This window comes from Lactuca saligna, chromosome 9 (genome assembly GCF_052625555.1).
Source record: "Lactuca saligna cultivar CGN05327 chromosome 9, ASM5262555v1, whole genome shotgun sequence".
Classification (NCBI taxonomy): Eukaryota; Viridiplantae; Streptophyta; class Magnoliopsida; order Asterales; family Asteraceae; genus Lactuca; species Lactuca saligna.
Window position 1 is genome coordinate 137,631,001 of NC_136425.1, and position 72,089 is coordinate 137,703,089.

At 34.4% G+C, this 72,089-nt stretch overlaps 2 protein-coding genes across 2 annotated transcripts; both read right to left on the bottom strand.

Moving 5' to 3' along the window:
* Positions 1 to 11,856: 11,856 nt before the first annotated feature.
* LOC145014157 (glycoside hydrolase family 2 protein) lies at positions 11,857 to 18,204 on the bottom strand. The gene is made up of 11 exons (XM_078972528.1): positions 17,858 to 18,204; positions 16,989 to 17,127; positions 16,577 to 16,804; positions 16,417 to 16,475; positions 15,286 to 15,334; positions 14,849 to 15,079; positions 14,500 to 14,669; positions 14,153 to 14,357; positions 13,254 to 13,937; positions 12,950 to 13,177; positions 11,857 to 12,865 (listed from the first exon to the last, which is right to left on the bottom strand). The coding sequence occupies exons 1-11, from the start codon at positions 18,004 to 18,006 to the stop codon at positions 12,065 to 12,067; spliced, it is 2,943 nt and encodes a 980-aa protein (XP_078828654.1). The 5' UTR covers positions 18,007 to 18,204; the 3' UTR covers positions 11,857 to 12,064.
* Positions 18,205 to 20,524: 2,320 nt separating this feature from the next.
* LOC145015189 (Metallopeptidase M24 family protein) lies at positions 20,525 to 25,083 on the bottom strand. Its single transcript, XM_078973639.1, has 13 exons — positions 24,637 to 25,083; positions 24,416 to 24,541; positions 24,195 to 24,314; positions 23,817 to 24,092; positions 23,555 to 23,727; positions 23,218 to 23,454; positions 22,900 to 23,051; positions 22,621 to 22,811; positions 22,441 to 22,549; positions 21,161 to 21,315; positions 20,963 to 21,055; positions 20,804 to 20,884; positions 20,525 to 20,746 (listed from the first exon to the last, which is right to left on the bottom strand). The coding sequence occupies exons 1-13, from the start codon at positions 25,018 to 25,020 to the stop codon at positions 20,675 to 20,677; spliced, it is 2,169 nt and encodes a 722-aa protein (XP_078829765.1). The 5' UTR covers positions 25,021 to 25,083; the 3' UTR covers positions 20,525 to 20,674.
* Positions 25,084 to 72,089: the final 47,006 nt, after the last annotated feature.

Below are 72,089 nucleotides of genomic sequence, written 5' to 3' on the forward strand. Positions count from 1 at the left end.
TAAAAGGGTAAGCAATCCATTCCACTGAGATGGAAGACATGATTTCTTGACTTTGCCAACAGATGTTAGAACATCTGTATACCCCATCTCGTACATCATCTTAAAAATCTGGGCGGTTGTGATGAAGTCTGGTGAAATAACAGAAGCATCTACGGCAAGCCCTAGAAGAGAGCAAAACCGTGCTTTGGAAACGGAAGTCTTCTTGTCGTGAATAGAGAAATAGATACGGTCTTTGTGTTTGTCATAGCTTGCGGTGGAGTAGACTTGAGATAGCAGGGACATAGGAACTGCCTCCACCTGCGTTAATGCCAATACCAATGGGGAATATGTGAGGCATTCCACCACGTAGAGCATATATGAGTCATAGACGTATGGAGACAACTCTATGATCATGTTCTGATTTGGTTTGATTGCAAGAAAAGAAGAAGAAGCAGACTGATCGTGAGTGGAAGAAGAAGTCGCCATTGTTGAGTTTTTGGAAGAAGATGAACAGGGGCAACTTTTTCAGAGAGATAATGCTTTGAGAGGTAACTGCCAAAGAACACGATCACGTCTTATTTATACCGTTCCCAGGAGAGAGAAAATCGTGATGATTAGGAACCCAAAACGTCGCCTGAAAAAGCGCGATTAGAAGTTATGGTGTATTCAATGAAGACGTCAGCACACATGGGGCTGAAACGAATCCTTTGCACGCGCCCAAATCTTTTTCGTACCGTTTGAAATCCCTTGTGCCCTTGTTTGGTTACAGTTGAGACTTAGAACCATGTGCCAAACAGTAATTAGAATGTGGTAAAATAATTCCGTGCATAAGAGTGTGAAAGACAAGGAAATAAGTCTAATGTGTTTGGTAGTGCGTGTTGTCTAAATAAAAGACAGAAGGCAGAAGATTCCGGGCAAGAATCGCTTCCTTCAGAGTCAAGAGAGACCTGAAGTGTTTGTGTGGTATCCCGAGAAATACGATCAGTTGTTTTTAGAGAAACAATGAAAGGCGTCTTCTGATGATGGCTGAGAGGTGGCTGAACTCAATCCAAACATTAAGTCTTGACATAAAACTTAAGTGTTGGTAGAGTTACCTGTGAGACCGATGAGATCTGTTGAACAGGTAGGTGGGAAGTATTCTGTGATGGGAATGATATAGACAGAAATCTCAAAATAAATTAAACTGGATCTCTTTGGGAAGAAATGTCTTAGGACGAGACAGTTTCATAAAAGATCACTCATAAAGAAGATTTCCAAGTAAAAGCTTGAGTTAATAACTCACCGTCAATTCTATTTAGGTGTTGGATTTTGGGTTTCACTCAGAACGTGGTAATCGAATCTAAGATCATGAACTCAGATGTTGTGCAACCATAAGCCTCAGTGGTAAAGACCGAGAGCATCAAGGGTTACTTTGGGGAGCGAATGTAAGTGAAGAAGTTGAAGAGATGGTTAAGAGACCGAACGTACCTTCTGCTACATAAATGGGACAAAGCAGAGCAACTCATGTTTCAGATGAGTAAAAGAAGGTAGCTCTAGACCGAATATGAGAGAATAGCCTGATTGGGAAGAAACGATAGGTATTGATCGAATCATTAAGGCATGCTCAAGGTCATAGAGGCTTGAGACAACATACAGCAGCATGCTTCTAGGGACGTCTAACTAGTCTTATAAGAGAAAAACATACCTGGATGAACGTTCCATAAGAAGATACTTGTATTCACTTGAGCAAGAAGTACATATACTAGAAATATGAAATATTTTTGAAATTTTGAAATTTACTTAGAGATAAATAAATACTGAAAGACAAAATATTTTTGTTAATTTTTAATTTTCTGAAAAAGAAATAAAAACAGAAAGATAAAATATTTTTGTTAAATTTGAATTTTCTGAAAAAGAAATAAAAACAGAAAGATAAAATATTTTTGTTAAATTTGAATTTTCTGAAAAAGAAATAAAAAAATAAAATATAGACAAAGAAAAGAAGTAGAGATTTGGAAGAACCGAGCGGTTTGATTGAATGAGCGCCTATATTGTAGAGGCAGAGAGAGACCGAGCGATCTGGTTGATTTGGTTCCGTTATGTTACTAGAGCAGAGAGCAACAGAGCATACTGCTAGGTTCGGTTCTTTGATTTTGCCAGAGCAGAGAGTAACCGAGCGGTCTGGTGGATTCGGTTCCTTGATTGTACTAGAGCAGAGAGCAACAGAGCGTTCTGCTAGGTTCGGTTCCTTGATTTTGCCAGAGCAGAGAGTAACCGAGCGGTCTGGTTGATTCGGTTCCTTGATTGTACCAGAGCAGAGAGTAACAGAGCGGTCTGTTAGGTTCGGTTCTTGAATTTTACCAGAACAGAGAGCAACCGAGCGGTCTGTTAGGTTCGGTTCTTGAATTTTACCAGAACAGAGAGTGACCGAGCGGTCTGTTAGGTTCGGTTCTTGAATTTGACCAGAACAGAGAGCAACCGAGCGGTCTGTTAGGTTCGGTTCTTGAATTTGACCAGAACAGAGAGCAACCGAGCGGTCTGTTAGGTTCGGTTCTTGAATTTTTTTTTTTTTTTTTTTTTTATTTATTTATTTTTTTTTTTTTTTTAAATAGAGACATGAGGATTTGGGACCGATTCTGCAACCATCATGCCTAAGCCTTGCAATATCTGATTGAATGATGCTTCAGGAAGAGCTTTTGTAAAGATGTCAGCCAGCTGATCAGTGGTTCTTACGAAGTGAACTTCGACATTTCCATCTTCCACATGATCTTTGATGAAGTGATACCGTAGTGCTATGTGTTTGGTTTTGGAGTGTTGCACTGGGTTATGACAAATCCTAATTGCACTTTCGGAGTCACAATATAGTGGGATCTTCTTCATATTGAGTCCATAGTCTCGAAGTTGACTTTGGATCCAAATCACTTGTGATGTGCATGATGCGGCTGCAATGTATTCTGCTTCGGCTGTAGATAGCGACACGCATGTCTGTTTCTTGGATTGCCAGCTAACTAACTTCCCGTCAATAAATTGACATCCACCGGTCGTGCTTTTTCGGTCGAGTCCACATCCTCCAAGGTCAGCATCAGAATAGGCTTGAACGAAGAAGCCTGAGTTGGATGGATACCAAAGACCTAAGGAGGTGGTTCGCTTGAGATATCGGAGGATGTTCTTCACTGCAAGCATGTGAGGTTCACGGGGGTTTGCCTGAAATCGAGCACAATAACACACAGAAAACATGATATCAGGTCTGCTAGCAGTAAGATACATTAATGATCCAATCATTTGACGATAGAGAGTGATATCGACAGCTGGTTTGTCTAGAGATGGGGTAAGCTTAGTGCCGAATGCCATTGGGACTTTGACTTTTGAGTCTCCCATCATACCGAACTTTGCTAGGAGAGTCTTCGTGTAAGCTTCCTGATTAATAAAGATGCCTTCGGGTCCCTGTCTTATGTTTAAACCAAGGAAAAAGTTAATAGGACCCATTGAGCTCATTTCAAACTTAGTCTCCATCAGCTTTCTGAATTCAGCCGTTAAGCTTGGATTTGTGGAGCCAAAGATGATATCATCGACATAAATTTGAACTATCATAAGGTGGTTACCTTCCTTTTTGCGAAAGAAGGTTGGGTCAACCGAACCTTGTTTAAATTTAGACATCTTTAAAAATTTTGTAAGCGTTTCATACCAGGCTCTCGGAGCTTGTTTAAGGCCGTACACAGCTTTATCCAGAATATAGCAATGATTTGGATGCTTTTCGTTCACGAATCCAGGAGGTTGCTCTACGTACACCGTCTCTTCAAGTTCTCCATTGAGAAATGCACACTTGACGTCCATTTGGAAAACCTCAAAGTTCTTGTGAGCAGCATAAGCTAGAAATATTCTGACAGATTCTAGCCGAGCTACTGGAGCGAAAGTCTCTTCGTAGTCTATCCCTTCCTCCTGACAATATCCCTTTACCACCAGACGAGCCTTGTTCCGTATAACATTACCTTCCTTGTCCATTTTGTTCCTAAAAACCCATTTGAGACCAACAACCGAAGCATCTGGAGGAGTTGGAATTAGGCGCCAGACTTTGTTTCTTTCAAATTCGTTCAACTCGTCTTGCATTGCTTGAACCCAATCAGAGTGGTCGAGAGCAGTGTTAACTGTCTTTGGTTCAACTTTTGATACGAAAGAATTGAACATGCAAAACTCTACCTTTGAAAATAAGGAAGTTTGTTTTTCCTTCAGTTGGGATCGGGTCAGAACTTTTTCAGATACATCCCCAACTACTTGAGATACAGGATGATCTCTGGTCCATTTGATAAGAGGAGGATAATTTGGATCAACGGTTGGGTCTAATTTGGCATTGATTATTTCTTCTAGTTCAGATTGGCTATCATAACCGAGTGTCACATCGTCATGTTCTACCTCAGTTGGTGTACTTTGGAAGATATGAGGTTCGTGTGATTCTAGTGGACCTGAGCTTGCTGGTGTTGAGACCTCTTCGGTTGAAGTTGTGGAATTTGGCTCCCCCTGGACTTGAGCATTTGGCTCCCCCTCGATTTGAGTACATGGCTCCCCCTCGACTTGAGCTTCATTGGAAGGAGAGTCGTTACTGATTGATTCTTCTCCATACATTCTCCTTGCAGCATCTTCAACAATCTGCTCCATGTGATCAACTTTGTTATCTGCTGCACCAGCTTCAGAAAGTGAAGCATTCTCTGGTTCGTCAAAGAGCTCCAGAAATGTCTCGAATAGATTAGCAACCGAGACTGTAACCATGCCATTTGGAGGAAAGATTTCCCCAGTGATATTTTCTTTAGCCTGCAGCTTCTTGACATAGTTGTCGTCAAAGGTCACATAATACGTCTCTTCAATTTTTCTTGAACGCTTGTTTAGGACCCTGTATGCCTTGGATGTGAGAGAGTAACCCAGGAAAATTCCTTCGTCGGCTTTGACATCAAACTTGTTGCGGTGTTCTTTAGAGTTGAAGATGAAACACCTTGAGCCGAACACATGAAAAAATTTCACATTTGGCTTCCTGTTGTTCAATATCTCATATGGGGTGAGTGCGAACCTTTTGTTGAGATATGACCTGTTCTGTGTAAAACAAGCAGCACAAATAGCATCAGCCCAAAAATAAAGAGGTAAAGAAGCGAAACTTAGCATAGTTCGGGCAGCTTCACACAAGGATCGGTTTCGTCTTTCGACTATTCCGTTCTGTTGTGGTGTGTAGGGAGCTGAGAAATTATGACTAATTCCCTTCTCTGCAAGAAACTCTTCAAACTCCCTGTTCTTGAATTCGAGACCATTGTCGCTTCGGATGTTGCGAACAACCTTTTTGAGTTGTACTTCAATTTGCGTAATAAACGTTTTCAGCTTTTGAGTCGCTTCAGATTTGAGCTTTAGAAAGAACACCCATGTAAATCGAGAAAAGTCATCAACGATAACAAGAATGTACTTGCTACCACCGATGCTTTCGATAGATGAAGGACCACACAAATCAATATGAATTAATTCGAGTGGTTCAACAACTTTTGTGTTGATAATAGATGGATGACTTTGACGACTCTGCTTTCCCATTTCGCATGCAGCACATAGATGATCCCTGTCGAACTTGAGTAATGGAAGGCCCCTTACATGACCTCCTGTAACAAGACGATTGATATCTTTGAAGTTAAGATGAGATAATCTTCGGTGCCACAACCAGCTTTCATCGGATTGCGCTTTTGACAATAAGCATACAGCTGGGTTTCCTTTGATGGGTTTCATGTTTAAGGGAAACATTTCACCCATTCGCTCTGACTTGAGAATTATTTTATTTGACTTTTTCTCTATAATTTCTGAACCTTCATCATCGAATGAGACTTTGAGACCTGTACCTCCAACCAGTTGAGATACACTAATGAGGTTGTGTTGGAGTCCTTCCACATATGCCACCTTCCTTATTGAGAAATCCCCATTGGTTATCATTCCGTATCCCTTTATGGTGCCAAAAGAATTGTTTCCGAACTTGACGTTGCCACCATTTGCAAGCGATCTGTACTCCCTAAGCTCTTCTTTCCTTCCTGTCATGTGACGTGAGCAGCCACTATCAATGTACCATTCTTCGTCGAACTGCTCGTCACTTATAATCTGCAAAATTTAGAGAGATTTAGGAACCCAAAGTTTCTTGGGTCCACGTGAGCTTTGCATGAAAACAGGAGCAATAATAGAGATATCAACAAGATAAGTTCTTTTTACTAGAGTTGCTTTATCTTTCCTTTTAATGGTGTACACTTTTATTTTGTTAAGATTAGTTGAGTTAGATTCGGTCTTTGATGTGGATTTATCGACTTTCTGCTTCCACTTTTGCTCAGTTGATGAATGAGATTTAGAACGAGATTGATATGAAACTGAGGATGAAGAAGAATTGGAAGAATGAAAAGAATCAGACTTAGAAGGAGACTTTAGGTGACCCTTTTGTTTTTGATCATTGGAGGGACCGACCTTAGAGTTTTGAACTCTTTTGTCTTCAGAACCGAACCTTTGTGTTTGGTTCGAGCCACTTTTGGAACAGAACCTTTGGTTCTGGTTGATATCCTTTTCAGAACCGAACTTCTGCTTTCGGTTGTTGTCCTTTTGTGAACCGAACCTCGGCTTTCGGTTTTTGGGACTTTCATGCTTTTCTTCAGGAATGTCTTCATACTTTAGATTCTTGTTTTGATGAGTGAAGTATGCATTCTGGGAACGCCAAAATTGTTTCCTTTCCGAAAGGTTCTTCCGGTATCTGATGTTCCTTTCTATCTTCCTGTTCCGCATCTGAGATGGTTGATGATGAACATTTGCTTTTGTTTTTGCTGACCCCTTGATTGGTTCCATTTGAACTGCGGTGGAATTACTTTGAGCTGAAGAAGCCGAAGGAATGGTTTCTGTTGGTGAGTGAACATCCTTCTGAGGAGTATCTTTTGTACCACTAGTGCTCGGCTCACTGAAGTTGTTTGGCTTATTCAAAGGTTCGGGTATATATCTTCCTTTGCTCTTCCATGAAGTTCGTTCAGATAAACCAATGGTTTCGTCTGCATTATCAATAGGAGCTTCCCAGAAGTATTCATCACAGCCATCAGCATTGTCTTTGTCTACAATGGCTGCAAGTTCGGCTGTTTGATGTTCAGTTACTCCTGTTACCTTGTATACTTGATTTGGAGTAGTCCTGACCTTTTGATACACAACAGCTTTCTCAACTAATTTTGGGGATTTTTGATGGGACAACCGAGCGAACTCTACCGAATTTTCAGAAATAAGATTCTTGTGATTTTCTGGCTCGGTTTTAATAAATTCTGAGCAGTCAACCGTGTCCTCTACAGAAATTTCACTCATATTGTCATCCTCATCAAGCTCAGATGCATTTTCAACATCAATTTTGTTTTCTGAGCTTACTTTGGTGTTTAAAGAGTCAAATTTTTGCATGGTTTCGGTCCTCAGTTTAAGTCTGTCATTTTCATCCAAAAGATTTTTAAGCATGAGCTTGTGGTCTTTAGATTTAATGAAGGACTCAATTTTGTCCAGTCCATACATGTAGGTGGGATTTATGTTATCAGATGATATCACACTTTCACAGTTATAAGCTTCGGCATCGATTTCATCTTCCTTAAATTCCAGGAAGGGCAAAATCATGCGGTGAATTCTTTGGCCTATTTCACAATCCAAGTGGAGCTGAGTAATATTAGAATACAGACATTTAGCAATTAAACAAAAAACATTTCGTTGTTTTAACAATTTCAAATTGTCTCTTTGCAAATAAATGTTTTCATCTTTAACTTTGACTAATTCCGATTCCTTTAACTCTATCCACATTCTCCGCTCCTCACTCTTCGACGCTGCCCTGCTCAATTGATCAGTTAGGTTAGAATTTGTGACCCGAGTTTGAGTTAAGCTACTATCTAGATGAGATATTCTTGTATTAACACCTTTTAGTTCTTTCTCATAAGAGGATGATGGTATTTTACATGAAACAAAAACAGATTGTACCTTCTTTATCAGTTCATCAAGCTCATTGAACTGCTGGCTGAGTGGTTTGGCTGTGAAGCACATATCCTCTTTTGCATTCTGTCCATCATTGCCTCCATCGGTGTTGTATCCCCTCAATTGAGATACGTCAGAAACCATAAGGCATTTACCACCACTGCCTTCTTCCTTAGACACGAACGCCTTTCCATGAGTAGGCTGCCTCACTTCCTCGTCTTCTGAGTCAGTAGACCAAACTTCCGTGCTACCGAACTCATCACCTGGAACAGAACCCTGCACAATAAGGGCATTACAAGGCGGGTTAGCAGCAGACTTCTTCTTTCTCAACTCATCTAGCCTTTTCTGCAACACAGCTTCCTCATTGTTTCCATCATCTTTCTCAGCCATTTTCTTGAGGACACAGTCCTTAGCATAATGGTTTTTCCCACCACAGTAAAAGCAGCTCACTACAGAGTCGCCGTCAACCTTTGGTTCCTTCTTGTGCTCCTCAACTTTCGGTTCATTAACCACCTTTTCTGAGCTGTAACTTCCCTGCCAGTTTCGGTTTTTGTTGCTGGGAAATTTCTTCTTTATGAACCTTTTGGGATTGGATACCATCAAGGCATAATCTTCTGATGTGAGATCATATTCTTCCAGGCTGAGGTCTTCATCCTCCATAACGGCTTTACTTTTTGACAAGAGAGCCAACGAACCGAGACCAGAAACGACATTCTTTTCTTGCACCACATTTTTCTCTTGAGACTTGAGAATTCCCACCAGTTTCGCCAAAGAGTATGATTTAAATTGCTCATGGGCTTTAACTGTGGAAACTACTGCTCTCCACTCAGACCTTAGACCATTCAGGAATGTAACTTTCTGTTCGATGAGCTTCCTTTCGATATCATGTTTGATCATCTTGCTGAGAAGATGATTGAAGCGATCGAATGTCTGGGTTACAGATTCTTCAGCCCCTTGTCTAAATTCACCAAACTCAGATAGAAGCAGAGTTTGAATAGAATGTTCGAGATCTTCGTCTGTAGAATACAATTCACGAAGTCTGTCCCATACATCCTTCGCCGTCGTGCAAGAGCTAACCAATCTGAATGTATCGGACTGAAGGGCGAACCGGATCAATCTTAGTGCTTTGATATTGCATTGGAACTTGTCTTTTTCATCTTGTGCAATGTCTTTCACGTCCTTAAGCAGATCATTGTATTCTTTTTGAGTTTTAATGACTCTGGACGTTGCAGAATGAGAAAACGGTCCGTTGGTGATGGCTTCCCAAATCAAATACCCATTTTCCTCCGACCCAATAACGTAGTCTTCGAAATGATGTGCCCATACTTCATAATCGTTGGTGTATAAGATCGGAATCCTTGTCGTTGAACCAATGCTGTTTGAAATATTGATAACGTTTGATTGTGTCGCGTCCATTATGATCGTAAAAACCTGTTCAAAGATCAGACTTGTAATAAAGCGGATTAGGGCAAAATAATAAATATCAAGATACGTCAATAAAGATGACGGCTCAATAAATATTAATGATTGCGGAAAAACCCTAATGAAAATCTTTTTCACAGAAAAGATGTGTATCAATTACACAGCCTCCTGCTCTGATACCAATTGATGAGATTATAGAGTCTTTTAATCTATAGAGATCGATTAGATCTTGAACAAGTAAATAAACAATGATGGTTCAAACACAGTAAAATAATAGAACAAGATTGAATCAAACGAGTCGAATGATTAAAACAAAATCCTCAGAAGAGCTCGATCAAGAACATCAACTGTAGAGGATTGGAAGGTTACAAGTGTTATCAAATAAACCTTTAGTCGTCTAGAAAATATCGTATTCTCAGATCTTTCAAAACCTTAACCTAATATGCATGCAAGCATAAGCTTATATACAAAGCATAAAAGACACACGGTTGGACAAGCCCAAACCGTAATACAAAGAATTATAAACAAACGAGCCCAAAAGACGCAATCTTCTAAGCCCAACATATATATATATATATATATATATATATATATATATATATATATATATATATATATATATATATATATATATATATATATATATATATATATATATATATATATATATATATTCTTTTTCTTTGATATTAAATATATTTTAATTATTTATGATTTGCAAAATTACATCATCAAATTAGCATTGATATAGGCCATGAAAAATATCCTAAAAATGTATTTGTAAGTCAGTGAATATAATACCATACGTTAGTTCTTATTAAACCAACTTACTTAATCTACCTATTATATCCTTATAAACTTTCATAATTAAGTCTATATCCTTATAAAACTTCAAATTATATATATATATATATATATATATATATATATATATATATATATATATATATATATATATATATATATATATATATATATATATATATATATATATCCTTATAAAAACCATAAACTCACATATATACATAAATACTTAATTTAATTATAATTAATGTATTTAAAATTTTAAAAATTATCTTTAAACTAGATTACAACTAAATTACTAAATACTCATTTACAATTCCTCATAATCGATCTCCGTATTCATGGCTTGATTCTTTTCCTCTTCATATTTTGCATAATCGATTAGCAAAACTCGGTTATGATGTTTCCATAATCGATTGTTATACAATATATTTTATCTCCTACAATCGATTAGAAAACATATGATCATTCTCTTCTAAACAACTTTGTTCTTCCTCTGGTTCTTCGGTTACAGTTATAGGTAAAATCACGGAAAAAAAATATTTTTATGGGTATTAATATTTAGTAAGGATTCAAGAAGTAAATGGGTCGCAAATATCAATGTGAAAAAAGGGTAATATAGTCAATGTTTTAAAACTCGGGTTGATCCGGCCGGTTCAATTGGTTGGACCGTGACCCGGGGTAAAAGGCGGGTCAATTGAGAACGGTTTTTTGTAAAAATACGGACCGGATCGAACCGGTCGGGTTTCCCTTGAACCGCGGTTCGACCGCTTATGCTGAACCGGTTAAAACCAGGTTGACCCGTTTTAATAGGGTTTTGATAGTTTGATACAAGTAGCGAACACCAAAACAACGAATCATTTACGGTTTCTTTAATGTTTTTCAATATTTAAACTTTGTGTACATCAAATTATAGGTTTTATATGTTTATGCATTATGTAAAAAAGTAAAAATAGAAAAAGACCATAAACTAAATTGATCCGGCGGTTCAACCGGTTGACCCGTGAACCGGTCGTCACACCAGGTCAACTAAAAACTCGGGTTTTAAAACATTGAATATAGTAATGTTACAAGTTAATTATTTTCTTAATAAAAAATTAATTTAAATGTTTTTGCTTTTCTAATATTTTAAATACGATTAAATTAACTATTAGGGTATTTATGTGAATTAATAGGTTATATATATATATATATATATATATATATATATATATATATATATATATATATATATATATATATATATATTGAAATTTTACAAGGATATAGAAATAGATGAAATTCTCCCCGTTGTAAAATAAACAATAATTTCTTATTTAACATTAAGTCCATACAATTTCATGATAAAAATAGTCATTTAAATGGTTATTATACCAAAAACGAAACAATATTTTTCAAACACAATATTTCTATAGATTTCAGAAGTTTCTTTGGAATCTGTGTTTGATTTCTTGAGTGCATTTGTCATCCTACAATTCGGTTTCGCAAACAAGTCGTATTCAGTGTTTTACTGGTCTAGGCCTGACCCTGTCTGCCTTTTGAAATAGGTTCAAGTCATCCGAATGTTCACCTATAAAAAGTAACTGCTTATGTGCCAGATTTGAAAATGAATATAGTTGTATTGACGTGGAGCACAATTGCAAAAACTAAGGCAAAGTACCACATGAAAAAAAAAAATCGCTCACATATTCACAACACAAAACTGATTTCCTTTCATTTAAAGATACACACACACATGTATCTCCTTAATTACAACACAACCTGAACTCCCTAGTAATGTCTCCAACTTTCTCATACCACCCAAACATTAACAACAAAAACCCTCAAAAGGGATTTTCTTATTCCAAAAAAAAATACCAAAAACAAAAACATATCCTTGAATTTATTCCCCATTTTAACGAACAGTATGTCCACCATCATAATTCCACCCACGAAGCGAAACACGCGGTGTCACACCTTCCGGAACTTCAAAAGAAATATTAACCGTCATCTCCTCTTCAGGAACCAACGAAAAATAATTATCCGAATAATGAACCGGTAAAATCCTCTTATCTCCCTTTTTCTCAAAACCCTTCCCGGACCCACGAACCGAAAAATTAAGAAAAAAAGCCACTCCAACCCCCGAACCATTTACTTCCGACACTCTAACACCATCATCATCATCTTTCAATAAACCATAAACCTTCTTAAACAAACCAATTTCCTTTTCCTTTTTCTTACTCTTATTCTTATTCTTATCCACCTCATCAAAATCACAATCCAAATCTGTTTCCATGAATTTGTTTTTGTCAAGTAAAGTTACAGGGTCGGGTTTCTTAGATTTGTTCTTTACTTTTACACGGACGTTATAAGTCGACCCGCTAATGGAAATGTCGGAAGTCAACTTAAGGGGTATTTTTGTCTTTTTGTACGGTTCCAAGAGTTTGTAATCACCGGTGGTGTTGGGTAGGTGTAGCCAGTAGAAGTTACGTGAGATTATATGGGAATTTGATGTGTTGTAGAGTTTGAGGAGAAGAAAGTAAACGGGTTTAGGGTTTTTGGATTTTGGGTATGTCATTTCGAATAGAGATACGGTTTTTTTCGAAGGGATTGAAAGGGTTTCGGATACTTTATAGTAAGGACATGTTCCTTCGAGGTCCCACACCGATACCTCGATTGCCACGTCAGCAAGTTCCTCAGATGTAGTGTTCACCACCTAGATTAAATGAAAACAAACAAAGAGTATCGATCAAAATCTCTTAAGTTATGAATTGATAGAAATTAAGGATGTTTAATTTACCTCTATGAAATAAGTTGCGAGGTTTAATTGGACATGTATCGGCTCTGCAGCATGACGACAGCCATAAAATCCGGCTGTTTGGTCATGAAGATGATCATAAAACTGACCTCGAAGACCTGTCCATGGATTTTGAGTTTTCCATATCAAAACACCTGTGTATTTACTCCACATACGCGATGTCCATCCTTCTAATAACGCTCTGTATTGAACATAGTTCACCAATTGAGCCTGTAACACATTTCAAACAGACAGTATCACTATCAATAACAATAACAATAACAATAACAATAGGATGATGGTATACCTTGAGACAAAAATCATCAAGATCTTTGGGTTTCCCATACATCAGTATCTGATCATGTACTTTTCCTGGTTTGGAGTAAGGAATGTATTTATGATACACCCAAATAGGATTTGCCACTTCCTCAACATAACCACTCTCCAACTCATTAAACAAAGGAATCACCCATCCCTCCTCAGGCATAGTCGCCCTAATAGTATCCGCAACTGGCATTCCCACATTCCCAACCTCAGGATTAAACCCGTAGTTATAAAACTCGTCTTTAAAAAAATCCTCAGGGTTTTGAATCTCGTAAGGTCCATCGGTCCAACCCCCGTTGCTATCCGCAAACCCTTCCCATAACGACCCTTTTATGTAAACCCGTGTTCCATCTAGATATTGACTTGGGTCCATCAAAGTGAGGGTGGTTTCGTCTTTTGATGTTGTGGAAGTGGAAGTGGAATTGGAATTGGATTTGAGATAGAATGGATGGAGTTTTAGGTCGGTTGTTAAGGCGGTGTTGATGTCGTCGGGTGGGGTTTGTTCGTTTCCTCCGACCCAGAGAGCCAGACTGGGGTGGTTTCTTAGAAGCTTGACAGTGTCGCGTGCGCATAATAAGAAAAGGTCGTGGTCTAGTGGGCCGTCAGGGTTTGAGACTGGGTCGCCTCTCCCGTCTACGTCTCCGGTGATCCAAAACTCTTGCCAGACCTAAAATGTTGTTGATTTGTTTGTTATAGCATTCTACTTTCATTTATTCTTATTATAGCATTGTAGTTTATTATTGGGTAGATTTTTTAAGCAAAATGCCTTCATGAAAACAAGTTTGAAAGCATGATGTTGTAATGTGAAGAAATGATGTAATAGGAAAAAAAAAAGTATGTTGCTATTTCTTGCATTTAGCTTGATAAAGAGAGGAGAGTTACCAGCAAACCATAAATATCACAATAGTGATAAAAATCAGGTCTTTCAGCCAATCCACCACCCCAACACCTTAACATGTTAAAGTTCATATCTGCGTGAAACTTGATGTCTGTTTCATAACGCTTCTTTGAAAGCCTAAGCAAACCATCAGAAAGAATCCAATTTCCACCACGAATAAATATAGGCTCTCCATTCACCTTAAACAACCTGAAAAGATAACCAAAAAGAGGGCTAAATTCACTTCCAAAAAAAATATTATATAATTTATAACGAATAATAAGTTATATATATATATATATATATATATATATATATATATATATATATATATATATATATATATATATACCTTCCACCAGTGACACTATCGATTTCACTATGAATTTTTCGGAACCCAAAATGATTAGTCCATGAATCAGACTCTCCATAACCATCAACTTCAACACCAATTTCAACATTGTAAAGAGATTGCTTTCCCATGCCATTTGGCCACCATAAATTTGGTTTGTATAAAAACATCTGAAACCAAAAATCATCAGCATCACCATGTTAGATAATAGGAATTAAACATTTCATTTTATTTTTCCACATACTTTATTAGTGTGCAGTGTGGTTATCAGGTTTTTTTGTTGCTCAAATTCATAGTAAAATAATTTTAGGGATTAAAAAAATGTGAGAAATTAAGAAGTTGACTTGACCTGAGGAAATGTATATTGGATGTTGGATTGAGCAGGGATTGACAAATTTTGTGTCTGAAGATGTTCAACCAAATTGGTATTTCCATCGAGTTCAGTTGACACTAGAATTTTCAAGGAACAGTTTGCTGACGTGGCACTTTTGTTTACTAATTCTGTAGTAGCATGAAGATAAACCCTCTTGTAGCCATCAAAGAATGATGAAACCAAATGAGGATCTACTATTTTTACAGGCTGCAATGGTGTAAATGGAAAGTATAAGCAAGCAGGGATTAAATATTAGATTCAAATCATAATCTATATGGGATTCCCAAAAATCTTAACTGAATTTACAAAAGAATTTCTAATTCAAATGTATTATAACTTCATAAGTGAGTGTGAGTCTATAGAAGAGGTAGAAATTGACCAATGAAAAAATTAGCATTTAATCAAGGACTCACCCCAGTAACAGTGATGGATACCTCATCCCAAATGCCAGTGTTCCTATCCCTACAAAAATAAAAAAAATAAAAAAATAAACACACACACACACATGATTGAAGAGTATAGGTGCTATTTTATTTATTGCATTCAATATAGCATTCCTACTTTCATTTCTTTCTATTACAACATTGTACTCTACTTCCATTTTTGTTCTTATCAAGATATTCTACTTTAAAAATCTACCCCGTTATAGCAAGCATTGTATTTGTAGGTTTTTTCTTATTGAAAAATCTACCCAGTTATAGCAGTGAAATTGTTTTGTATCTGATGGCATTGCTATAACTGGATAGATTTTTCAGCTTACAAAGATGTAATCATTAAACAATGAAGTGAAAGTAAAGTAGTATTTCTTGCATTTAACCCTTAAATAAGATATATGAACTAATCCAGTACCTTGTTATGTTCAATAAAATTTTAGAATCTCAACAAAGTCAAATGACTTCAATAGATGCAACCTTCATACTTTGAAAGAGCCTAAAAGTATAAAACTAATCCCAGATGCTAAAAGAAATAATCTTTTTTATGAAATGTAAACCATTTTTGGTTAGTGAAACATCACAAGATCATGGAACTCCAAAATAATAATAAAAAAACAAATAAATAACAACAAGAAGATATATAAATATAAGAGTAAATTACACGAATGGTCCCTATGGTTTGTGGTAATTTGCATGTTTGGTCCCTAGCTTATTTTTTTAACTCAGAAGGTCCCTACGGTTTGCTTTTGTTACACGCTTGGTTCCTATCTTACCTAAAAAGACTATTTTGCCCTTGATTTTTTAATTTATTTAAATAAAGTGAGGTAGGTAAGGTAAGGTAAGGTGAGGTGGAAATGGGGTTCGGAGTGTGTTTATTTAAATAAATTAAAAAACCAAGGGTAAAATAGTCTTTTTAGGTAAGACAGGAACCAAGCCCGCAACAAAAACAAACAGTAGGGACCTTCCGAGTTAAAAAATAAGTTAGGGACCAAACGTGCAAATTACCCCAAACCATAGGGACCATTCGTGTAATTTACTCCAAATATAACTACTCAAGCAATATCAAAAATGAAAGTAGGTTTGGATTAACAAGCATTTTGATGTTTTTACCTAATGGGAGCCATCCAATCCCAGCCTTGAACATATTGTGTAGCAACATCTTTCCCAATCTGGCATAAACACATGACACATCATATCATTATCTTGAAAGTACAATGCATTCTATATTAGTAAAACAAATTTATCCCTTTTAAGTTTTATCTATTGTTACCTCATGATCACCCCCTTGGCCTCCCTGAGGAGGAATTTTACCAGGATGATCAGGTGGGTAGACAAGAACTGCAAGCATATTTTGACCTTCAGGAAGAAGAATATCAGTCACATCAATTGAATGTCTACGAAACATTCCCTTTGGCAAAATGGTTTGATGTCCATTCAAGTATACTTCAGCAGAGTAATTGATTCCTCCAAAATTCAGATCAACATGTTGATCACTTGACTGAAATAAAAATATATCCAAGGAAGAATATGAATATCATTTGTTTGGTTGTTTGATCTTTGTTTATAGACTTTTTCATCATGATGGTAACATTCCCTAATTGTGAAGTTATTTTGTAGAAATATTTAAAAGGTGTCATTTCACAAATAGAAGACTTGTAACAAAATGTGTGAGTGTGACATACCAGCTTACACTGAAAAGTTGTGAAAAACCAAAAGGTGTAGTATTCCCTCCCTGAATCACCAATGTCCATAATTGCTTCATTATTTATCCCATAGAAAGGGTCTGGGATGAGGTTGTTCTTTACAAGGGTTGCCAAAACACTGAAAACAAAACTATATTAGCTTATGCATTGAATAAAACGGACATGTAAGTTGAATGATATATTTACATTATGATTACTTGATTAGTGTTATGAGAGTTATAATTATGTAGAATATTTGAAGTGTAATGTTGTAATAGAACAAAATGGAAGTAGGATGCAATGATAAACAAATAAATCTTGATTGCATTCAAAGAAGACATACCAACATTAATTTTCTTTTTTACTTCGTTTATAAAGCAAGTTAATAGGGGATATTCATGATTAATTTTATTATATACATAAATAGATTAAAAAAAAAACATATCATGTTATGCATTAGTTTCTAATTTGGTTTTTGGAGAAAAGCATGCTGCCATTTCTGACATTGAATACTCCTGTGTATAAGGTACAAAACAATGTTGCGACACCAAGTTTACAGAAAACATTAACGTTTTGCAATCATAAATTGAACACTAGATTCACCTTGAAATTTTCCAGAATAAGAAACTTCGCAATTAATTTAGAACATCAAAGTAAAACCGTCACAACTATGTTCAAATAGACGAGTTAATCGACAGATTTTTCAAAAAGTTCGCACGAAATAAGCATCACTGTTGCAGATGAAAAGTAGCAATTTGACACAAACAAAAAATGTTTACAAGTGAGAAGGACTTGTTTGATCTTAATGGGAATCATTCAAAAGCTAAATCTGTACAAACAGGGAGAAAAGGAGAGCGAGATTGCCATACGTTCCAGGAATGACAGCAGGCATCCAAGGTGAAGCATCAGACGAAGGTGGATGAGTAGTCGTCAGTTGTATTCCGGTGAGTTCAACGTCGGTGGATCGAGCAGCCAACCATCCATCCTCCAGCACCTTCTTCCCTTGCTCCTCTCCCATTTTTTGAATTTCAATTACTCCAGGTGTAGGTTGAATAGTGATAAATATAAAGCCCTAATGTCACTCTCGTTCACTTACAACTAGAAATGAAGGTGTAGCAATTCCATTTTTAGGGCTTTGCTGATTCATCTTGTCGGTTGAGTTTGTCTCCCTATGCTGTCAGTTTGCTTACGGGGACGGAGCATTTAAAGATTGCTGAAAACACAAGATAAAAACACTCTTTTATTTCCTCTAAAAGTCAAAGTTTTTATATTTTTCTAACCACGTATATTTCATTAATTGTAAGTTGTAATCATATTCTCATAATAACTTCATGTGTATATTAATTAATTATATAATTTTAATTTAGTTTTAATTATTTTTCTATGACGGCAGAAAATATTATAAAAAATCAAAAGCAACAAATTCTCTCTAATAAATTAAGTTTTTTCTTAACACTTGTTACATTTTTATTTAAATTGTTAAATATCATTTTTATAGTTATTTGAATTAAAAAAAATTACATGTTATTTTATGAGTTTTTTTATTTTATTAAATTTCATATAATATTTTAATACAATAATTGCATCAAATATAGTATCTTTTTAATAAATGAAAGTTTTTTTTGTCACTTGTTATACTGTTATTCAATTTGACAAATGTCATTTGTACTTATTTTGAATTAACTCTCTTTCTACATGTTATTTTATAAGTTTTTCTATTTTATTAAATTTCACATAATATTTTAATGTAATAATTACAATAAATATAGTAATAAATGGATATCAATTTCATTAATAATTTACCTTTTAATTTCAACTTTTTTCAAAATTAAAGCTCATTAATTTCTTTTATTTATTTGAATTATTTGTTTAAATTTAAAAGAAAAGAAAACATTTACATTATAATAATTCATTATTTTTTTATTTTCTTATAAATTCAAAGTTTCCAAATATTTTGACATTTGTATTTAATTTTTTTTAAAAAACTAATCCATGTTATAAATGGATCTCACAACTAATTTTATATAAAAGGTAGTTATTCATACCCCTAATTACTAGTTGTGCATTTATGATTTATAAGTGTATGAATGTGTATGTGATTGTTTGATATTTTTATAGGAAGGGGAATATATATATATATATATATATATATATATATATATATATATATATATATATATATATATATATATATATATATAAACCACTTTCATAAATTACTTCTCTTTGTACTACAAGATTTCATATTTTTAACCATATATTACCTAAATTATAATCATATTCAAAAAATAAAAATTCTATTTTTTCTTCCAAAAGTCAAAGTGTATATATTTCATAGACTATATAATTGGATTCTTATATTAGTTTTGTGTGTATAATAATATATTATTGAATTTAATTTTAATTATATTCACAAGATAAATACTCCTTTTCTCCCTAAAAAGTCAAAAGTTTTTGTATTTTTCTAACCATGTACTTCTAAATCAAACAAATATTCAAATAATACTTTCATGTGTGTACTAATTATAATAATACTATTTAACTTAGCTTTAACTATATTATCGGGATAAACATTCCAAACCTTTTAATCGAATTGCAAATAGAACATAAATATACAAAAAAGTAGAATTCAATCATTCATTCATGTTTTGCCAACCAAAGGCTTTACATACTCAATTCCTTTTGATTGTTCACAATACTTCCAAAACATTCAACAAAACTAAACGTTATCTTTAAAGCCATTCTGTGAAACTAAACAAAAAAATTCACAAAGAAACACGAAGTTAAATGTCAAAACATGCAAAGTAAAAAAAAAAATGTAAATCATTATATCTGAACACTAAAAAAAATTTAAGTTTAAACCTGAATCTCTTATATGAAATTATGCACTGCAACCATAATTCTGTTATTGTGGGCAAATTAAGTGCCAAAGTAAAATTTTGTCAAATTAAATTTGGGTTAGAAAAATCATTTGCAAAAGTAGATGCTAACATTAAATACGAAAACTAATTTCAGCGTAACAAAAATCTTGCAAAATTAAATACAATAACTTCGTCAAAACTAATTTCTTAATATTAAATGTCAAAAATAAATGCCAACACTAATTTGCCCAAGATTAAATGCAAAAAGTTTTTGTAGAGCATATCATTCATATGGTTGTTAGGTTTGTGTCACCTTCTTCACACTAATTTTTTACCACATCATTTGCCATGTCATTCTCTACATATGGAATAGTGTCTAAATTAATGAAATTAAATAAAGAAACATGATCACCAGGCATTGCCTCTCGTTGTCATTATCATAGCAAGAAATTCATATAACAATTTTCTAATATTAAAATTATTTCACATAGGCTTATACATTATATGTATCGAATACTAAACATATGAAATAGCAATTTTCATCTTTTTCTTATCAAGCCATTAGATTTTAGAAAATCTAGCAAACTACAAAATTGTACTTTTAATTCTTTTTTTACTTATTTAGACACTATTCCAAACGTATAACAGTAAAAATTGCTTTTGTTTAAACAAAAATAGAAATAGGAATGAAAAGTCGTGATTGATACTTTGTTTGTAGCCATGTTACGAATTACAATTGTAATATTCATTAAAATTCTACTTCACAGCAACATATTCTTTTTATATATACAGATGACATCCAACGTACACACAAAGTAGAGAAAATCATGGCTTTACAACTGGACGCGTGTTATTCCAAAGCCACTCACGTGCAGATCCTTCCACCAATGATGAAACCTGAACCAAATATTATTATTATTTTATTCTTTTATTATTATTATATAAATATTTTACCTTTTCCCAAACTTGTGAATGGTAATCATTGAGCCAATCAACCTCAGCAGCAGAGAGTAGGGTTAAGTCAACCAATTTAGTCTGCATGATGTGAAGTGATAAGTTTATTTTACTTAAAATCAAAATTCAAAGGGCAAAATAGACATTATCAACACACACCTGTATAGGAACAAAAGTAAGCTTCTCAAATCCAATATATGTAATTCCTCCGAAACGATTAGGAGTGTTGACCTCTTTGACAAATAGAAGATTCTGCAATCACAATTCACATGTATCAGAAACATCAATATGTTATAGTATATGTTAAAAGACCAAATTGTCCCTCGTAAACCCATTACAAGAGAAAAATGAAAATACCTCAATTCGAATACCAAAGGCATGATCCTCATAATAACCTGGTTCGTTGCTGATAATCATGCCTTTAAGCAAAGGAGTCATATTGCCAAATCTGAAGCTGATACTTTGTGGGCCCTCATGAACATTTAATGCAGCTCCTACACCATGTCCAGTTCCTAATTCATTCAACAGAAAAATAAAATATATATATATATATATATATATATATATATATATATATATATATATATATATATATATATATATATATATTAGTTAAATGAATTCTTGCATTTAATTACATCATCATCATGTAGAATAAAGAAAAAAGGACTCTGGCTACTAAAAATAGCAATATACTTCTATTGATTTGTTTAGGGTTAATCTCATAAAAGACCTTATACTTTATGTTTTTTCAGGATTAGACCTTGAATTTAATTTTTGATGGAAAAAGACCTTGTATTTTTTTCATTTTTTCCTGATCTGGACCTTTTAGTCATTTTTCTCTAAAAAAAAGTTGTAAAATGTGAGGGTTTTTTCAGGAAAAACTAAAAAAGTTGAGGATTTATTTGGATACATTTAGAAGGTTGAGGGTTTTTTCGGAAAAAAAAGACAAAGTTGAGGGTTTTTTAGGAAAAAAAATGAAAAAATATAAGGTCTTTTTCATGAAAAAAATAAAGTAGAGGTTTAATCCGGAAAAAGCACAAAATATAAGGACTTTTAAGAGATTAACCCAAATTTATTTTTTTCCTGAAAATTACCTTGTATTTTTTCATTTTTACTGAAAAAGCCCTCAACTTTGTATTTTTTTTCCGAAAAAAAAAACCCTCAACCTTCTAAATGTTTCCAAATAAACCCTCAACTTTTTTAGCTTTTCTCGAAAAAACCCTCACATTTTACAATTTTTTTGGAAAAAAACCGAAAAAAAAAAACCCTCAACCTTCTCAATGTTTCCAAATAAACCCTCAACTTTTTTAGCTTTTCTCGAAAAAACCCTCACATTTTACAACTTTTTTGGAAAAAAATGAAAAAATACAAGGACTTTTTCAGGAAAAAATAAATTTGAGGTTTAATCTGGAAAAAACACAAAATATAAGGTCTTTCTTGAGATTAACCCTAGATTTTAAGAAAAAAGTTGAAAGTAGAATTTTATAACTAGATAAATTTATCAAACTACAATGCAGAAAATAAAAAAACTGAAACTAAATGTTGTAATGGAAAGAAATGAAAGTGGGATTCAATAGAAGTAATGAAGTGCATTCTTATTTATTTCATTTAAATGAAAAATAAAAAAAAATTACCATGGCGATAATCAAGTCCAACTTTCCAAAGGGAAGAACGTGCAAATGCATCAAGTACAAAACCTGGTGTATTCTCTGGAAATACTGCTTGATCAAGAGCTATATGACCCTGAAATTTTTTATATAAATAATTAAATCAAAACTATTAAAAGAATTTTAATTTTAATAAAAACTGAGCACCTGAAGAACTCGGGTGAAGCATTCTTTTTGTCTTTCAGAAGGTTGACCAAAATGAACTGTCCGTGTTATATCAGTGGTCCCATCAAGATACTGGGCCCCACTGTCTAGTAGGAACAGCTTCTGTGTATCCACTATGCTACAGCTCTCTGGTTCTGCTCTATAATGTATAATAGCACCATTTGCACCAGAACCTGTGAGGTCAAAATCGTAATTTTCTTCTTATCACATGTTAATTTCTTATTTGTGAATGATAAGGGGCAAATGTGGCAATTGGCATACCACTTATAGTATCAAAGCTAGTATCAACAAAACCAGATTGACTTGAACGAAATTCAAGAAGTTTGTCTGAAACTTCAACCTCTGTGAGTACTGTTTTTTTACTCATTTCCTCCTCCAGCCATGACCAGAACTCAGCAAGAGCAGCTGCATCCCTGATACACAAGGGTATAATCGTCATTTACACTAAAAAAGAAACAATCTTTGTTCATACTTCATACAGCAAAAACTCCAAGCAGACATCATTTATCCATAGTTCCCATACAATACTTAGAATGCATAAGGTGCCACAGATAAGGGTATAATGGTCATTTAGTTTACCTTAGATGAGAATTACGCATCCCTTCCAACTCAGCATCATTTTTCACTGCTTTAGCTAGAGATATGGGAGAGCTCTTACAAAATGCAGAAGGTGCTCCAGATAAGTTCTTTCCTTTGCTCTTGCTATTATTACCAAGGCCTTCTAAGAATTTATCACAAGCAGTTGCATATGTGCTTACAATAGCAGCATTGACTGATGATGTGTCCAACCAAAGGTGGGCCCCACGTGCAGCTAAGCTATAAAGGACATAGACAAGTTTCAAGTAAGAATAGCATCATCATCCAATTGCATATATAACTAAACAAAAATACAAATTATGTAGTGCTTTAGACTCACCTTTTGATTTCAGAAAGAATGGAGTCGTATGGTTTTAACTCTATGCCAGCTTTCTTCAAGTAATCATTCACTTCAGGGGTGACTTTTGACTTGTCAACAAAGAGTTTTGCTGCATTAATCTCTACTATCAAGTATGCATACATAACAGGAGAATGTGGAACATCATTTCCTCTCTGCCAAAAAAAGAAGAAAAATGATGCATGAATTGCATTTAACCCCAACAGATTTACTAATGGGCATCTAAAGAAGTTAAAAAGATTACCAAGTTAAGTAGCCATGCAACTTCATCAAGCATAGATATAACAATTGCAGATGATCCAGCATTAGTGAGTTCAGATCTCAAATTAGATAACTTAGTTGACACATCAACACCAGCAAATTTAAGATCATGCAATCGAATAGGTTTATTTGGAGGCATTGGTCTTGATTCTTTCCATACTTCATCCACAAGATTAACATCATATAAATATACCAACTCATGATTGCTTTTAGCAACAGCTTCCTTCAATTCATTTACAGCATCAGAAGAAAAAAGAAACTGCTCCCTTCACAAATAGAATAGAAGGTGGCATCAGACACAAGCATATGAAAACATGGTAATATCAACAAACACATCACAAGAATTCAAAGTATTACTCACGGGATCTATGCCAATTCTCCCACCAGGAGCTAAAACATCGTTGAGCCATTCAGTAGTGTTGGGAACACCCCAATTACCAGCCCGCATAAGGATCCAACTCGAGCTCAATTGCTTTTCTGCCTAGGAATGAAAATGATGAAGAAAAAATCAAACAGACATGTTTTGTAATGGTGATAACCTTGGAATGTAAAGAAGTAAAGAACTGAGAGCACTGGATAAACCTGGAGAAAGTATCGCCCATCTGTCCAAAGCGCTGCCTTATGTTTCGTAACAACTGCAGTCCCAGCACTACCAGTAAAACCTGATATGTAGGCCCTTCTCATATAACACTCGGCGATAAATTCACTCTGTATTCATTGCACAACGGGTTCAAAACCTTGATACGTTTGAAATACTTTGTTTGTGATTCAAAATAAAATTAGTTAGAGGGAGAGAATCAAACCTGATGAGCATCCTGAGAAGGAATGATATACGCGTCGATATTAATACCGGGCTTCCCAAAAAGCTCACGGAGGGCGGTGAGCTTCTGATCTCGATCTATTCCTTTACTGCTTCCATTGTGATGCTTGCGCATCTCAGAAGAGGGTTTGGCGGTGATCGAAGAAGAACCGGAAGAGCTCGAAGACGAATTTCGAACGATGAACATCGGGTTACTATGACTGACATGAATTGGGGGCCTCTTCATGGAGTTAAGAGAACGATAAATCGGGAGTGATAGAGAGAAAAAGCTGAAGCAGCGGTGGGGTGAATAGGACGATAGGTAGGCGGAGCGCGGCGGCGATTTAGAGAGAGTAAGGCCTGACATTATCGCTGCTGCTGACTTCATTGGCGGTGAGAACGACGAGGAAGAAAGAGATGGAAGATAAGGCAAAATAACTATTGCATTGCTTGGAAGCAAGAAATTGTTCGAAAATCGGAAATAATTCCAAGAGTAAATTACACAAATGGTCTCTAATGGTTTAGGATAATTTACGAATTTGGTTCCTAACTTATTTTTTAACTCGAAAGATTTCTATTGTTTTTTTTTACGTGTTTGGTATGTGTCTTATCTAAAAAATAAATACATATATGTAGGGTCTATTAATTTGTTTAAATATGTAAAAAAATAAATACACAAATAAGAAAATAAACCAAAAATGGCACATTAGTCTTTTGAGGTAAGATAATGATCAAACGCACAATAAAAATAAAAGTAAGGATCATCTGAGTTAAAAATAAGTAAGGGACCAAACGCACAAATTACCCGAACCATAGGGACCAGTCATATAATTTACTTTTATATTTTCGTTCACATCTGGGTAACTATTTTTTTATACACATCTAGGTAACGAACTTTTTGAAAGTGTTCACATATGACCATTATGACGGTCATAACTAGTCATAATGGTTATATGTGAACACTTCTAAAAAGTTCGTTACCTAAATGTGTACAAAAAAATAGTTACTCATAATGTGAACAAACTGAAAAGTTAATTACCTTAACAAATTTATTTCCCTTTGTATGTGAAGCGGTGAACTAGGAGTGTATGATTAATTTCTAGAAAAATGATTTAAAAGGGTAAATAAGTATTTTAAATCATTCAAAAAAATATTATCAAACGGTTTGTTTGTTCAAAAAACATCATAAAATTAAAGGTTTTGTACAAAAAAACAAATATATATATATATATATATATATATATATATATATATATATGAACAGAGTACTGAAAATTTAATTACCTAGATGTGTGTGTATATATATATATATATATATATATATATATATATATAAAAACAAAGTACTGAAATTTTAATTACCTAAATGTGTACAAAAAATAGCTATTCAGAATGTGAACAAACTGAAAAGTTAATTACCTTAACAAATTTATTTCCCTTTGTATGTGAAGCGGTGAACCAGGAGTCTATGATTAATTTCTAGAAAAATGATTTAAAAGGGTAAGTAAGTTTTTTAAATCGTTCAAAAAATATTATCAAACGGTTTGTTTGTTCAAAAAACATCATAAAATTAAAGGTTTTGTACAAAAAAAAAAAAGTATATATATATATATATATATATATATATATATATATATATATATATATATATATATATATATATATATATATATATATATATATAAACAGAGTACACATTTTATTTAAATCTCCCCTATGGTAACTAGATCTTTCAGGTTAACAAATAAGTTGGCATATTATTAGTAACTTAGCATATTAAGTTGGTGTGTTGACATATCTACTCACCATCAAATGAAAAATACATCTTACTAAATCGATTTAGGGTGCAATGCATATGGCTCCTTTTGATCGATCGACTTCTTCAACTTTCATGGCTTCTCCCTATAAATCGTTCAACTTTAGCTCAAGCTCAAATTTTTCCAAGACAAAGAACACAATTGATGAGGCAAATCCTTGTGATTATGGGCACCCTTCTCGAATATGGACATCAACCACATAGGCTAATCCCGATACATTCTAGAATGCATAACAATTTCATAGCACAAATACAAGATCATATGGGTATATTGGGAATTACTTGCTTCCTAAGCTCCTACCAATTGTACGCATCACATTCTCAATTTCTTATGAAATTGTTTTAGAAAATTGTTTCCTAGAATAAAAGAATTTTATTTTCAAAAACTCATTTAAAAATCTCTCAGTCCACAGTTTGAGTTCAGACACACCGCAAGATGCGCTAAAATCCCTCAAACCAAGGCTCTTATACCATCTTATAACGTCCCAAAAATTACAAAGAGATTTTTGTATTTTAAAATTTAATAGCCAGTTAAAACCTTTGTTTCAAAGCCAATGAGTAACATCTGTTTGTTTGAAACCATACATTATCAGAGTTAAGTTTGCAAAACTGTAGAAACAAATATCTTTGATGCGTGTGTACATTCCCGTCAAGATCTTCTCACGAACCACCTGCAAAAATGTTTAATCCTCAAATGTAAGCATAAAACTTAGTGAGTTCCCCGGTATACCACATATTCTATCATACATACGATGCATCCACAAAAGATCTCAGCTCTAGCGTCGAGCATCCAAATCTCCTAACCACATACATGCATCATATGCAACTGGCCTAACACAAGAGTTCACGAGCCTAACCCAACTCACATAATAAGGCCCGCCCAACCATAAATAACGGGACCCGTCAAACTATACATAATGGGGCCCGCCTAACCATACATAACGGGCCTCACCCAACATAACGGGCCCCACCCAGCCATACATAAAGGACCCTCCCAACCATACATAACGGATCCTGCCCAACGGTATATAATAGGCCCCGCCCAACCTCTACTGCTAGGAGCCACCTCTTGGTCTTCGATACAAGACGTAAAGTCATATGTAGCTAGGGTTCATATTGTTATTCGAATAGATTATCTACCCTAGGGATGGCAAAAAAAACCTGAAACCGATGAGGAAACCCGATTCCCGAAGTTTTCGGGTCGCTCTTATCGGGTATCGGGTCATTATAGGGTATTTTTTCGGGTTCAGGGCAAGGAGTGGGATATGTCTGCCCCGACTCGCTCCACCCCAATATATATATATATATATATATATATATATATATATATATATATATATATATATATATATATATATATATATTACATTTCAGCCCCTAGAAGACTAACCCTAAAATCACGCTTCTCTTCTAGGTTCCAGCCGTCATTGACTCATTTCCTTTATACTCAAATAAATATTCCAAATTAACAAAATCAATTTTCCAGCTATGATTTGATGATCGGTCGATCGCTTTCATCATTCATCTTGTTCATTTTCATCGAAGTTGAGTACACCATCATCTATCAATAGCAAGTTGTGACCATCGTCCAGTTAACAGCAACCAATAAGGTAGTAACAACGTTTGGCCCATCGCATTAATACTATTCAGTTTTTCCTGCTCTTGTTTCAAATAATCACAAACCCAAAATCGAATCGATACAACTCTTCATTCTCTTCGATCGACGCCACACACAAGAAAAAATTATAGGTAATGATATCAGTATTAACTCGAAATTGGACCTTTACTCTTCTTTAATCGATCACACCTTTCTTTCTCTTCTTTCTTTCTTGAAATTGATCACATTTTCTGTACTTCTATTGATATAGAGTGAAATAACAAGCCACTAGTTGACTTTTCATCCTTCAAATACACTGTTGAAACCAATTTCTTATTTTTTGATTTTGAATTTGAGCTTGTTTGAACTGTTAATCTAATTTTGTGCTAATTTGTACTCTTGAAATAGATTTCTGATTTTTTGATTTCGAATTTAAGCTTATTTCAACTGTTAGAATCTGACTTTTTGCTAATTTGTACTCTTGAAAGTGATTTTTGATTTTCTTACTTAGAATTTGTGCTTATTTGAACTGTTGAATATGATTTGTGTGCTGTTGAAACCTGATATGTTTAGTATTGTTGAATATGATATTACATTGGTTGTATTTTCAGGAAATATGAATTCAAGCAGTCAAAATCATGCTCCAACTACAAGTAGTCAAGATGTGGGAGATTCGGGTTCTAAACAACAAAATATTGATTCTGTGGATCAACAAGATGGGACAAATATTAATGATACATTTTTTGATGAAGATGGAGATGAACTGGTTGGTTCGAAAAGGGAAACATGTTCACCAGCATGGCCTCATTTTAAAAAATTCAAACTGAATGGTGAAGTTAAAGCAAAATGTAAATATTGCTCTAAAGTATTGGGTGTAAATAGCAAGACAGGCACAAAACATTTACTTGCACATTATAAACGTTGTATACACAAACCTTTTACAGATATTCGCCAATCTATCTTGGTGCAAGAAAAAAAGAAAGTAGATGGTACTACAACGCATGTTTCAAATTATACATTTAATGCTGATACTTCAAGGAAGGATTTGGCTGAAATGATTATTGTGCACGAGTATCCGCTTTCAATTTGTAGAGCATTATGGATTTAGGAAGTTTGTGGAAGGTCTTTAACCTTTATTTAAGGTTTCTTGTCGAAACACCATCAAGAGCGACATCAAAAGTATTTATGATTATGAATGGGATAAAACTATGAGTTTGTTGACAAAGAACAAAAGTAGAATTGCAGTTATTACCGATATGTGGACATCTAATCATAAAAAAAGGGTTTATGGCAATCACAACACATTTTGTAGATCAAAAATGGAACTTGCAAAGCATAATTATGAGGTATATTATACTTGTTTAACTTCATTTTATACATACTTATTATTTATATGTTAATATTAACATATATATATATATATATATATATATATATTCTTAAACATGTTTATTTACGTGCCTTGTCCGCATACATCCGATGTTCTTACCGACATACTTTATGTTACTTTGTGTGATTAGAGTCTTGATAGGAAAGTTTCAACTCTTACCATGGATAATTTCACCACAAATGATGCATTTATTGGGTTTTGGGCTTAAGGTCGAGTTCGGGGAAAGTTTCAGCCCGGACGGGGTGTCCCATTAAGAAACCCATTGGGTATCAGGTCGGGGACACATTTAGAAATCGGGTTTAGGTTTGGGAAACCATGCCCCACCCCGAACCCACCCCGTTTCCATTCCTAATCCACTCAAGAGAGAACAATCAGACAAGAACATCATAATCAAGCATTAGACCTAGAGTTCTCAAGTTATCCAACTTAGACTACATAGAACCTAAGTTATCACTACCATATAACAATATAGCATAAGCACATGTTTAACTAACATAGTAAATTCCATTGGCAACTAGCTTTACCTAGTTACCATATCAAACATATCTCTAACATAATCATATGATCAACAGTCACGACCCTACTAGTCTAGTGATATGGGCATATTTAATCATATAATTCATGCATTATCTTAATACTTTATGTTGTTTTTGTCTCAAATATTGAACAAAAGGTACTTAATTAGTTTAAAATATCATTTCTAGCAACAAAGACATGCTCAGAAGGAAAAGGAAGTGGAATTGGCGATTGGAAGCTTGGATCTTGGATTTTGAAGAAAGAATATGCAATTCTGGAAAAACACGACATGTTATCCTTAAACACGACGTGTTGGTTTGAGAAATCTCGACAAAATAGTGACTTATCGTACACACAATTTTAAATAAAACATGGCGTGTTTGGGTCCTCCAACATGACATGTTGCGCCTATTTTCATAATCCATTTAAGGATTGTTTCTGTTTGAAACCCTAATGTTGGTTTGGAGTTGTAACGACTTTTGGGGGCCAGAGACATTCTCAAGGATCTTTGGAACTCATAATTTGACTAGAGGCTATTTGTGAAGAGGTCAAAGGCAATTAATCATTACTTTTCTTAAATCTTTGTGTGAATCATGTTTGCAACATTGAATTTCGTGTTTATGGTTTTAATTGCTGAAGTTATTGGCTAAAACACCATACTTTTGTTTAGAATAGATAATCTTATGACTAAGTGTTGATTGAGTGGCTTTGGATAAAGTTGATTTGGTTATTTATCATGATAAACTTGTTTAAAGATCCTTATGTATTAATGACAATTGTTTTCTGTTAATTACTAAGTATATTGAGTTATATGACCATCTGCTTGATTGCTTGCCTCTTATGATTTTCGTGAAAACAAGATTATAAGTCTAGTGTTGTTAACATAACCGAGGGTTAATTAGAAAATAATTAAATTAATGTGTGAGCATGTATGATGACCAACCATATATGAGTTAATTGAACCAACCAATTTAATTAACTACCATTACAAGTCTTGTTTGATTCGAATTGAACACTAGTAAACTCTTTAATTTAAGCATTTGATCAATGCTTGAATTGATTTGTTTGCTAAAGTGTTAGTAATAGTGAACATGAACCTAATCACATTAGAAATCTGTAACTGATGATATATAAATCCATTGCACTTTCCAAGAAATCAACCATAAGAATAAGGGAATTGAATCTAAACGAAAGTCTCTTTAATATTATTGAATCTAGTTGTCATTTGTTTCTCTTTCTTTTCATTAATTGTTCTTGCATAAGTGTTTAAGTAATTGCTATGTTTCTAGTCTTGTAAAACTAGAGAAAAAACCCTCTTTAATTCATTGTTTAAATTAGATAATATTAGTAGTAATTTTAATTGTTTACCGTTCCCTATGTTCGATACCCTACTTACATTCATTAAACTGCTAATTGATAGGTACACTGCCTTGTGTGTGTCTGTTTTTGTGTTTAAGTTAGTTAGGATTAAAACTAGTACATTTTACATGTATCAAGTTTTTAGCGCCGTTGTTGGGGAATGATGTAAATAATTAATTTTATTTGCTAATTGTTATCGATCCTCTGTGTGAGATTTACTCATATAAAGTTACTAGTTTTTCCGTTTAATTTTATTTGCTAATTGTTATCGATCCTTTGTGTGAGATTTATCTCATATAGCAGGCATACCTATAGAGGCTTATAAGAAGCATATACGTGACGATACTAGCCCAGGTCTTGTGCAACCCACAATTCCTGCAACAACAAATTTCAAATTCAAGGGTCACATACTCGCTCAACTTAGGGAAATTCCATTCTATGGGAAGGATCACGAAGATGCCTATAAACATATCGAAGAGGTCATCGACATAGCTAATCACGAGACTATACTGCTAAGGATTATATTGGTTACATTCAAGGGAGTCATAAAGGACTGGTTAAAAGCACTACCTCCAAGATCCATCACAGCATGGGCCAAGATGCGCGAAGAGTTCATAAAGCAATTTTTCCCCACCATCGAAAGTTGCAAATTTGAAGAAAGCAATCACCAACTTTGAGCAAATGGGAGGAGAATCACTCTATCAGGCATGGGAGAGATACAAGGGCTTGTTAAGGAATTGCCCTGAAAACGACCTGAATGTTCAACAAGAGGTTTCCATCTTCTATGATGGAGTAAATGTTACAGCCAGGCTGCTCCTTGACTCTCAAGGACCACTCATGAAGAAATCCCCAACTGATATCAAAGATTTTATCGAAGAATTCCCTAAACACTCAAGAGAATATCATAACCCACTAAACGATTGAACTCAAGGAACGGTGAACCCAGTTTCGGATGATATGGCGGAAATAATGGCCAAGTTGGAAAGTATGGATATTAGGATGATAAAGATGGATCAATCCATCCACGTCATCTGTATGGGTGTGATAATTGTAGCGGGCCTCACCTTACCAAAGATTATCACTTGGACGAGAACGAAAACTGGAAAGCTCAAGTTTGTCATTCAAGCGGGGATAGGTACGATAAAGATTGGAGAAAACCTAAGAAGGAATGGCTACCCTACGATGAGTACAAGAAGGCAAAGGAGGAAAAATACAAACAAAAGATGTGAGGGTTTTATCAAAAAGAAGAGTCGGTACAAGAAAAGAAGAAAGATTTTTCAGTTATGATTACACGATTTGCATCTGCATCTGAAAAAAGACATGAAGAGACCGACACGCGATACAAGAGCAACAGGCGATGATGAAGGACCAGTAAGTATTGATGATAAATCAGCATGCCTCGATCCTCAACATCGAGAAGTAACTCGTGTAACTTACAAAGTAATTCAATGAGCGGTTACCGGGCGGACTTTCGAGTAACACCGAGCAAAATCCTAAAGGAGCACATATAAATATTGTGACAACTAAGAGTGGTAAAACAGTCACTTGTCTTACCCCAATCCCGAATGAAGATCCAAAAGTGGTGTAAGAAGTAGTAAAAGAAAACCGAGAATTGCAAACTGACAATTCAACATGGCGTGTTCAGGAGAAGTACACGACGTGTTTCTACCTGAAGAAAATAAAAATCCTCCAATCAAACTGTATCAGCCTCCATTTCCAATCCTAAGTCGAGCTAGACAAGACAAACAGAATGAAGATTACAAGAAGTTTCTGGAACATATAAAGTCCTACCAAATCAACATTCCATTTATCTAGGCGATAACTCAAATGCCCAAGTATGCAAATTTCTTGAAAGACCTTCTTACAAATAAAAAGAAGATGTAGGAAGCATCGAAGGTGGTCCTAAACGAAAATTATTCAGCCGCTATGTTGAACAAACTATCGAAGAAAATGGATGACCCGGGGAGCTTAACTTTTCCATGTCAATTCGGGAATTTGGCTACAAGTTACGCATTGGCCGATTCAGGAGCTAGTGTGAATCTTATCCCTTATTCACGCTTCAAGAAGTTGAACCTTCCAAATTCGAGACCCATTCGAATGGCGATTCATTTAGCCAATAAGATGATGACATAGGAATATGCGAGGATCTATTGGTAAAAGTCGATAAGTTCGTGTTTCCTGTAGATTTCATAGTGCTAGTTATGGAAGAAGACCATCAAGTGCTGATTATTCTGGGAAGACCCTTCTTAAGCACCGCTTGTGCTATAGTGGACATGATAGAGTCAAAACTTACTCTCGGGGGTAGGAGATGATTCAGTTACATATTTGAGTTGATCGAGCCATGAAACATTCTAGGTTTAGTGACGACAGAGTCTTCTCGATAGATATTTTGGAAGAACTATTGGAAAAAGAATTGGTAGAATGGAAAGAAGACAAGGAGAGTAGATCCACATTTATCTCAAAAGATGACTTTGATGCTGAAAAATATCTAAAGGAGACAGAGAGACTACTTGAAGAAAGCGAATATGAAGAATTAACAAAGCATGATGAAAACACAACACAACGTGTTGAGGAGCTCAACACGATGTGTCGAAACGAAAAAAACACGACCTGACGGTTTAACGGACTGTAACACGGCGTGTTATGTTAATACACATGACATGTTCATTGTTCAGAATATGAAATTAGATTTCAAAACTTTGATGGAACACTTGGAATATGCTTTTCTGGAAGAGGACGATCAAAATCCAGTGATTATTGCTTCTGACCTCACACCAATAAAAAAGGAACATCTTATTAAGGTTTTGAAGAAAAGGAAGAATGCCATTGCATGGAAGATTATGGATATCAAAGGGATTAGCCCTTCCTATTGCTTGCACAAGATCAATCTTGAAGAAGACACGACACGATAGTGCAACATCATAGGTGATTGATCCCAAACATGCAAGAAGTGGTCAACAAATAAGTTGTCAAGCTCTTAGATGTCGGGATAATATATTTCATTTCTGATAGTCAATGGGTGAGTCCGGTTCAAGTAGTGCCAAATAAAGGAGGGATGACAGTTGTGACAAACGAGAAGAATGAGCTCATACCGACACGAAAGGTAACTGGTTGGTGAGTGTGCATCGATTATCGCAAGCTAAATGATGCCACTTGCAAAGACAACTTCACTCTTCCTTTTATTGATCAAATGCTTGAGCGATTATCTGGTCATTGCTATTATTTTTTTCTAGATGGATTTCAGGCTATTTCTAAATTCTTATTGACTCAATTGATCAAGAGAAGATGACTTTCACTTATCCAAGTGGAACATTTGCATATCGACGCATGCCTTTTGGGTTATGCAATGCACCGGCTACGTTTCAACAATGCTTGACAGCTATATTCCACTCCATGTGTAACATCCCGTTTATTTAATAAATAAATAGATAAAAATTTATGAAAGAGTAACAACCCTAAAATTCGTAATATTCAGTGAGATGTTGGTTTTCGGGAGCCAAATGTTACAATTTTAGAAGTCATGGGTTAAAAGTGTAAGTTTCGGATTGGTTACGTAAATATTAGGATGGCATGGGCTACTTGGTAAATTATTGAGACTTAAATTGAAGAGATTTTGGGAAGATAAGGGTTTTTTTTGGTAATTGTTGGATTTATTATGAAAAAAATTATAATAGCAGGGGTCTAATTGGTAAATGTTGGAGCTGTCTTGAAAGGGACTTTATGGGGAGGGACTAAAGAAGGATAAAGAGTATAAGTTTGAATGATGACGGGATTTAAACCCGATTATCCTCCTCTCTCGTTCTTAAGAGTTTGTAACCCCAAAACCCTAACCCTTGGAGCAAGTCCAGCCACCACCTTCAACCTTTCAGCCGTCACCCCTCTTCACCCTTAGCCTCCGGCCACCGTTGAAGATGAGGAGCCACGAGTTGAGTGCGGATTGGTCGGGAGATCAAGGACCGTGCTGCTACCGTTCACTATATGGATCGCCAACCTCCTCCTCCTTCGTTTTTGTTTCCTATTGCCGCCGTCGCCATCCTTGGCCGATGGCGTAACCGATGATGCTGCCCTTCCTGATGACGACGACGAGCGGCTGTTGCTGTTGCCGTTTGCGGTCACAAAAGAGTGAACCTCGTCCGGTACTTCGCTGATGCGGTTTTGATGACTACCCCAGCCACCGCCATTCCATTTGACTGCCACCTCTTCGAAGTTTAATCATCAATTCTCCTTTCGCTGGAAAAGTTGACATTAAAGTCGGAAGGTCGTCTGCGGTGTCGCTACTGTGGTGAAACGCTAACAGCCGCCGCCATTGTCGATATGGTTGCTGCTCCGTCGCTGCCCTACCTCGTCACCGCCAGGCACCACGAAGGGTGGCTGTGAGTTTGTGTAGGGTCGTTTGTGACCATTCAGCGGATCGAGAATCTGTCATCTAGCAGCTGGGGTCAAGTCTGCGGGACTTCAACAGTGTGGGATTGGGTATGCGGGACTTCAGCAGTATGGGATTGGGTCTGCGGGACTTAAGCAGTGTGAGGTGAGTTTCCTTCCAGTAGGAACGGGTCTACGGCCACAATGCTAACCCGTTTAGTTAGCAATAGTTTCGGACCTCAGTCTGATGCAGTAGTTAGGGTGCTTGATGTCTTTGTGATTCAAGCATGTCTATGTGTTATGTGTTCTGGACTTCAGTCCGATGCAGTGTGTAGTATATGTGTTTATGATAGTTGATATGTGTTTATGATATGCTATGTTCAGCCAGTTCCGGACTTCGGTCCGATGCAGGGGACAAGGTAGCAACCAGTTCCAGACTTCGGTCTGATGCAGTTAGTTCCGGACTTTGGTCCGATGCAGGGGACAAGGTCCCAGTCAGTTCCGGACTTCAGTCCGATGCGGTTTCCGGACTTCAGTCCGATGCAAAGGGCAAGGCCCTGGTTAAATCCGGACTTCGGTCCGATGCAGTTTCCGGACTTCGGTCCGATGCAGTGGGCAAGGCCCAGTATGTGCTATATATGTTATTGTATGGTATGTGGTAGTTTGGGGAGACTCACCAAGCTTCGTGCTTACAGTTTTCAGTTTTGGTTTCAGGTACTCAGTTTTCAAAAGAGGAGCTCTGGAAGATTGCAGTGCACACACCACCTATTCAGTCTGGGATGTTTATACTATGATATTTTGACAATTGTTATGATATTTTGAGACACACAGTTTATGATTTATATATGATGTTCGACGACTATGGTTTTATTATTAAATTAAAACGAAATTTTTAGACTGTGTTTTTGGGATGTTACAAGTTGGTATCAGAGCCTTGGTTTGAGGGATTCGGGCGCACTTTCGGGTGTGTTTGAACTCAAACTAAGGAAGTGGTATAAAGTTTTCAAGAGAAAAACCATGGTTACAAAAGAATTTTGAGAAAAGAAAACAATTTTAGAAAAAGTATAGAGAAAAGAGTTTTAGAAAAAGCGAAAAGAGTTTTGAAAAGAGAAAAGGGTGTGGTACATGCAATCAGCCGAGCTCAAGTAAGTACTCCCAAATTACACATACAAGTTTATGTTATGATTGTCAGTTTCATTTTCAGTAGAGTTTTGAAATCTAACCTTGGTTTTCGATACAGATTCACCACGAAACTAAGAGTTAGTTGTCCAAGTTCACCTTCTAATTTACCTGTTAAGAAATTAGAATAGCAGGGACACGAACTTATTCTGAAGTATCACAAAATAATCCAAACTTTAAGAATCCAAGAACTGACTTTTTCATTCTTAATTTCCAGTACATAACGTGAAACAAAATAACCGCTACTCTACTAGTTCCCACGATCCTATTTTAAGTGGAGAAACAACTAACTGCTCTGATAAGTTCAAATTAAATAACAAAGACATAAAATTAAAACATGCTTTTGGAAATAAAAGTTTTATCTTGTAACTGAATCAAATTGATCCACTTCTGATTTGAGCCCGGTGGTGTTGGGTCAATGGTTAGAGCCTTCCTATCATCCTCCCCCTCTTCAGAAAAGTTTGTCCCCAAACTTGGAATTGGCTCATCAGGGTCAAAGTAAGGGTGTAAGTTAGCTACATTAAAAGTAGCAGCAACTCCATAAGTGCCTAGGAGATCAATCTGATATGCATTGTCATTGACTTTGGCAAGGACCTTGAAGGGTCCATCAGATCGAGGACTCAGTTTAGATCGGCGTTTCGATGGAAACCTTTCCTTGCGTAAATGTATCAATACAAGATCACCCGGTTGAAACAAGATGTGTTTGCGGCCTTTGTCACGACGATACTTGAGAAGCTCGTTATTTCTAGTGATTCGACTGTGCACCTCGGTCTGTCCATTAGTTTGCAGATGGCTTGGCGTGCTAAACTTGAGTTTGGTCCCCATTTTTCTCCACAATGTCAACCAAAAGTGGCTAAGAAATTTGACATCTCGGTCACTAACCATCGTTCAGGGTATTCCATGAAGACGAACAATTTCTTTAAAATAGAGATCGGCGACCTGAACAGCGTCATATGTGGTATGGCAAGCAATAAAATGGGCCATCTTGGAAAATTTGTCAACTACAACCATCACGGTATCTTTCTAACGTTGTGTACATGGTAAACCGGTAACGGAATCCAAGCTAACATCTTCCCATGGAGCAGTGGACACCGGTAATGGCATGTCTAATCCATGTGGTGTAGAATAACTTTTGGCTTGATGACATTGTAAACAACGCCTGATAAAATGCTCGACATCAAGAGTTAGTTTTGGCCAGAAAAAATTGACTTTTCAGAATGTGAACTATTTTATCAAGACCCAGATGGCCAGCTAATCCTCCTCCATGAGCTTGTTGTATCAGAACAATTCGAATACTATGACGAGGAATGCAGAGTTGTTGTCTTTTGAACAAATACCCATTAACAATGTGGTATTCACCCGCAGAATGAGTCTGACATTTAAAATACGACTCCCCAAAGTCGGGATTTGTTGGGTATTCATTTTTAAGTAGATCGAGCCCAAGGACTTGTGATGGAAGGGAAGTGAGTAGAGAATATTTGCGAGAAAGGGCGTCTGCACCCTTATTGAGTTTCCTGGATTTGTGTTTAATTGTGAAATTGAAGATTTGTAGAAATTCCACCCATTTTGCATGACGAGGTTGTAACTTGTGCTGGCCTTGAATATACTTCAGAGCTTCATGATCTGAGTGTAATATAAATTCTTTAGAGATCAGGTAGTGCTGCCAGTGGGTTAAAGCTCGGACTAGGGCATAGAACTCTTTGTCGTAGGTGGAGTACCTCCGCTTAGCATCATTGAGTTTCTCGCTAAAATAAGCAATTGGACGACCTAATTGGGACAACACATCTCCGATTCCGACTCTCGAAGCATCACATTCAACTTCAAAGACTTCCAAGAAACGTGGTAATGCTAACACAAGTGTGGAGGATAGTTGTTTCTTGAGTTCTTCAAAAGCAAGTTGGGCAGACGAATTCCAATGAAACTACTTGAGCTTGGTAGTTTCAGTCATTAGGGCTACAATGGTACTAAATTTTTTGATAAATCGTCTATAAAAAGATGCAAGACCATGGAAGCTTCACACTTGTTATATCGATTGTGGAACCGGCCAGTCTTTTATAGCTTGAATCTTCTTATCATCTACTTGTATTCCCTGTGCAAAAACCAAATACCCGAGAAAAGTCACCTGACTTGTGAAAAATTCACATTTCTCTAAATTCCCATAGAGTTGTTCTTGATCGAGTACTTGAAACAGTTGAAGCAGATGAGAATGATGATCCTCGGGTGAGCGACTGTATACTAGGATGTCGTCAAAATAGACGACAATAAATTTTCCTAAAAACGACTTGAGTAATTGATTCATCAAATGCATAAAGGTGCTTGGTGCATTTGATAAACCAAAAGGCACAACGAGCCATTCATACAACCCTTCTTTAGTCTTGAAAGTCGTTTTCCATTCATCTCCTTCAAAGATCCGAATTTGATGATACCCACTTTGTAAATCGATCTTTGAGAACATAGTTGCTCCATAGAGTTCGTCTAGTAAATCATTCAATCTTGGTATCGGGAAACGATATTTGATAGTGATCTTATTAATAGACTGACTATCCATGCACATTCTCCATTCACCATTGTTTTTGTACAAGTAAGGTGGGTACTGCACATGGGCTGAGGGATTCACGAATGAGTCCCTTCTCTAGCAATTGATCTACTTGTCTTCTCATCTCATCCGTTTCTTGAGGATTAGAACGATAGGTGGGCTTGTTAGGTAAAGGTGAGCCAAGGATTAAATCAATTTTATGTTGAATGGAACGCCTGGGAGGTAAACCACGTGGGATTTCAAATGGAAAAACTTGTTTATAGGACTGTAATAATGATAGCATAGATGGGTGTTATTGTCGTGGTGTTTTTTCTTCGTCATCCTCAAGCCCAGTAACATGATAACTTTGGAGTGGAAATATTCATGTTGCTCGGATTGAAGTAGAATGCTCAAAGGCGGTGATGGTTTAAGCGGTGGTGATGTAGGTGAAATTGGAGCGAGTACTATTTTCTTATGGTTGTGAATAAAGGAATAAGTGTTGAGATACCCGTCGTGGATCACTTTTCTATCAAATTGCCATGGTCGCCTGAGCAGAACATGACACACGTCCATCGGAATAACGTCGCACCAGATTTCATCAGAATAAGATTTTCCAATGGTAAACTGTAGCAGTATTCGATGCGTTACTCGAATGCCTTTCCCTTGATTCAACCAGTAGATCATGTAGGGCGAGGGATGAGGCTCTATATATAGATTCAACTTAATGACCATGGTTTGAGAAGCGACATTAGTGCACCTTCCTCCATCAGTTATTAAAGAGTAGAGCTTCTGAGAAATTGTGCAACATGTGTGGAAAATAGACTCTCGTTGGAGATCTTCTTCCGGAATAGAAGTGGTGCTCAATACTCGTCGCACTACCAGGCATTCTCCTTCATCGGGACCAATCAATTATTCTTCCTCTTCAATGGTTGGAGTGGGAGTTGGCACTAAATCAATCGCAAAATCAGAACCATTAGCAATCTTAGAGTCAGCTAGCGTAATAATACGTTTGTTTGGACATTCTGGCGCTATGTGACCTAACCCTTGACAACGAAAACACCGTCTAGGAGCCTTTGGGGTTTCGGCGTTTGTGTTAGTATTAGTTAAAGGTTTAAAAGTGGTGGTATAATTGGGCTTGGGGCTGCTGTTGTTTTTTGATAATTAGTGGGCTTGATGAAAGTTTGGTTAGGCTCAGAATTCCCTTTAATTTGGTTAAATTTCTCCTTGTCGCCACGAACATACGAACCACCAGTACCTCTCGAGTTAACCTCGTCTTCGGTTCGTTGTTTTTGAGAATTAACCAACTCGTTAACTTGATCTTGTAGAGCTTGCATTTGTTGATCCCTTTCTCTTCTATCAATTTCGAGGGCTTCAGAAATCAATTTTTTCAATTCACTAATACTTCGGGTATCCATGAGCTCTGATACCAAATGATAGCACTATTGCTAAATTAGGACCGTTATACCCTTGATACAAACTAATAAATAGGTGGAAATCTAACCTTGGTTTTCGATACAGATTCACCACGAAACTAAGAGTTAGTTGTCCAAGTTCACCTTTTAATTTACCTGTTAAGAAATTAAAATAGCAGGGACACGAACTTATTCTGAAGTATCACGGAATAATACAAACTTTAAGAATCCAAGAACTGACTTTTTCATTCTCAATTTCCAGTACATAATTGAAACAAAATAACCGCTACTCTACTAGTTCCCATGATCCTATTTTAAGTGGAGAACCAACTAACTGCTCTGATAAGTTCAAATTAAATAACAAAGACATAAAATTAAAACATGCTTTTGGAATTAAAAAGTCGTTACTTGTAACTGAATTGATCCATTTCTGATTTGAGCCCGGTGGTGTTGGGTCAATGGTTAGAGCCTTCCTATCATATGGATAGCTTGAGAAAGTTAGCAGAGCAATTTTAGAAGCAGGTGTCAGGTAGCGCTGAAGTTGTTGCTGCCACATCAACATAGGTGAAAACCTTTGAACTGTTCAAAAATTGTTGATATGATCTTCTGTTTATTTCTTTTGTTGTGATGATTTTGCTTTTGTTAAATTTGACTTTTATTTATTTATTTATTAATATTTAGGCTTCATCAGTCCTAATTGGTGGACACAATTTTGTTATTGAAGAGAAGCATTCCACAAACTTCCAAGGTATTTTACATAATGTTGTTTCCCACATATCAGTTCTACAGGGGTAATGGTTTATTTTATTATTATTTATGAATAGAATTGCATGAATAAAGAAGTGATATTAGTCAACATTAAATGTATTTATTATTATTATTTTTTTGCAGAGAAACCGAGTAGAGAAAAGGAGTTGGGTGGTCTTACGGAGGAAGCAACAACCAGATGTTTAGGTAGGGTGACTCTTGAGGATCAGTTGATTTGCATAAAAAGTACAAAATGCAGAAAAAAATCGGGTATTGTGGAATAAGGTGAAATCCCAAAGACCGAGTACATAGTCGCTCAACCAATAATATGTCACCTATTAAGCAAAGAACTACTGTTGATTTAGGTAAAAAAAATATTTTCTTTTTGTCTTTAGAGTTAGTTTAATGCCATTTAATTGGGTCGACTATTTAATGAAAAATGAGCTTAAAGGAAAAAAATGAAGTACAATGCTATGAATGTAAAGATTTTTTAAGTATTGAAAGGAATTTTTTTTAAAAATACAATAAAATAGAAAATTTCAATGCTTTAACAAAATAGATTTTTAAAAAGAAATTTGCGTATGATCTGATGAGATTTGTAATCGAGTTTAAGATCAATTCATGTAAGAATTCAGAAAGAAGAAAAACGATGAACACGAGAGTAAATATAATTTTGGTTCAACTCATATTATGCTCTTGATTTTACAGAGTACAAAGAATATTCTGTAAAGACTCAGTGAAACTTTACTACTCACTTAGTACAGACCCCTATTTATAGGAGTACAAAAACATAATAAAAATACTAAGGACTAGACGTTAAGACTATTCATTAAAATGCCTTAGTAAAAATAACATTACTTCCGAAGACTCTTCTTACGCAAACAAAAGATCCTTCGTTAACAACTAACACTTCGACATATTACAACATTTAAACTCTAACAATCTCCCCCCTTTGGAATAAAGGTCGAAGTCTTCATGAAGTTAGTAGTTGAACGGCATACATCAACACTCTTCAGATTTCCACATACCAGGAGATAACTTTCTTTATCTCCTTCTTGTCTCCTTCTGAGTTCTTCTTGCAATGATTCATACGAACAATTAAGTTCGTATATTGTGAATTTGTATATCTCTCCACTTCAGAAGTTTGAAACAAAAATCTTTTAGCTCTTCCAGCTTTATCTTTTCCTGCAAAGACAATCCCCAATGGCTTTAAGCATATTTCACCATCTTCGTACTTTTTCAACTCAACCTGCTTCTTTGTAGGAGCCATTGGTGCAGTTATGTCGAAGCCTTTAACAGTAGCAAGTTCGACATCAGTTTGAGCTAAGCACTCAAAATAATTCTCCAAGAATATTTTGATGTGCCTACACCCAAGACTGAAAACATCTGGTTCTGTATCTTGGAGAAAAGAGAATGACTTGTCTTTAAGTATCAGGGCAACATTGATGAGATCATAAGTGTTCATCAATGGAAAGTCCGCCACAGTAAACTCTTGTATCTTTCCACTCGCCCTTGCCACAACATATTTTATATTTTGAAACTTCTCTTCGAAAATGACATCCATTTTTATAGATATCACCTTCTTAATTTTCTCCAAGAACCAAACTTCTTCTTGAGCTTTTGCTAATACTGCATGAAAACATATCTTCATCTTCTTTCCCTCTTCGGTATCCATATACTTTGTCTCAGCCTTGAACTGTGGCATAACGAACATCATTTTGTTGATTGGAAAATCAAGTTGACCAAAATCCGTATTTGTCACCACAAAGCTCTTCTTTGGAATCTTTTCAAAAGAATACATGTGATCGAACATCACCCTGGATTCTATTGTTTTGTAATTGTACATTTTTGAAGGATCCCCCTTATCAACATTCGAACCTTCTAGAGCTCTTTATCTCATTATACTTTCAACTTGCCTCATTCTTTCAATCTCAGCTGCCACCTCAGCTTTCTTCTCTTTGTTAGACTTCTCAACCAGAACTCCTTTTCCCTTGTCTTTATCATTCGAAGGAGCTACATTCTTTGATGAAGAGACATCACTTTGATTCACAATTACAATCCCTTTTGCAATAGGTATTGAAATTGGAACAGTTGTAGTCACAGTTGAAATAACTGGAGCAGCTGAAACAATTGTTGGCTTAACAAAAACTTTCGAAGGATAAACCTTTCCTACCACCTTCGCATCTTCAGGTTTCTTCTCATATTCCCCAGCCTTTGCTTGACCAACCTTTTCTCCCTCTTGCACCCCTGTGATAGCAGGTGGGGCATCTGATACGTTTGGCAAAAGGCTTGAAATTCGAAGTAATGGAGCAAGGTGTTTTTGTAGAATGGCTTTGAAATGAATGAATTTCTGAGAAAGAAATTCTTGAGAAATAATTGGAGAAGAAACTTTCGAAGATATTTCTTGGAGTTCTTTCAGCAGTTTCACCAACTCTCCAAAATGTTGTTGTTCATTGGCTGAAAGAGAGATCATCTGAGGATTGACTTGTTCGAACATCTTAACACATTTAACAACCGCATCACAAATAATGTCGTTCTTTTGATGTGCTGATTCATACCCTTGTTGAATATGCTGAACCTCCTTCGTCATTTCTTCACGAAGTTCACGAATTTGCATATTAACATCTTCTCGAACCTTCTTAACTTCCTGTACGAAGAGCACATGACGCTCCTTCGTAACAGTCTTCAATTCCTTTACTTCCTTCAGAAAATCAGATCTCAGAGAATTGATTCTATTCTCTGTAGAACTATCATTCTGATCAGTTTTCTCAAGAATGCGGCTTTCAGAATCACGTATTAGCCCTGATGCCTTCGAAATCATCCTGCTTTCCATTTCCTTCATTATGGAATCAACTTCCATGATAGTGATTCCAGCACTTCCGACATCCGCTTGAGATTGCAAGATAGAATTTAATTTTGAATTCAATATCTTGAACTGCTTCATCGTCATCAGCATATGGTCAGGGAAATCTTCTTCAGCTTTATCAAAGGAAAGAGCTTCGAATGTTCCTCCAAATCCTTCGTTATCAGTTTCCTCATCAACAGCCATGGTTTCAGCAACAGGTGATGATGGATTTGGTGGATCGGTTGATTGTGTTGAGAATATAGTGGTGAAAGGTTGATCCATAATAGATTGGAATGTTGGAGAATCAGTTGTGGAAGTAACCTGAGGTAAAGATGTTGGTTCAATGAGCTTTGTATCAGCAAGCTTCGAAATTTCAGTAGACTGAAGAATCTCTACTTCTTTAGGAATTTCATCTTCAGGAGTCTCAGGAACTTGATCCACTTCTTCTATACGTTGGGTTTTCTTTAAGAATTTTTCCATATCTGCAGCCCTTCGTTTCTTAGAAGATGGAGACACCGGAGCTGGAATTTCTCAAACGGTAACCCCTGATGAGTAACCTATGTTTTCTTCACCAACTGAGATTTTCTCTTGATTTTTATTCTTCGAAAAACCCCCGTCTTCGAAGGAATCGTTTCTTTTGATGGAGAGGCTTCGATAACAGGTGTATCAGCCACTGAAGTTAAAACAGGAGACACCTCTTCGACAGTTCGAGATGTAACTATTTGCTCTTGATTCTTTTGTTCTGCCTTCACCCCTTTTTCCAAAGACACACCCTCTGTCTTCTTTGATTTCTTCGACTTCTTCTTCTCTTCTTGTTGTAACATCCTAGTAACAACGATTGTGTCAATAGATTGCAAATATGACACCAACACATTATTCGTGGGATCCACCTTCTTGAGCATTGCATCCGGAATACGAGCAACTTTGGTAAAGATAGCCGGATCATCATGCACTTCCTTTGGACTACCATACATGTGGAAAATTGCTTTCTCTTCGTATTCCGGAACTTCGATTTTTTCCTTCTGATAAACATATTGGACTATCAGACTCCAATATCGTGCACAAGAAATCCCATGCTTAGCATTTGTCTTCGAAATACTTGTTATGAACTCTGTCCATAATTGCTCAGAATAATCAACTTGCAAATCGTAGTAAAACCCAGCTATCATTGCATACACCTCCATCCTTCCTTTATCCAGCCCCACAGTTCTTCCAGTAAGACATCTAAGAAAGATGCCAAACAAAAAGTTCCAAATTGTTGGTAACCCCGACTTCTTGAAATCATTGATACGTGTCAATGGAGGTTGATGACCCATCTCATTGAACATAAACACCACTTGTGAAGAAGTAAGTTCCTCATACGAGCCAAAATTCGGAATTCCCAAAATCTTGCAAAACAACCGCTTGGAGACCCTAATTCTCGTATCTGTAACCATGGTGAATTCCACACACCCAGTCTCCTTGTTGTATGATGCTGTAGAACCTGCCTTTGATAACCAGGACATCGGAGCAGCAAATGAGTCAAACATTGCTTTAGACAGAACTGAATTCTGTAAAGCAACCACAAGCATGTGAAGTTCTTCCGAATATTTTGACAAATCCGATTCGACTTGATAGTTGGAACCCTGGATCTTCAGAATCGGAACACTGATGATTTTGTCTGTAGTTGGTGATGAAGTAGTTGCCATTGATGATGATTTGAGAAAAGAACGTATGAAGAAGATGAATTGCAGAGAGAATTTTGTGTTTCAGAGATTTTGATCGCGTAAAGTGTTAATGAGTTCGAATTTGCGCTTTTATATGTAACCCTAGAATTTGAATTTGAAGCGGGATGCATTAAATGCTTGCTGACATGGCACTTTGAAAAACGGAACGTACTCATCAAAAAGTAATAATCGTAACTGTTAACACGCCTTACATGCTTAGCATACACCATGCGTCATCAAGAGATAGGACTGTTTGGTATTCCCCAAGAGAATTGTAACCGTCGGATGCCTTCGGAATAGAGGTCAGGCTCTTTCACTTTGAGGTTTAAAAAACCGAAGTCATTTGCTAGAATTTCGAAATCATCAGTTTAGGTTGGTGTTACTCAAACCTCAAGGATTTCGTGTGTGCTGTGTTCCAAAAGAAATTAGATGAGAAACAAGGAAAAAAAAACTTTTGAAAACTTGTGATGTCAACAATTTCTTTTTGACACAAAAACAATTTTATCCCAGGCAAAGATATCTTCGAAAATTATCAAGAGAGATAATTAACAGCTTGTTTGGTTTTCCGTGAAATACAATCGATAACTTGTAGAGAAGTTTCGAAGGGTTTCTTTTATAGGTCAAATGGGTGGCTTCGAAAATTTCGTTACATATCAACCTTAAAATAAGGTGAGAAATTGTAAACAAAATTAGTTGTATAACCAGTGTAGTCAGTGACAACTTGGTTGCGAATGATATTCAAAGTAACTAGTATTTTGAAAATATACTCATACGGAAATCATATTCATAAAAAAACATTTATGTTGGATCTTGTTGGGAACAAACATCGTAGTTTGCGAATGTTTGATTAAGATCACTCAAAAGAAATGAATATGATTTGGAGTATAAAAGGTACTGAAACAAATGTTTCGTAAGATCTGGAACATGGTTCCCCGTCAATTCCTTAAGGTTTATGATATTTTGGGTTTCACTACTATCACGGACTCATGATATTAGATCATAAACACAGATTTGTGATTTGTCTAGGTTTTGATTGGTTTGATCATAGACCTCAAGGACAAATCTTCGAATATTTGGAATGTAAGAATTGTTTGGTTTAAAAAGATTGGTTAAGAATCGAAGGGTACCTCTGTTATATTGGACAAAACAGAAAACTCTTAACTCATTTGAGAAGAGTAAGGTAGCTCTTGTTGATTTATGCAAATACAAGCCTTGTTGGGTAGAAATTTTCATGAGATAATTTCATGAAGACTTTCATCTCTCATACATAGAATCATTCGAGGCTTGAGACAACATGCAGCAGCATGCTTCTAGGGACATCCTAACTAATCCAAAATGTATCGAGATCATACCTTTCCTTCAAAACCAGACGCATGAATCCTTCGTATTTGAAACTTGACAAAACTCACAATACACATGTTAAAAAAAATGAAAAATATTTTTGGTATTTTTGTAATTTTTCAAAAAAATTAAGGACAAACTGAAACAAAATCTTTTTGGATTTTTAATTTTTCAATAAAAGAAAATATTTTTGATTTTTCAAAAAAAAAAAAAAAACAAACTACAAATCTAACCTTAGTGGAAATGTGTACAAATACGAAGCATGCAAACCGTTGACTTGAACAATAACCTCTGATTATTTATTTCATAAACTTCCGAATGCGAAGCGTTGACCATGAACAGTAACTTCTGAACACTGAATCACCTTTTCCGTCCATACACCAAATGATTCAGACCCATCACTCTTCGCTTTTATAAGATTGAAGTGAATTTCCATCAATCATTCCCAATCCATCTAAGATACGAAGAAACGATTTTTCATCCAAAGCTTTTGTAAAAATATCTGCCAATTGTTCCGTTGTTTTTACAAAATGAACTTCAATATTTCCTTCTTCAACATGATCTTTGATGAAATGATATCGAAGAGCAATGTGCTTGGTCTTCGAATGCTGCACAGGATTATGAAATATTCTTATTGCACTTTGTGAATCACAATATAAAGGAATCTTTTTCATATTAATTGCATAATCTCTTAATTGACTTTGAATCCAAATTATTTGTGATGTACACGCAGCTGCAGCAACATATTCAGCTTCAGCAGTTGAGATTGAAAAACATGTTTGTTTCTTCGATTGCCAACTGACCAACTTTCCATCTAGCAATTGACATCCACCAGTTGTGCTTTTACGATCAAGACTGCATCCTCCAAGATCCGCATCCGAATAGGCTTGTACAAAGAATCCTGTTTTCGAAGGATACCACAATCCTAACGAAGTAGTGCCTTTCAAATATCGGAAAATATTCTTTACTGCAGTGAGATGTGGTTCACGTGGATTTGATTGATACCTTGCACAATTACAAACAAAATACATAATATCAGGTCTACTTGCAGTTAAATACAATAAAGACCCAATCATGCTTCAATACAAAGTAATATCAACAGCTGATTTATCTAACGAAGGAGTTAGCTTTATGCCCGATGCTATTGGTATTCGTAACCTTGTTCTATTTGTCATTCCAAACTTTTCCAACAAATTCTTCGTATATTTCTCTTGATTAATGAAGATGCCTTCCCTGTTTTGACGAATATTCAAACCCAAAAAGTTATTAATTTTGCCCATCATACTCATTTCAAATTTGCTTTTCATCAGATCTTCGAATTCTTTAGATAAAGCAGGGTCAGTTGAGCCAAAAATTATATCATCAACATAAATTTGAACAAGCATCAGATGATTCCCAATTTTCTTTCGAAATAAATTGGGATCAACTGATCCTTGTTTAAATTTAGATTGTTTCAAAAAGGATGTTAAAGTTGCATACCATGCTCTTGGTGCTTGTTTTAACCCATATACAGATTTATCTAAAATATAAACATGATCAGGATGTTCTGTGTTTATAAAACCTGGAGGTTGTTAAACATAAACAGTTTCTACGAGTTCTCCATTTAAGAATGCACATTTTACATCCATTTGATAGACGTCAAAATCTTTATGAGCTGCAAAAGCCAGAAAAATACGAACAGCCTCGAGTCTTGCAACAGGGGCAAATGTTTCTTCGTAATCAATTCCTTCTTGTTGAGAATATCCTTTAACAACAAGTCTAGCCTTATTTCGAATAATGTTTCCATCTTTGTCAGTTTTGTTTTTATAAATCCATTTGAGTCCAACAATTGACACATCAACAGGTTTTGGAATTAATCACCAAACCTTGTTTCTTTCGAATTCAGACAATTCAGCTTGCATAGCAACAACCCAATCAGAGTGTTCCATTGCAACCTTAATTGTCTTTGGTTCGATTTTAGAAATAAAAACATTAAACATGCATAACTCTTGATGATTATTCAGTACCTCATTTCGTGCATGAAGTTGTGCCCTTGTCATTATACCTGCTTGTGGGTCACCAAGAATTTGATCTTTGGATGATTTCTTGTCCATTTATCCAATGGTGGATAATTAGGATCAAAAATCCAAAAGTGCATCTTCGAACATTACATCTGTTTATGATCCAATTATGGAAATTGAATCATCAGCATCATCAAAATTTTCTTCTTCATGATTTTGATCATCTTCAAGTATAGGCTCCCCCTCAATGATTGACTCCGTTTCGATATTTTGCTCTGGTTCATTGATCGACTCTTCTTCAAGAATTGGCTCCTCTTCGACATTAACATTTGTTGACATGTTATCTCTTTCACTATAATGCTCCCCCTCAACAAAACTATTTGAATCCAAGTGCTCCCTCTCCACTGGATCATCAGCTTGTTCATTTGGGTTTAGATCCAAATTTGAAATTGAATCATTGTTATGCTTCGAATTTTCTGATGTTTGATTATCAGTTGCATTTCTTTCTGCATCAATTGCTTGATCTGAAATACCAAAAATCGATTCATAATTAACATCATCTATTTCAATTGAATTATCTATATTAGAAGAATTTTGCAAAATAGGATAATTCGCAAATTTATGATTAGACTTTTTAATGTAATTATCATCAAATGTCAAATTAAAAGTTTCTTCCACTTTGCGAGTTCGCTTATTTAACACTCTATAAGCAACTGAATTGTGTGAATATCCCAAGAAAATTCCTTCATCTGCTTTTGTTTTAAACTTCGAAAGATTATCCTTAAGATTCATTATGAAACACTTGCATCCAAAAACATGAAAATATTTGACATTAGGTTTGCGATTATTGATGATTTCATAAGGAGTAACATCAAACCGTCTATGAATGAATGATCGATTTTGAGTAAAACAAGCAGTTGAAACAGCTTCAACCCAAAGATATTGAGGTAAATTCGAATAAGCCAACATTGTTCTTGCAGCTTCACACAATGATCGATTTCTTCTCTCAACTACACCATTTTGTTGTGGTGTATAAGGAGATGAAAAATTATGCGAAATTCCTTTTTCCACCAGAAATGAATCAAAGACATGATTTTTGAATTCAGTTCCATGATCACTTTTAATTTTTCGAACTGTCTTTTTCAATGAAACTTCCATTTTCTTGATAAAATCAATCATTATTTGTGGAACTTCGGATTTTAACCTGAGAAAATAAACCCACGTAAATCTTGAAAAATCATCTACAATTACCAAAATGTACCTTTTCTTGTTAAGAGTAGCAACTGTTGAAGGACTACATAAATCAATATGCAAGAGTTCGAGGGGTTCAACAATCTTCGAATCTATTGTGATAGGATGACCTTGTTTGTGTTGTTTTCCTACTTCACAAGCTGCACACAAACTGTCATTATCATATTTAAGAATGGGTAAACCTCTTACCAGATCTTGTATGACAAGTTTGTTGATGTTTCGAAAATTGAGATGTGATAATCTCCTGTGCCATAACCAGCTAACATCGGCAGCAACCTTCAAAAGTAAACACACAGCAGGTTTGCCTACAATAGGAACAATATCCAATGTAAACATATCACCTTTTCTTTTTGACTTAAGTAAAACTTCCTTTGTCTTAACATTCGAAATGACACTTCCTTCTTCATTAAAAAGAACTTGATTTCCAGTGCCCACAACAAGTTGTGAAACACTTATCAAATTGTGTTGTAAACCTTCAACAAATGCAACTCTGTTGATAGTGAAATTTCCATTCGTTATCTTTCCATAACCCTTGACTTTGCATTTGTGATTATTGCCAAACTTAACCACTCCTCCATTTTCCAGACTTCGAAAATCACGCAAGTTTTCCTTCTTCCCAGTCATGTGACGTGAGCAACCACTATCAATATACCATTTGTTATCATATTGCTCGTCACAAAGTACCTGCGATCATTGGAAAAATTTAGGTACCCAAGCATTGTTGGGTCCATTCATATTAGGTTTGTAATTCAATTGTAAAGTACAACCATTAACCCAATCACAAACTTTGGTTTTGAAACTGTCAATAAAGTGAACATTTTCATTTGAAGGGTCAGATATATGAGTTTTTATTATTTTCAAATTTTCACTAATTACACCCTTCTCTTCTTGAGTTTGTGATTTTTCACTTTTTGCTTTTGTGACCGGCTGCCAAACTTTAACTGATATATTTGACTCTTTGGATGATGAACTACCATTCGTTGAAGGATTAGCATACTTGTCATACGCCTCATGTATCTGTTCTTTCGAAAACTTACTTGATTGATACATTTTTCCTTTTCCTTCCAACCAATGATCAATATTTCTTTTTGTTGTTATTCCCTTCGCATGTGAGACTTTGTCAACTTGTTTCTTCAAAGGATTATAACATTTTGCTGAATTTGGAACATAATCAACTTTTGGTTTTGAAAGATATGATTCATGATAAGATGTTTTAATTTGTGACTTTGAATTCTGTGTTGCATCCTTTTTCTGAAAAAAATTTCTTGGTATTGTAGTTTTTGTTCCATTTGATACTTTTGATTCATTATTTGAAAACGCGCGTTTTTCTTTTCAAAAATTTGAGACTTTGATTTTTCTTTAAAAACTTTTCTTCTTTTTGAAAAATTTGTTGATCTCATTTTTGATGGCTCAACAGTTTGCCAAAAAATTGTTTTTCTCGCTTGACGTTTCGAAATATTATTTTCTTTTGAAAAATTTTCAACTTGAGCTTTAAATTCCTTTGAATTCAATTTTATTGCTTTGTTGATTGCTTTAACTTCTGTTTTAACACCTTCGTGTTTTGTAAACACATTTTCAACTTTTGATTTTTCAACCCATACTCTTTTTGATTTTTGATGTTGAAATTTATATGAATTCTTTGTAAGATTGTTTTCAACTGTACTTTGATTTGAAAAGAATCCTTCATTTGATGTTTTCATATTATCTTCCTCAATCATCTTTTTGAATTCAGGCTTTATGTTTTCAACATTACCTGTTGTTACAAAGACTTGATTTGGGAAAACAACATCATCAGTGCATTTGAAGATTGGATAAACAACAGTATTCGATTCAAGATAATGAGCACCTTTTTCACTAAGAATTTTCTCAAATTCTTGTGTATTCAGATAGACTTGATCAACAACCACTCGAGGAATTTCAATTTCTTTCGACCTTTGAATTGGCTTCGAATTTGTATTTTCTTCCTCATTGTCACTATCATCAGTTTAACTCTCATGTATTTCCACAAACTCCATATCACAAACTTTCGAAGTTGAGGGTTTATCAGATTCAATTTTTATTAATAAATCTTCACAATTGTCTTTCCCTTTAAATGAATTTGCTACATTTATGACAGACAATTGAGAACAATCTACATCTTCTAAATCACTAATTTCACTAATATTATCAGAACTATCTTCAATATCAGCAATATTAGTTTCACAATTAGATGTAGAATTCTCAGTCTTTTTCAAAATTTGAAGTTGTTCTGATTTAGATAAGGTCTCATTTACAATTTTTACTAAATCATTAGCATCAAGATAATCTTTGACTTTAGCAATTCCATATCTAAACCTATCATCTGGAACTTTGTTGAAATCAGAAATTTCCTTTTCACAATCATATGAAATACTATCTACCTTAGCTCTATCATAAGCTAAAAATGGTAGTAATTTTCTATGTTTTTCCTTACTTATTTCACACGAATGATGTAACTCAGTTAATTTTCCATACAATCTTTTTGCCGAATTACAAAAAATATTTCTTTGTGCTAACAACAAATTTACTTCTTTTGCTAATTTTTCTCTATCCTCCATAATATTTGAAACTTGCAATTCTAAGTAATCAATTCTAGTGACTTTTGAATCCAACATTTTTCTTGTCTCTAGTAAATGATCACTTAACTTTTTCGCTTCATTGCTAGCAGACACAACGATTGAATCAAAGTAAGTAACAGTTTCATCAAAAGATACGAACTCAAAATTATATGCAGAAACTGGAATGTTAAAAGATTCAAGAATGTTACGTACCTTGGTAGTCATGGGCGACCTGTCAGTAGACTTCAAAATGAAGCATTGCCCACACACTTTGTCAGTCTGTTCATCATCTGAATCCTCTTCCATCTTTGCATACATAGCTCCATGAGTTGGATTTTTCATCTCTTCATCATCTGAACCCGAAGACCATATTTGATATGTGCCATCTGATTCAGTTTCTCCATGAGCCACCAATGACAAATTCTTTGTTTTCTTCTTTACTTCCTCCAGTTTCTCAGTGTAGTATGCTTCATCTTTCGTTTTATTTTTCTTTTCTTCCTTCTTCCTCAACAAGCAATCTGCTGCCAAATGATTTGCTCCATAGCAATAATTACAATTAATCCCTGTATCACCTTTCAACATCATCTTCATTTGCTCCATCTCATTCTTCGAATCTGTCTTCATTTCTTTCTTCTTTTCATCCAGTTTGTTTTTGTTCTCAAAACTACCCTTCGAATCTGATGACTTCTTTGGATTAAAAGGTTTCTTAAAAAATTTCTTTACTCTATTGTTTGAGTAAAATGCAACAGCCTCATCTTCAGAATTCATTAGAAAACCTTCTTCTTCATCAGACTTCGATTTTTCATTCTCTCTTTCTGAGACCTTCGAAACTAGTGCCAGTGGTCCACCAAGACTTGCTTTTGCTTCCTCAGCTATTTCATTAACTTCATTTTCATGAGATTTTAATTGATTGTACAAGTCATTCAAAGTCGAAGTATCAAGGCTCTGTTGATTTTTCACCATCATACTCACACTTCTCCACTCCTTTCGAAGTCCCATTACAAATATCAAATTGTACTCCATTGGTGACCTGATTATACTATAACGGTTACAACGATAGATTAGCTCGTTGAACCTATCATAGTATGTTTCAATAGACTCATTTTCTTTTTGTCTGAAATCTTTGAGTTCCACCAGGCATTGTTTCACAGATGTGATCTTCGTCTTTTCACTTCCTTGAAATTTGTCTTTGAGATTGTTCCAGATTTCTTTAGCTGTTTTGCATGTTCTGACATAATTGTACACAACAAGAGGCAACGCACCTCTTAATTCCCTCATGCATTTCTTCTCCAGTCGTTTTAGACGTTCGGTTTGATTATCAACTTCTGAACTACTTGAAGACCTTCCGATTGGCTGAACTTGTGCAAGTTGATTGACTTCTCCTGTGATGCATTTCCATAATTCTTCATCCAATCCATTCAAGTAATCTTCCATCCTATCTGCCCACTGATCATAATATTCTGGAATAAGCATTGGAATTTTTGTGGATGATCCAAGCAAATGAGAAAATGATGTCATCGAATTCAGATTGAATGACGCCATTGTTGTACGGACAAAAACTTCAAGATGATACAAAAACTTTTGAGAATTTTGAAATCAAATTGTATAATTCTATCCAAAATCACACAATGAACACTCGATTTACAAATGTTTCTGCAGAATCAAATCCTAGATTGAGATCAAGAAGAAATTTTCAATTTCAAAAAGGACGGAAACTTTTTGAATCAAACAGTAGATTTAAAAACCTTTTTGATCGTATGAAAATCAGATCACAGAAAGGATTCCTGCTGAAACAAACATGTGTTTCAATCTCAACTGTTGAAGCTGAATATGTTGCTGCAGCTGCGTGTACATCACAAATAATTTGGATTCAAAGTCAATTAAGAGATTATGCAATTAATATGAAAAAGATTCCTTTATATTGTGATTCACAAAGTGCAATAAGAATTTGTCATAATCCTGTGCAGCATTCGAAGACCAAGCACATTGCTCTTCGATATCATTTCATCAAAGATCATGTTGAAGAAGGAAATATTGAAGTTCATTTTGTAAAAACAACGGAACAATTGGCAGATATTTTTACAAAAGCTTTGGATGAAAAATCGTTTCTTCGTATCTTAGTAAAAATAACATTAATTCCGAAGACTCTTCTTACGAAAACAAAAGATCCTTCGTTAACAACTAACACTTCGACATATTACAACATTTAAACTCTAACATGATCATAAAACCGAAAGTACATAGCTATAATTGGTAGATTTTTTAAAGTCAAAACACCCATATAAGAAAAAAAAACTAAATAGTTTTTAAAGTAATGTATTGATAAGAAAAAAATTTAAAAATACAAAATTGCGACAAAAAAAGTATAAGGGTTTAATTATGGTGATGTTTCATAGAGAAATGTGCTGAGAATAATAAAACTAACCGTAAAGCTACTAGATTTTTTAGAGTAAACACATTGATATAAAAAACTAATTGAAATTTTCTGCAGTACAATTTTTATAAGATTCTTTTTTAAACTACAATGTTGTAACCGAAAGAAAATGAAACATGTAATGGTTTAATACGGCTGCCATTTTAAAGACAAAAGTGCTTTCAAATATGTAACCGGAAGAAAAAAGAAAAGTACAATGCTTTAATTTGGTAGTTTTTTAAATTGGGTTGATTTTTTTTAGAGAAATATGCTTATAAAAAGAAAATTACAAGTATAACGCTATAACTGATAGATTTTTCAAAGTAAATTGTCATGATTAAAAAAATGTAAAGAAATTTAAAAGACAATGTCTTGATTACAAATTTTTTTGAAAAATGCAAAGTTGAAACGAAAAAAAACGCAATGCTTTAAGTGTGTTGATTTTCCGAAGAAAAACTTGAAAGTTCAATGATTCAAATAGGTTGACTTTTCAAGATGAATAGTCCTATAATAAGAAAATTGAAAGTACAATGGTATGTACAATAGATTTTTTAGATTAGATGCCTAGAAAAAAAATTAAATATTTTTTAAAGTAAAACGTCTTAATAAGAAATTTTTGAGAGAATACAAAATTTTAAAAGAAAGAAAACAAAAAAAGTGAAACGATATAACTGGATTAAGTTTTCAAAAAGAAATACCATGTTATTGTAAATAAAAACTAAAAGTATAATACTATAACCGGTAGATTTTTTAAAGTAATTTTTTTTAATAAAAATAAAGTATAATGTTTTTTTAAAGTAAGTTGTCTTGATAAGAAATTTTTAAAAAAATACAAATTTATAATATAAAGAAAATGGAAAAGTGTCTTGCTTTAATTGAATTGACTTTTTAGAAGTGCAACTCAGTTGATTTTGCATAGCGAAATGTGCTTATAAAAAAACTGAAAATACAATGCTATAATTGATAGATTTTTCAAAGTAAAATGTTTAGATAAAAAATGTAAATATCTTTTAAAATAAAATATCTTGATTACTTTTCACCTAATTATACATTTTTACTTTTTACTTTTTATTATTAAAACACTACATTTCAAAAAATGAAAATAGGATGTTATATTAAAGATATCAACAAAAGTACATTGATATTTGTTGCATTTAGTTTTATCTTTCATTTTATTTTCACGAATTCATGATAACGAATGCGATCGGGAAGATTTTTAAACGGTACAACGATGACGCTTATGATGAACCTGAGGTGATTACTATAAAGGCTCTTCAATGTTTCAATAATAAATATGTAAATTTAAGTTACCTTGCTATAAATAGTTGTATGGTACAATCCGGATTAAGTTGTGGATCTGTGAACTTTTTTTTATATATCTAACTAGATTTACAAAGTAAAATGCTCTAATAGATAACATCAAAAATGCAATGTTATAATTAAGTAGGTTTTTCAAAATACAATGTTTTAAGAGCGAACTATATTAGCTTATGGTTGGATTTGCATGCACCCCTCTTGCCCGCCACAAAACGCGGGAATCCATTTAGTTTATTTAATTTGTTATATTTATAACTAGGTTACAACCCGTGAAAACCACGGGTAAAAAAGCAAAACACTATTTATAATTAAAAATCTTAATGAAAAGTTAAAGATGTATAAAAATGTATTAAATTGATAAAATATAAGTTTTGTTTGGACTTTCATATTGATTAATTAAAATTATTATATAAATTTGAATATCCAAACAATCGGTTTTACGAATTGTTCTATCATTATAGTTCGGTGTTATTGGTTATTCCGGTTTTGGTTTGGTTTTTTGGCTATTATATTCACCCCTCTTTATAAGTAAAATAGATATGAAGTGTATTACAATTATCTAGAGAGCGCACTTTCATTATTTACTTAAATGTAACCATGTACTCATTTGAAGACATCAACTTTGAATATTTTTTCCAATAAGATCATTCTACTTTCATTATCTTTTGGTTACAAACAGCAACAAAACAAAATATCTACGAAAAATAGCATGAAATGCAAAGTTTCTATAAAAAAAAGTTGGAGCATCACAATTATGCCTTTAATTTTATGATATCATTATGTTATATTAAATAACATAAAATATTACCAATGTATCATATTTTATTTGTTCTGAGGATGTGTAAATTTAGCCATTCTATTTTCTTTTTTCTTTTGAATTTATAAGATGTGATTGAACCTAGAAACTTGAATAATAAGTGGTTTGTGTGTGAGTTGAGTATCTGTTCAGTAAAAAAAATAAGTTAAAAGCAAAAAACATTTCCCTATTAAGTCAAAAGGTGACTCTGTGGATCAAGTTTTGTTGCTATTAAGTAAAAAAGAAAAAAAGAAGCAAGGTTTTTATCTTTCTTAGCTAAAGCACACATAAAGTGAATAGATAAGTTTTTATTTCATGCACTTAACCCAAATCAAATGCAAGATATGGCAACTTACTTTCATATGTAGCAAGAAATTACAACTTACCTAAATATAGTTGGATAATCTTTTCCCGAAGAACCAAAATTGATATGAAAACTATAACTTCATAAGGACATGCTAATTTGGCATTGTATATAAGCACCAATAATTAGAAAATAAAAATATTTTTATCCTAAATTTTTGTAACTTCCTACCTTGCAACCCATTATAAAAACCTCAGCAAGCAGGTTTTTAGTATTGATAGATCTACAAGAAAGGAAAAAGAAGCCAAAATTAACCATGATTTTTTTTTGCAAAACAGTTAAAGTCGGTTAGGTAAAGAGGAAACTTTTAAATCATTGCAACTTCCTTTTCGTTTCTCATTTCCAAGAACAATGGATCCACAAGTTCCAATTTACAATAACTTAAAGATATGAAGCCGATTAATGAAAGAAGGAGCATTTTCAAGATAGTGTTAGATGTTCTTGAATCTTGAGCTACTAAGTGAATATCACTTCATATCCAAAACACCTATTATAATAGTGTTCAACAATAACCCAAAATCAACATCAAGATAGTCCTGCAGAAACAAACCATGAAATATAGTAGAATTTGATTAAAACCCCAAAATTACAAAACATGAAATACATTGAGCTTAACTAATACCAATTTAAAATTCAAGAAACTAACGAAGAAAAAACATGTATCTCCTTAAAAGATGTATAGGGTTCCAATTAAAAGTAAAAATCGATATTTGCACATAATGAAGTTTTCGAATAGCAAAAAACCATAAACCCAAGTTCAACCTCATATAGAGTAATGCACTAAGAACTAAAAAAATACATATTGTGTTGGAGGCAGGCCGTATTATCGGTGCCTTGTATCGGCACTGCCACATTCTCCAACTTAGTATGAGTTGGAGGCCGATTTACCACATACACAACATTTTCTTCCAGAGTAGCAACAGATGTGAGTGAGAAAAGACGAGGGGGGAAATCAATTCAAATTCGGAGAAGATATGCTTCCCGATTTAGAGTGATTACCTTTGCGATTTGTTATAGATTTTGCTATTTTATGGGATTCATGGTGAATAAGGGCAATTTTGCTGAAGAGATGACACGGTAAGGATCCTTAAATTTCGGAAATAAGTTATAAACATTAATGATTTTCAAAATATTAAGTAAAATCATGGAGGGTATAAATGTAAAATCACTTTTGGCTGAAAATGAATGTGAAAGAGGCATGTGTAAAAAAAAAGTTTTGTTTATTAAGATAGAAGATTTTATTGGTCAAAGTTATTGAATTTAAAATTAAAAATATAAATAAAAAATCTAAGAAGTTATGATTACTAATTTAATGTATCGTTATTTTCTTTCTAATTAGTTAGACATAATAAATACAAAATAAATACAAAAGGACACATATATAAATTGCACACAAAATACCAATGCTAATTTTATTTAAAACATAATAGGTTATAAAATCAATATATATTTCTATTTTGATTGTGATTTGACTTGCTTACCAAAATTTATAATATTTTCAAATTTATATAATAAATCATATATATTATGGTCAACGCAATAATGCCTCGAGATTTTTGTAGGTTTCCGTAATATCAATAAATGATACATAAATTTATATAGGAATATGAACATAATAATATATAATATGAAACTAGGATTTTATATCATACATACAAATTAAAATTGTTCTCATCAAATCAAATCGGTACAATCACCACCCTCAAGAATAGAGGTAATGTTTCATAGTTCTTTCAGTAACAAATTGATAGTGTAAAGAGTTAAATTATATTAATTAATATTTGGTTACACTTAGCTCAAGATAAGTTTTCTATAATTTGTTTTTTTATGCTTAGATCGTAAATGATGAAAGGTGAACACATATGTTGTAATAAAGGGGAAGTGAAGAAAGGGGGCATGGACGGCTCAAGAAGATAAAATATTGTTTAATTACGTTACAAATCATGACCGATTTTGTTGGAGCTCAATTCCTGAATTAACTGGTCTCTCTCTCTCTTTCTCTCAGATAAAATATTGTTTAATTACATTACAAATCATGACCAATTTCATTGGAGCTCCATTCCTGAATTAACTGGTCTTTCTCTCTCTCTCTCACACACACACACATTAGACGGGAAATTATAAATTAATTAGTTTTAGAAAAATTATATATAACAAATACCATAAATTCACAAAAACTTATAACAAAACAACAAAATATTTAATAAATAACTAATTATATGATACCAGGCGAATGCCCGCGCGTTGCGCAGAAACACCTATATAGTTGAACTCTATACAAATATATGTTTTCTTTTTAAATATAACAATAACGTTGTTGTTAAATTTGATATAATAATTTTCATACTAAATTGATATAATATATTGATTATTTTGAATTATATGATTATATATACATCTATTATAACTTCATAATCTTAATCGTTTGAATGATTTTACCCGCGAGTTACACATGAATAAAATTATATATAATTTAAGGTTAAATATTATTTATAGTTGTTTTTATTGTTAACTAATTTTTTAAAATGTACTTGCTTAATTTTTTAATTTCTATCATTATAATTATTTAAAACATTAAACATTATTTTTTGATTTTAAAAGTAACAATATAATCATTTATATAGAGTTATTTTTAACTATTATTATTATAAGTTATTTTAAGTTAGTTATTTGAAAACTTTTAACGATTATAAAAATATGATTAGAAAATATTTTAGTTAAATTGAGATTACAATTGAGTTTTTGCATTTATCACTATAATTTATCACTTTTAACTATTTATAAAATATTTTTTAGTTTTTTAAGTGGAACTGAAATTTATATTTAAGTTGATATTGTAATGTTATATTTAAATTAACAATTTAAGTATTTTATCCAAACTGTTCAAAAGTTGTAGCTTTAAACTGGTACGATTTACATATAACAACATATTAAATCTAATAAATTAATTATAATATGTTAAAAGTTAAAGACATAACTTTATAAGTAAAAGTAAATATATTATTTTATAATTGAAATTTAGTTTATTTATGATTACACTTTACGTTTGATATTTATTTAACCTTATTAACCAACTTATAATCATTATTAGAAAGTCACTACAATTTATCATTTTTAACTATTTACAAAAATATTCTTTGGGTTGTTTAAGTTAAACTAAAATTTATATTTAAGTTGACTATGTAATGTTATATTTAAATTAACAATTTAAGTATTTTATATAAATTGTTCCAAAATTGTATCTTTAAAATGATAATGGTTTACATCCAATAATATATTAAAACTAATAAATTAAGTATAATATGTTATATGTTAAAAAACATAACTTTATTAGTAGAAGTAAAGATGTTATTTTAATATTGAAATTTAGTTTATATATGATTATATTCTAGGTTTGATATTTATTTAACATAATTAACCAAATTATAATTATTATTATAAAGAAATTGAAAAAAGTTATGAGAGTTTCAAATGAATGTGGTGAAAGGAAATATAGATGGGAGTTTCAAATAAATGTGGTGCAAGGAAAAATGTTTCCTTTATAAGTATATAATGATTTGTTAAATTAATTACTTAACAGTTATATTTGTTTATGTAATTTTTTTTTGGGTTTTTCTGAGTTTGATCGACCCATTTGCTCCGAGTTGGACCCGGGTTTGAGCGATTTTGGTATATTCTGATCTTTTTGACCTATTTTTAGAAAAAAGCCTCCGTACATATCCGCTTCTGAGAATTTAGAATGACTTTTACAACGCTTGTTTTAATATCTTGCTTTACATGTGATTATATCAAGTTTGACACTTTTTGTTGGTTAAAGAAGTTTCCTTTAGTTTCATATGTTTACTGAAATTTTATTGTATAATTAATACATAATATTTAAATGTAATATTTATCAATGTATTGACAATTGTAAAATCAGGGTTGAAAAGATGTGGCAAGAGTTGTCGATTGAGATGGCTCAATTACTTGCAACCAGATCTAAAGCATGGAAATTTCAGTGAAGAAGAAATAGATCTTATATATATAGTTCACAAGAAGATTGGAAACAAGTAATGCTACAAAAAAAATTTTATACTTTATTGTATTTATGATCATCTCATGAATCTGTAATGAGAAGTACTAATTGCATTTGAAAATTCATGAATTGGCTGTATAACATAGATAACTTATTCATGCATCTTGGAATGCTCTCATATACTGCGCTATTTTTTCAAGTTTTACTTGTTTGCTTACGTAAGATTACTTACGTTTGATTTTTCAGGTGGGTAGAAATTGCAAGGCTTTTGCCCGGTAGAACAAACAATGAGATTAAAAACTTTTGGAACTCAAAGATGAAGAAGAGACATCTCTCCGATAATGAACACCATGAATTATCCTCATCTACACAGCATCATAAGTCCTCAACATCATTCCTTATCCATCCTATTTCAATTCTTGAATCATCTAATCAACCTTATCATCATCAAACTTCCACCACCTGTAATCAAAGTGTTTACATTGACTCTTCAAAATGCATTTTAGAAAACCTCCAACACTCTACAATAGGTAGTAACAGTTTTCAACCAAAAGCCGTAATAAAGGTTCATTCATCAACTGATCATAATCTTAATCAAAGATCACCACTAGATAAACTCTACACAATACCTTCTCCTTCTTTCTCAATGTCAACATTTAGTCTGAAAAAAGAAGGGAGTCAAAATGGTCGTAATCTTGATGTTCCCTCTCTTCCACAACCGGTTTCATCATCAAACACTTTCAACCAGTGTAAAATACCTACGTTTGGACGATTGAGCTCAATCCTTTCAAATAATCATAACCAAGTTATATCTCCTATGTTAAAAACATCTTCTATATCCACTTACGGAGGACCAATCTCATACCAATCAAAAGATTATAAACAATTTCCATTTCTAATGCCAAATACTTCTACAAAACCAAATAATGGATGGGTGAATCCGCCCCTCTCACACGATCATGATTATTCTACATCCCAAATGTTAGGCACATCTTCGATGAACAAATGTGGTGAGACGAAGTTGAAGTACTTAAATGATCGTTACCCATTCATGCCTTCGATGTTTAACCAATCTTCCCTATCTAATGTATCGAATGATCATGATCTATTCCCATCCTTAATTTGCAAGACATCTTCAATTCCCCAAAGTGAATGGATTATCCCAAGTCCTTTAGACGATCCTAACAAAATCCCATCACCTAGGCTCAATACATCTTCAATGCCACTAAGTAGATGGATGAGCTCAAGCCTTTTATATGATCCTGACCAGCTCCTATCTCCAATGTCCATCAACACATGTGGAGGAGTAGACTTAGACCCTTTGAGTAATGATCATAGATGTCCACCATGTCAACCTGTGTATCGCATGACAACAAACTCATTTTCTATGCATAGTAAAGATCAAGATTATTGTTCTTGTGATCCATCAACTGTTGAGATTAATGACTTCTTCAATTTTGATATATTTGATGAAAATTCTATGAAAGCACACGCAAGTGGGGTTCACAGTGATCATTACTGTGCATCATCATAAGTTCATGAAAAATCACCTGGCATAGACATGGCTACTAGCGCATAGACAATGTTGTTTGTGAGTAGTCATGTTGTTGGTAATTTTAGATGTGACTATCGTATTTTATCAAGAGTTTCATTGTCACCGAAACTAGGAACATAGACATTTCTTGTTAATTTGGACGTAAGTTTTTACTTATTTTCTCATGATCTTCTTAAGGTAGATATCATCACTTAAGTTCACTCTTATGGGAAAACATTAAGAGTCTTCTAATTTTTCATGTGATATATGACATCAATATCTTCTAGTTTGATTGGTCTATTTTCTAGCCTATTTTGTTTATGATTTTTTTTTCTTTTTGTGGTTGGGGTTTAAGTATTACTACATATAATGTTATGTTGGTAACTTGATAATTTTCCAATTAAATATTTTTTGGTTTTAGAATGGGGTGTTAATGACCTTGGTTGAACAATTTTCCATACAATATCTATACGAAACTTAACGTATACTCAAGTGTTGAGCAAGATTAGTGTAATATGATAAGACAGATGATTTGTATCTCAAAATTAAGAGACTTATATAGGAAATATGACATGTCAATGACTTTTAATTAAGACAGAATTCCGTGTATTCCCTCGCTAAATATTTAAATATCATATTTGTCCGGCCTAAACACTAAATATCGTATTTACCCTTTTTAATGTTTCCTAATATCATATATAACAAAATCTATTATTTTGATCATTTTTAAAATTTAATAATCCTTTTTTTATATTCTTAAATCATTAAAATTAAAATTAAAAGTGAATGGACCATAATGCCCCTTAATCTTAACTCCCTTTTGACCTGGATACATCAGTCGTATTTCTCCCCACCCCCAAATCCTTTGTGCGTCGCTGACCAGTTTCTCCAATTTCAAGTAATTTCGATGCAAGTAACACAATTACACTTGATCTTGGTTCCCAGAATCATAAACACTTATGTTCTATTGAAGAATTCTCCATATGGGTTTTCTCCAATTGCAATTAATTTTGATTACATAACTATCTTCTTTTCAATTTCAGGTAATTTCTATCTTGATTCTCCCCTTTGAACATCTAATAGAAAGTTATTGTAATTTGAAAAGGAGGCAGAGTTACGTAATTCAGTTTGGATGTGTTTATACTAATTCATAACGATTGTTGGTTTGATAGAAATGGATAAAAAGGGTGGAGCTGAATCAAATGTAATTATCGTGCTGAATGGCCTCTCAAGCAGATTTTTATGAGTATCTTCACCCTTTACAACGAAACCAACATTCAATACCCGTTCTTCAATTACAACTTCTTAAACAATCTTATGACAAATTTCAATTCTTTATATGTTGTTGTTGCAGACATTTGATTAGGTTCTTTTGATAAATTTCAATTCTTTTTATGCTGCTTTTGTTGCGGACATTTGATTGCAAACAATCTTTTGATAAAACAATCTTATTTGTGTTCTTATAAGTCTATCTTATCTTTCTTTTTGTCTTGGTTTTGCTTTACAAATGTTAGTTATGTAATAGACAAAGTTCATATGAGTCTTGAACAGTTAGAATATGGGATCCAATGTAAAAATCTTCGCGTATTTGTATGAAAACCTTCACTTGGACAAATCAATCAACATCAACAAAATTAGAGAGATGGAAATTATGAATAGAGTTGAACTCGGTTACCTTATCCAATGCGTGTGTTCGACAACACATGTGATGAATAGAAGGTTGAGATGTGTTTCGATCGAAACTATTAGGAGGCTACCAAAACGTGAGATGGGAAGCAGTGATTGTAACTTCAACGTGATCTTAATTGGATTTAAGATCAAGGGGCATTATGGTCCATCTACTTTTAATTTTAATTTTAATGATTTAAGAATAATAAAAAAAGAGAATATTTCAATCCTAAGAATTATCAAAAAAATATATTTGGGTATATATGATATTAAATAACATTAAAAAAGACAAATACCATAGTTAAAATTTAGGTCGGATAAATACGATATTTAGATGTTTAACAATGATATATACGAAATTCTGCCTTTAATTAATTATTATTTTGAATCAACAACACAAACAAACGCACAATCATATATATAACATATTTAATTAAATAGTATACGCATCATCTTATATAACATATGATCGATAACATGTATAATTAATGGTTTAACCACATCATACAATTGGTATATTAAAAAAATACAAAATTTTCTAGGAAAATATAAAAAAAGAATTATTGTATGACAAACTTACAAATCAAAAGATCTAATATAATAACATGCATCGAAAAGTGATCAAAAGACCAAAAAACAAACACAGAAGTCTTTAAACTCGTTTTCTTTGTAAATTTTGTATGTGATTTATATGTGTGTCTACTCAAAAGATTGACTTTTTTTTTATAGTAGAATTTTCATTAAGTGCTTATTAAACATAATATAAAATTTATAAACCTTTGAGTGGTTAAATCTATATTAAGAGGACATTTCAATGATATTAGTTAAAAGCCTTGGGTTTCAAATGGATATGGTTTGAGAAAAAATGTCTCTCTTAATAGATACTAGGCAAATTATCGCGCGTTGCACATGAATTTAATTACATAAACATAATATAAGAATTATATGTATTTAAATTATGTTAAGGGAATTTGGTTTGTAAGTGGTAGTAAGATTTGATAAAAATAATTAGTAGGGCAACATTTAACATATCTTAAGAAGATGAGCTTTAGGGTAAGGGTTGGTGTCAAGCTTTCTTCTCTGTATTGAGAGTAAATCGTTCGTGTGTGTGTGTGTGTGTATAAGAGTTTGTTTTTTTGGTGCATTGAGAGTAAATCACATTTAGCGAAAGAGGTTTATTTTTTTTAGTGATAATCTTCACTCTCACTACACCTTCATAAATTTTACCTGCATGGTATGTGTTTGGTGTTGCATTTAGGGTTTTGTTTGAATTATAGGGGTGGTGTACCATACAACTTTACTAGATTTGGGCACTATACTTTGATATATTGTAATATTCCATTTAAAATAAAATAAATTAAATAAGTAAATAAATAATAAACTCTAAAACCCCGAGATGTAATTTTATATTTTTTTGTTGGTACCAAATCTGTAATAAATTATTAGAATATTAGAACAAGGAGTTTAATGTTATAAATTCTGGAAATTAGGGGTTAAAGTGTAATTATTTGACTAGTTATGAATAGATTTTTGGATGCTAGGGGTTGTTTGGGTGACAATGAAACTCTTGGTAAATAAAAACTTACGTCCAAATTAACAAGAAATGTCTATGTTCCTAGTTTGGGTAACAATGAAACTCTTGATAAATACGATAATCACATCTAAAATTACAAACAACATGACTACTCACAATCAACATTGTCTATGCGCTAGTAGCCATGTCTATTTCGGGTGATTTTGCATGAACTTCTGATGATGCATAGTAATGATCAGTGTGAACCCCGCTTGTTTGTGCTTTCATAGAATTGTTATCAAATATATCAAAATTGAAGAAGTCATTAATATCAACAGTTGATGGATCACAAGAACAATAAGCTTGATATTTACTATGCATAGAAAATGAGTTTGTTGTCATGTGATACCCGGGTCGACATGATGGACATCTCTGATCATTACTTAAAGGGCCCAATCCTACTCCTCCACATGTGTTGATGAAAATTGGAGATAGTATCTGGTCATGATTATATAAAAGGCTCGAGCTCATCCATCTACTTAGGGGCATTGAAGATGTATTGAGCCTATGTGATGGAATTTTCTTAGGATCATCTAAAGGACGTGGGATAATCCATTCGCTTTGTATTTGATATGGATTGAAACCCTTTAATTTGGTAATGAAATGTTTAGTTTTAAAAATAAAATATAATTTGTAAGTGTATTTTTGGGATGTTACATTTCCTGAGGGTAGACATATGCTAGGTTTCTTAGGCTACAAACAATAGTAATTCTTCGTGTCTATATCTCTAAGCAGAGGGGGGGGGGGGGTTAACAATATTCAGGTTTGGGTTATACTTGGTGTGTGACTATTTCTTTGGCAATATGTATGTGAGTACTTTGTCATGTTATTCTCAATTCATGTGCACATCCATGAGAAAATATTAAAACTTTAAGTCGATGTCTTAAAGATTATTGTCGTAACATTCAAGGATACGTTCCTAGATTTCCCTTTCAAAGGCTCGTAAATGATGTGTTTTTGGTTCATTGACGTATAGTCAACAGTGAAAATATGCAATCAATGCCTTTTCGAAAGATTTGCTCTTATAGTTGGGTGGATGTAAATGAGTTTGATAGTTTCCCTGATATGGGTAATGGATTCATACAATTTGGGTATTTCCCCAATCCAGATGGAATCAAGACTGGCTTATTTTCAACATTAGGAAAAGGATATTGAATTAAGGCTACTATTCTGTCATGTTTTAAAAAACTTAGACCATTTTACCCTCAGTTGGTTGTTCCTGATGTGGTGTTACATTCATATCATAATTTTAAAAGTTCAATCTCCAATTTCTTCTAGCTACTTTTTAGGCTTGTTGCTTCTAGAATCCAAGGTTCGGTTAAATGTGGCTTTCCTCCACTTGTCCATTTTATCCTTGCTAGGAATTTTATAACCGGGGGGGGGGGGGGGGGGGGGTGGGGTCATAAGCTTGAGAGTTTCCATAAAACATACACATTTTAAAACATGGTGCTCCCAAAACTTCAAAGTTGGCAGGGTTTTATGTTAAGTTACCTTTATTTAACTTTAATTTAGCTCTAACTGCACTTTACATGTTTCTTGTTTTCTTTTACTATGTTCTTTTTTTTTTCAGCTTTTTGTTGGCTCTATAATTTATTTATTTTTCCGTTCAAAAAAAATTATGGTACTTAATTGATATTTATAAGATTTAATTAAATATGATTTAAATAGTTATTATTTGGGATAGAGATAAAGGTGATCAAGCTGAATGTAGTCTAAACATCGACGAAGATGGAAGGGGAAGCACTGATGATGCAACGCTTGAATTGGGTATGTTTCCTTTTAGACTTTTTTATTTAAAATATAGCAACTTGGTCCTTGGGGTTAGTACGTGAGGCGTACTACATGGTACTCTTAATGTACTAAAGGGGAGGTTTGATAGCGGATTCGAGCCTCATATGCTAGGCATACGAGGGTTACATTGGGCGTACAAGGGTTTAATAAAAACCCTAAAATTAGGGTATTGCACCCTATATAAACTCCTTAAGTCCCTAGGGTCGACCTCTTTACCAGCCTCCATATCTCCTAAACCCTAAATTTCAATCCTTAGCATTCATTTTGTTTCTTTGAGCTCTTGAGAAGAAAAATGGCTGCTTTATTACTCATTTTGAAGGGATAGAAGAAGATTGAAGGTTCATTGCTTAGTGTGAAGCTTAGAGATCCAGAATCATCACTCCTTTTGCAAGTCATTTGAGGTATAAAGATCTTATCTTGTCAACTTTTCTTATGCATCTTCTTTTGGACTTGTTTTTGGCCATTTTGATCCCCTCTAGATGGTCTTGATGGGTTAAGACCGTTTTAGAAGCTAAATCTTGTAGATCTAGATGTTTGGAGGGTTCCTTAAGCTTAAAGGTGCAAACTTTATGGTGTTTAGGCTCTCATGCATGAAGTAAGTTATTTTTATGATTTTTTGAGCTCTAAGAGCCTCATTAAGCCATGCATGCACGTAAAGTTGGCAACTTTATGTGATAAACCATCCTAAGGAAGTCATATATGAGTTTTTGTTAAAGTCTTAATCGATTAAGAGTTGGAAATTGGAAATTGGCCAAATGAGGGAGTACGTTGGGTGTAAAAGCAGGTACGCTTAGCATACAAGCCCTAAAGCGAGTATGTTGTGTGTACGTGTTGAGTACGCCCCGCGTACTCAGTAGGTTAGGCTTCGGACGCTTGGGCTTTCATTTTGGACCATGTTTGGACTTAGATGTTTAAGGCCTTGTTAGGCCATCAGGTTTTCTGGGTGGATGCTTGTTTTGGGTTCGTTTAGAAAAGTCCCACAAAGGGATTTGGGCCCAATTTGGAAAATTGGACCATGATTGAGCCTTGGGTGATTAATCTGGAATTGGACCTTTCGGATTATGGTTTTGGGCCTTAGTCTTGGACCAAGCTAGATAAGGGCTAAAATGGTGTTTTTATGCTAATTTTGGACCGATGATTATGGAATGGAATCTAATTATTAATTGGATGTCATTAGTACTGATAGCACGGGGATTTTAGCAGGCCAACAACCGTAGATTTTTTCTGTGAGATTCGACAGTGCGAGGTGAGTTTCCTCACTGTGTTTAGCTGGTTGAAGGCACTAATGTCGACCCATGGTTTTGTTATGTTAGGATGCTAGATGTCTGCGTGACTCATGCATGTGTTATGTGCTCGTATGCTTACCGGGCGGGGCCCGATGACCATTATGTATGCTATGTATATTTATGATTATTGCATGTATTATGTGTTTATATGTTTAAATGTTTTATATGTATACTGTGCACGACCTGATGACTGACATATTTGTATACCGAGCGGGGCCTGATGATGGGCGAGGCTTATTATATGTTTATTAGGTATGGTATGTGGTATTTTGGGGGAACTCACTAAGCTTTATGCTTATGGTTTTCAATTTATGTTTCAGGTACTTCTGGTTCCAAAGGGAAGAACTCTGGATGATTATAGGACACACACCACTCGTTTTCGCATCTTTGTGATTTACTTTGATATTGATAATGTAATGACACATTTGATAATCTTGGTTTTATAACAATATTTTTGGGTTGTTGTTTTATTAATCTGAAAATGAAAAAAAAATTGGGTCTTATTTTTTGATGGAACCTTGTCCCTCGTAAGACCTTGCTTCTGCTTCGCGGATGAACTCTTCTTGGTTGTTGGATTACCACTGCAAGATCACAGAGAACAAGGGTTGTCAGCCACTTTCCGGGAGGGGCTCCCGGAAGAACGCTCCGACGGTCAAGTTAGTGGATGATTTAGGGTTTGTGTGTGCGTTCTCTAGAAGGGCCGGAGAACTTACCTCGCTGGTCTGAGAGTGCATCCTTTTATACCTAGCGCTCCTGCCTGGTCCGTACCAGACAGGATCGCTTTTTAGGGAGACAGGATCAGAGGCGCTGATTGGAGGGTCGTGCGCCCTCAACCGCTAGAGCGCTCTCATTGGCTCTGACAGAAATGCTCCGATCCTACTGCTTGTCTCCTGACCGTACCTTTTGTCTTGGAGCAAGGAACGTCACTTGGCAGGCGCGAGCCTCCCGCCTGGGCGTTTCGCTCCCGGGGGCGCCAGTGGGTGCTGAGCCTGCTGGGCGGGGCCTGGCTGGTGTGCCCGGATCTAGGGCTTGGACGCGGCTCTACTGTTAGGGATGGAAATGGGTACGGGTATACCGGGTTTCGTGTTCCCCATCCCTATACCCGAATCCCCATCCCCATCCCCATACCCGACCCCATCCCCATCAGGGATTAAAAATCTATCCCCATCCCCATCCCCAATAGGTATCGGGGATCCCCAATGGGTAATCGGGGATTTTTCCCCGTTACAAAGTTTTGAACTTTTATGAAAAATAACTCATAATTATATATTAACCAACAAACAAAAACTAACAGAACTAATATAAAACACTATAATCACTTAATGTATTCAAACACGAACAATAACATTCAATGTTACAAATTAAATCATTCTTTGCAAAAAAAAGACATAAAGAGTCTTCCCACAACTATACGTTTGATTGTTAGAAAACCTTATTTATTCTAATGAACATGTGCTTATGCATTATTAAAAATAAAAACATACATACATACATACATACATACATACATATATATATATATATATATATATATATATATATATATATATATATATATATATATATATTGGGTACCCATCGGGGCCAATTTCGGGTACGGGTATGGGTACCGGACAGGTAAAACCATCCCCATCCCCATCCCCGCTTTTTATATTCGGGTAATACCCATCCCCGTCCCCATCCCCGGTCAACTCGGGGATTTACCCGGTCAACTCGGGTTAGGGTTTCGGGTACCCGTTGGGTACGGTTTTTTTTGCCATCTCTATCTGCTGTGCTTCCCTAGGCACACCATAAAATCCCCTAGTCCAGTAGTCGTAGCATTGTAGTGCTAGGTACGACGTTCTGGACTTAATTGATCGATGCGTGTTCGTTTTCCTCTATTCGCCACTTCGTTTTTAATGGTGATGTGACTGCATGTGACTGCTGGCAGTTACGTCATTGTGTCAGATATTTAAATGTCCCGCTTCTAATCCTTCTCTAAGAGGGTATTTCTCCAGTTTCTTTCACTTCATATATTCCTCCTTTTCTCTTCATGCTCATCCTTCTTTCCCTTTCATGGCTAACCTTCCCGGAATCATCCCTTCTGTT

Excerpts from the sequence above, each read along its gene's own strand:
- LOC145015189 (XM_078973639.1), bottom strand. The coding sequence starts at position 25,020 with ATGAAGTCAGCAGCAGCGATAATGTCAGGCCTTACTCTCTCTAAATCG. Across the intron at positions 22,550-22,620 it reads GCTTCACCCGAGTTCTTCAG|GGTCATATAGCTCTTGATCA; the intron begins GTGCTCAGTTTT and ends AAAAAATTTCAG. Across the intron at positions 21,316-22,440 it reads TGGACTTGATTATCGCCATG|GAACTGGACATGGTGTAGGA; the intron begins GTAATTTTTTTT and ends TGAATGAATTAG.
- LOC145014157 (XM_078972528.1), bottom strand. The coding sequence starts at position 18,006 with ATGGGAGAGGAGCAAGGGAAGAAGGTGCTGGAGGATGGATGGTTGGCT. Across the intron at positions 16,476-16,576 it reads GCCAAGGGGGTGATCATGAG|ATTGGGAAAGATGTTGCTAC; the intron begins GTAACAATAGAT and ends TGTTTATGCCAG. Across the intron at positions 13,938-14,152 it reads GTGATATTTATGGTTTGCTG|GTCTGGCAAGAGTTTTGGAT; the intron begins GTAACTCTCCTC and ends ACAACATTTTAG.